The sequence below is a fragment of the Prionailurus viverrinus genome, chromosome D1 (assembly GCF_022837055.1).
Source record: "Prionailurus viverrinus isolate Anna chromosome D1, UM_Priviv_1.0, whole genome shotgun sequence".
Classification (NCBI taxonomy): Eukaryota; Metazoa; Chordata; class Mammalia; order Carnivora; family Felidae; genus Prionailurus; species Prionailurus viverrinus.
The window spans coordinates 4,327,514-4,399,602 of record NC_062570.1 but is presented as its reverse complement, the minus strand read 5'-3'; positions in this window follow the sequence as shown (position 1 = coordinate 4,399,602).

The following is a 72,089-nucleotide window of genomic DNA, read 5'->3' as shown; positions in this document are numbered from 1 at the left end:
TTGAGAAAGAGACGGAGACAGAGACAAAGAGTGAGTGAGCAGAGGAGGGGCAGATAGAGAGGGATACACAAAATCCAAAGTAGGCACCAGGATCTTCAGCTGTCAGCACAGAGCACGATGTGGGGCTCGAACTCATGAATGTGAGATCATGACCTGAGCTGAAGACAGGTGCCAAACTGACTGAGCCACCCAGGTAACCCTACATGTATTTCATTTAAAAGCTCATTTAATCCTCAGCCCCTTCTGATGGAAATAATTTCATTCATGACCTCTGCTGAAGAGACCACCATATTTTGCCCTATGTAACCCACCACCAGCAGGTCCATGCTAATGGAGAGGAGACATATTCTGAGCTGAGGACTGAGTATCTGGCCCAAAGCTGGGATAAAGTCTATCTTTAAGAAATTCATGGGGCGCCTGGGTGGCTCAGTCAGTTGAGCGTCCGACTTCCGCTCAGGTCATGATCTCACGGGGTGTGAGTTCGAGCCCCATGTCCGGCTCTGTGCTGACAGCTCAGAGCCTGGAGCCTGTTTCGGATTCTGTGTCTCCCTCTCTCTCTGACCCTCCCCTATTCATGCTCTGTCTCTCCCTGTCTCAAAAATAAATAAACGTTAAAAAAGAAATTCATGTTGCCACTCATGGGAATACAAGTTAAATACAAAGAGTAAGGTAAATAGTAAAGTAAAATGTGAGATAATGAGAAAGCCAAGACACATGGGGGCATAACATTAGGTTGGAGTCCTAGGATGAAAAGCCATAGATACCAATTGCTGGGGTACTTAAGCCACTGAGACCCAGAACCACCCTCAGGCTCCTGCTCTTTTCAGTTTGTTTGGCTCTTTCTGAAGTCCCATACCTATATACTCATATAACAAGTTCCCTGACTGAGAAAATTTTAGTCTCAACTCCTTAAAACTCAATTAGTCTAACCAGTACCACCTATCGTAAACTTTTAACATGGATCATACATCAAACATCCTCAAAAGTATTGGAACATTAGTGGGCTTTTCCCTCACAAATCATTCCCAGAGAGCAAGATCTGTTTAACTGGTAGTTACCTTCAAGAGCATTACATCTAATGACAGTTACTGGTTATTCTGTATTTTCAGTGAGAAATGAATGATTAAAAAAAAAGGTAGGGGAGGGATCCCATCGTAATAGAAGGAATTTCAATGCAATTTCCTGTAATGTTTTTGTGTTTTTTTTTAAACACTGGAAAGACAACAGAAGGAGTCCTCTCTGGATGAAAAAGACAAGTCATTTTAGAGAAACAGGACTTTTTTTTAAATTGGAGTTCAATGCACACGTCCCTCTCCAAGTCTCCTATGCAATGACAGCTGCACCACAGGAACCAAAAATTGCCTCATCAGCTCTGGCAGCCCCAGGGTCCCAGGGAGCCACTTGGAAAAGATGGCAGCCTGCAGGTCTTTACTGCACATTACGGGAGGGAACATCATGAAAAGCCCCAACATCAGCGTTTAGAGTCTGAATACCTCAATTCAAAGTTTACATATTCTAAGTTTCTGTGTTAGAATCTGTATGGTGGAGATGAGAATACTTTTCTCAGATATTGTGAGGATTAATAACCATTACCATGCAGAAAAGCATCATGGAAGCTGTACATCCCTATAAATTCTTATTTGTGATAAGAAGACATTTCTTACAGAATAAGAAAAACAAGTAGTGAAATTCACTTAGGAGTTAAGAACGTGGACTCTAGGATCAGACAGACCTAACTGAGAGATAACCTTCTAGATCACTAACCAGGTAATATTGGACAAGTTATTTCAACTTCCAAATCTCAGTTCCAGTAGCTGTAAAATGGGGTAAAATAGCACCTCACCTCATGAGCTGGTGTGATTTTAAGTTACAGGAGATCATGAGTATAAAGCATCAAGCCCTAGGATTCACACTCATTGTGTACTGCAAATGTTAATAGTAGTAGCAGCCACATTAAGTGGTATTTCCAACACTATTTACAAACAGAACATCATCCCAGATACAGAAACACCTTGGAATGCCCATTCCCAAGAAGTAACTAAAGAGCAGGAAACCTTGAATGTGATGCTCATTTTTATACCAACTAGCAAGTGGCTTCACTTAGAGAGCACAACAGTTTTCTGTGTTAACTTCTCATGCTAATAGCAAAAGGAAATTCAGTGTAGCTTCTCCAGCCGCAAATACACAGTTGTCTTTAGGGAGAATTCAGGACTGGTGAACCATAATGAGGAAATATATTCTCCTAACATCAATGTTCAATTTATTGTTTCAAGGCTTTAGATATAACCTACAGATAAGGCTGAAATCTGGCAGGAAGAAAACACTTTTGCTCTAATAAGCTAACACTTACATCCTTAGAGCTGACATTTGACTCCTACTTAAGATACTCTTTCATTTATCCAATCATTTAACATATATTTAATGGCATAGGATCACACATTGGCTATTTAACAGTAAGCAAGGCACAGTCCCTATCTTTTACAGCTAACAGCCCACTTAGTGCACAGATGAGGTAACAAGCAATTATCATCCTGTGTGTGGAAATAGTGGTAGGAGAAATCTGCTTTGTGGGTACCTAGAAAGGAAATCCTCCCCAATGCACAAGGTAGCAATTCCATAATAATCAAGGGACTGAACTGGCCTCCCCTCCCTATTAAATTATGACTCTCAAAGAGAAAATCCAGCGTATTCATCGTTAGTTTCTCCATAGAACCAGAACTATTACTTTCCACAGGTACTTGCCTGGCATGTGTCCAGCTGACTGGCTCACTCAACATCTATTCCAACCTCCTTGTACTTTTCTGCAAGACTGCAAAGTAAAAACATCCCCCAGCTTCCCTTGTTTATCTGGATATCAATGTGACTTTGTTTTTCATGTAACTGGCATAACCGAAGAGCTGTTTTAGAAATGTGTTCAACAGAGACAATAGTAGTCCTAGAACCATCCCTTAGTGGTGTAGACTTCAGCAGACACATGGGGTTGGAGCTAACAAATTCAGCAGTGACTTGCTGGGTTATGGCCAAGATGGTATGAAACTGGGGCCAGAATTTTGAACAGCAGCCTCCTGATCTCCTGGTATTGTAACTGTGACAGGGCTCACAGCAATTTTGGTGGGATTCTTATTCTGCAGTCCTTCCCAGAGGTTCAGCCTAACTGCTGTTTCTCCAGCATTTTAAACAATGTTAAGCCAACTAATTCCCTGTATGAAGTCCCTTTCTGCCCAAACTAGCTGAAACGATTTCTGTTATCTTTAACTAAATCACCACCTTCTGAACCAAATGGAATTTGTCAGAAATATATACCAGGCTCCACCATCAGTAACATAAAGCACTATAATGTAAGATGAAGCCACACATGGTGTGTAAGAATAGTAAGAAGGAGCACACCATGTCCAGACTTAACTACTTAAATAATTCTGGTTCAGATGGTTTGTGAATGTGGTGGTCTGTCAGTAATATGGAGCCAGTCAAGGCCAATCAATGTGGCTCTGTTGCAGGCTTAAACTGGCATGCAACCAAATGGACAATCTAACATATTTAAGGATGTGTTGTGGTATGCACAAAGGCCTGGAAAGAAGGAAGTCAATGAGCAGGAACATTGTAAAGATGGGGACTTGACCAATGGACAAGACAAGCTTCCCTTGGAAAGCTCAATTCTGTTGATTATAAAAACAATCAAAGTCACCATGTAGATTCTCTACCTAATTCCTTCGGGTCTGCTTACAGATTCATTATAGATTTTTAAAAATGCCTAGTTGCCAGTCATGTGATGATTACTTTGCACCCACATATTCATTTTCTTCTCTCACCCTACTCTTTCTAGACCCATTTTATAGGTAAAAGGCTGCATCTCATGAAGGTAATTGATATACCCCAAGTCTTGCAGCCACTGGTTGGCAAAGTGGGGATTCTCTGGCTCTGGGACACCAAGAACAAATTCCTGAATGACAAGTTACATCACGCTTCCTCCCAAAAACAAATTCCTTCCAGGGAGAAAATGTGTTGACCAATTGCCATTAGTATTCATGTCCTCTGCCCAAGCAGAGTCTCTGTAAGATAAACAATTGTATCTGGTTGTACAACAGTCTCTATTGAGTTGAGATAACCTGATTTTTCAGACCCCATTGACTCCTTCAAATCTGATACACCAAGGAGGCAAATTTGAGGAAACGACCAACTCAAGAACAGGCTCAGAACATGCTGGACCCACCAAAATGCTGCCATCCTTGGGCTCTCAGCATGAATAGCCTCTTTTGTAGCCACACACTGAAGAAAAAGTTCTCACTTAGACTGAGCAGATGAGCAGGGCTGCCTCTGCCAGCAAAATAACAGCAGGAGCAAACCTTACATGGTCTTTATTTCATGTTCACCAGGTATAAATATGAAAGAATGTTAGAGCATGGGAGGAAAACACAAGGAAACGCCAGGAATAGACCAAACATACATCTGGTGTTTACGTGAAAGCATGCAGGGAAGATGTGCAGTTTCAAGGACTGCTAGGCAATGACGGTGGGTCTGTTCCCTAACTGGCCCCTGGGAGATCATGGGATTCTGGAGCTCACGGTGCTAATGCATTTGATAGCCTTGAGACCAGAACATCACTTACGTTTCAGCAATTACCCTAATCACTTTCCCATGGCTTACAATATGTTCTCTAGAAATAACTCCACACTCTTTGTATATCCTTTCTTTTGAAAGGCCATAACCCCTATTTCTCTTCCTCCTCTATCTGTCCTCAGGAGGTTGCTGGGGTTTATGCAGAGGGCTCTTGGGTGTTCACTGTAACAGCATGACACAGATTTCTGAGCTATTTTGGTAAGAGGTTTGTCCCATGTTGTCCTCATATGAAAGATTTTTCAAAGGTTGTATAATTCCACAGCTCAGTCTTATCTTGACTAGTCCCTAAAGTGCAGGCTCCAACAACAACAGGGAGTCTTAGTGGCTGTTTTCATGATGTAATTTCAGGGTCAACAAGAAGGCCTCTCCCACCTCATAAAATTATGTCTCCATCTGCCTAATGAGGCCTAAAAACGCACAGATTTAATCTTTTAAGCTGTGGCTTCCTGCCTTTCCCACATTTCAAATACCCCTAGGAAACCAGTATATTAAGCTTTTCCAGTGATTAACATCCTACTGAGCTGAGTTTATCAGATGCTCCACCTACAGGAAGGTTTTAAAAAGTAGGACCAGAGAGGGAAGCCTCAGAATATGAGACTTCAAGACACAGAAGGGATGGGGGTGGGAGGTAGGGAATGGTCTCTGCCTTCCTGGAGCCCAGCTCTAGAAGGGGTAGGGAGGGGAAGACTCAAACGCATGGTTTACAGTCACTCCCTCCACGATCTCCCCCCACCTCCCTGGGTTCTATATGCCCTCTGAATCACCTATGTTGTATTTTTCAAACTAAAAGAAGGAGTTCAAGTTGAGCTTCCATTGTCTACTTAGTACTAGACTGCAGTGTGGAAATTCAGCTCTGAAATCCAAATGCCAGTTCTACCTCTTCTTAGCTTTGTCAACTAGTATTCTCTAATTTCATTCCGTTCTCTGCAATCTTGCACCTGCTGTTACCCTCGTAGTCTTGTCACACAATACCGAGCTCCCCAAGAGCAGGAATCTGGCTCACCATTGTGTCTCAGACATCCAGAACTGGGACTGGCAGAGTCAGTGCTCAATGAACATTTGTTGAAAAAAATGTTTTTGTGCAACAATGACCTTCCAATGGACATTATACAGTTCTTACCCAGTTAACCTCTCTGCAACATGTGTTCACCACTTCCCCATTTCTGGAACTCTTTCTCCCTTCATATTCATGTTCTCATGCCTTTCTGGCCACTTGGGGGCGCGGGACTGATGAGGAGACTCGACTAGACTCTGGAGTCTGACAAGGCTCAAATTCAAGCTCTTTTACTGACTGTGTGATTCTGGTAACTACTTACCTCTCCAGTCTTATTTCTTCGTGAAAAATACATGGCTCTGAAGAGGTTTCCTCATCAGGTTATGAGGGCTATGTAAAATGATCGTTGACTGCACACTGTCATATACTTAATATATAATCAGTAATTACATTTTAATACTTTTAAACCATTTGGTTTCTACGTATCTTTCTCCTTGTTCACATGTCACTTAAATATTTACTGAGAAAACTCAATATTACTGAGTCCCATGTCCTGTTTTGCACTCTATCTACTCTTTATAAACTCTCATATACTTTATAGCCTCAATCGCCTGTTCTATCTGATTCTTAATTCTATACCCTTTGTCCAGAACTCATTTCTGAACCATAAACCCCTATTGGCAGATTCAGCTGTAAGACTACCCCCAGACCCGTTGATACACTGCTCAACTTCCTTTCCCGTCTCCCATACAGTTTCAGAGAGCATCGGGGATGAATTCTCTCAATGCAATGTAGTACAAGTGACATAAGCCACCTTCAGGACTGGCACATTCAACACCTTCCAGGGGTTCTTCCATTCCTTCTCTCCTCCCATCTGCTGGTTGATGCAGATAATCTAAGAGATATCTAAACAGAAGAAGCCAGTACCCCTGAATGACCACGAGGAAGGCTGCCTGGTGACCAGAAATATCTGCAGTGGTCTTTACAAGAGCAAGAAATACATTTCTCCTGAGTTAAGATGTCAAAGTTTGGAGGGGGGGGGAGGGGGGGGACATGGTTTTTTATTAAGCAGCTCCTCCTGCAACTTGAACTCAGCATCCCTAAAACTGGACTTATACCTTTTGAAATGTTTGCAACACCTCACTAGGCGAATAATGACAGTAGGAGTCTCTTCCAGGGACATCTCACCTCTCAGAAGAGCACAGGTTTGGTGGGTTCATCTCAGTCCTGGTCCATCTTAGTAACACAAGGCCTGTTACTTTCAGCATACCAACAAAGACTAAGTTTCTCATGAGCAATGTCCCAGTGGACCACGTTAAGCCAGAATAAGAATTAATTTGCACTAAGAACTGCCAAGTACAATGACTATTTGAATCACTCTTACTAGCATGTTGTCTCCCTTTAGGAATACTACAAGTAGTTCAGAATTAACCCAAGATGCATCCAGAATTAAAGCAAGAGGAAGTTATGGGATTGAGGAGAATTAATAATGCTTGCCTCTGGTAGTTTGATTTATACCATCTAGTAACATTAATATGTATTACCCATCACTCATTCCTTACCAGTACTTTATTCTTTCTGGACTCTTTGATCTTCTCTCTGTTCCCAATATTAGTATCTTAAATCAGACTCTCATCATTTAAACCTTGACCCCAACAACTTAATCTCCTTACCTGCCCTTTTTTTCCATTTTAATCAATGCTTTACCAGTCTAATACTCACGATTTTAAAATGGATTTTAAACGTGTTTCACGTGCATCAATATTTCTCATTAATATAAAATTCAAAGACCATATGTGACTTTTAAGCTCTTTCAGGAACTGTCTCCTGCCTACCTCTCCAATCTCACTTACTGCCAATTTCCCCATGCTCCAGCTGAGCTAAAATTCACGCAGTTCTTTCTGAATAGGACAGCCTCCTTTATTATTTTGTGTACAGCAGTGTCCTTGACACACAAAGACCTTCTTCTTTCTTCCTTTCTGCCTCCTTCCCATATTGGCTGAGGTACTCCTCCAAGACGCTCCCTAGTATCCTATGTATCCATCTGTCATACAGATCCTAGGTTGTAAATCTCTAATACATCATTGATCTAACTTAGATCCTAGTATGCTTTAATTTTCTTGTTTACTAATTTAGCTTTCACTAAGAGTTAAGCTCTGAAGGAAAGGACTTTTCTATTCTAAGTCTGTGTCACTAATTCTTCATACAATACATAGTACATAGTTACCTGGCAAGTATTTATGGAATGAATGAATGAATGAATGAATGAATGAAATGTGTCAATCCTTTTTGATCAGTAACCCTTCTAGGTACTTCAAATATGCTATTATTTAATTCCTACAGTGAATCAGGGTTTTTTTTTCCCAAAATAATTTTTATTATCCCTGTTTTCTACTTGAAGAAACAATCATAAGAGTTCATTTCCCCCCAAGACCCACAACTAATAAATTGAAAGCCAAGATTTGAATACAGATCGGACTCTAGAAGTACACTATCTGCTAGCCCATTCTTTGTGCAACTGACTTGAGATTCAAAAGGAGTTCAGCTGATGGTCAGTTGGCCTGGAATCAAAGTTTCATGTAAGAAAAAGTTGGTTTTTTTTTTAATTTGAGAGAGAGAGAACACATGCAAGCAGGGGAAAAAGAGAGAGGAGGAGAGACAGAGAATCCCAAGCAGGCTCCCTGCTGCCAGTGTACAGCCTGAGCCAGGGCTCCATATCATAACCCTGGGCTCATGACCTGAGCTGAAATCAAGAGTCAGACACTTAAACTGAGCCACCCAGGTGCCTCCCAAAACAAGCACTTCAAAAGGATTGGAAAATTGGAAAGGTTTACATACACTGATAGTTGAATATGGAATCTTTCAAAGAAGGCTTACCCTGAGAAGACCATTCTCAAGAAAAGCCATGTGAGATACTATGATGTTTTCTTACTTTGTTGAGAAACCGAACGTCATCCTAGCCCTCCCTCCATCAAATTAGTCTCTGGTTCTAAACAGAATGTTTTCAATTCTCAAGTTAGAACAACAACATAGTTGTGGTTGCACAGAAAATGATAGTATTTTTATTGCAAAGAAATTACTTCTGAACTATTCATTTCTAGATAAAGAGCAAAAAGATTCAATGCTTATAAGAAATGAGTTATTACATCAGCTTTCAGTGACTTTCCAGTTCGAACAGAGGGAAGATTTTAACCAACATATCATCATATTCATCTACTGTGAGAATTTAAGCACTGAATTACCCTAGGAAACTTGGGGATAAAAATAATAAAACGTTTTAAGATGTCAGAAACTTGAAATTGAGGGCAATTTTATTTTTTAGAAGTAATTTAGGGCTGTTTCTGGTTTCTCGGATTATTTTGCCTCTTATGTACCTGGCAGTACAAACAGGCCTGAAATATTTCTCTTTTTCCAGCTGCTTATTCATAAATACAAGGAGAAATCTGAAAAACCGAGCCCCCTCAGCAAAAGGCTAGATGGGTGGATCCACCATGAAAGAGCTGAAGGGAACATAAGCTAGAGGGAGGCCAAGATTTATGAACACCTAAGAGCTGCTACCTGGAATGACCATTTTCATCTACATTGTGCCATTTTTTCAGTAAATGAACATTGCCAATGGAAGTAACTTGTCCAAAATTTCATAGAGAGCATGGGCAGAATAAAGGTTACAAGTTTGTATTTTTTGTTGGAGGTTCAGGAAACACGCATTAATCCATCATTCCTTCCTTCCACCTAGATGCTAACCAAGAGCAGATAAACCCAAGGAACGAAGTGGGTGGGTCAAAACACATTTAGAGGTATTGGCTACTAGCAAGCTAAACTGAACAACACAGTGGGGCCTCCTCCCCTCCATAAACTTAGCCTTGTAATGCACAGGATGTAGAAGTCTCCACCCAATGCAAAGCGGGGGAAAAAACAAGGAGAACAGAGCTGACCAACCAGAAATGAGGCCATCTCAACCAACAAGAAGAACACACACTGTCCCAGGTAAACGCAGGACTGACAAAGCAAGAGGTATGGCTCATCTTGCCCACATTACAGTAGAATGGCCTTACTTCCTGGCTTGCATGATCTATCCAGTACCAGCCATTCCTCCCAAGGGGAGGAACAAGTGGGAGTCAAAAGTCACTGTTCACACCTCACAGAGGAGAAGTTCTTCATGAAAATGAGCAACAGAGGTAGAGATAACCCCCAACACTTTTCATGGTATTCAGTTCATACTCAGCTTCTGCAGATTATTTTAAGTCTGTATGAGTTCTGTAGACTATTTCAAATGGGCATATTTTAGGATTATGATCCAAAGATGAGAGCAGCAGCATAGAAGCATCATAGCATAGGGAATGCAGTTTCCAGAACAGTTGTAATTGCGGCATTCGCACTCATTATTGTGTGTGTGTGTGTGTGTGTGTGTGTGTGAATGTGAGCATGCATGTATATGTACATATATTTATATATGGCATGTATTATAATTATATATGCAATATATATTATGTAGTATTATACAAACATATACTAATAGTTTTTAATTTGAGGATTAAGTGCTCTTCCTCTCAAATATTACAAAAACAAAATTTCACCTTCGATGTGGCTAAATCAAGGGGACTTGATTGTCCATGGTGCTTTTGTCTCCAAGGAGATTGGAAACAGGTTTTTTATTTAACGTCCCCACAAAACCTAGCTGGTTTTGTAACATTCACAAAATGTGGAACTAAACTAAACTACTTTAAAGTTAATTCACCTGTATTCTGACTTTTTTGAGAGAAAGAGACAGAGTGTGAGCAGGGGAGGGGCAGAGAGAGGGAGCTGTCAGCTGTCAGCACAGACCCCGACGTGCGACGCAAACCCATGAACCGCAAGATCACGACCTGAGCTGAAGTCAGAAGCTTAACCAAATGAGCCACCCAGCGACCCCTGACCACTTTTTTTTTCAAAGTAAGCCCACATCCAACATGGGGGCCTGAACTCATGACACTGAGATCAAGAGTTGCATGCTCCATAGACAGAGACATCCAGGAGCTGCCCAATATACTTGTATTCTGCTTCACCAATATCCCCACACTATCTAGCAGTGAATACTTAGTGGGGAATGAATGAATGCTTTATTTAGCAAGAGACACAGAACCTAGAAAAAGATTTTATTCTTCAGAAAGCCCATGTTGTGTTTTCCAGGATTGTTGCCATTCTGGCATATACTTTAAGTCTTGCATAGGGGAAACATCCCACCTCCTGCAAAGTGTTTACATTTTGTTCCTTAATAGTCTTAACTCACCTGATGGAAATCTTACTCTTTCCCCACAGCCTCTAGCTACCTACCTTATTGCCTTTTTACTGTCTATAATCTCCTGTTCCAGCTTGACACACATGCACTTTTTTTCAGTAACTCTGCCTTTCATTCACCTCCTTAACTGGAGTATTCAAAGGTATACTTCAAAATAATGCACGGACTATTCTACCAGGTCTTTGGGATCACCCGCATCTCCCTGATCTACTCACCAGAAATAGTCTGACCAAGCTTTGTGGCCAGAGTAAAAAATGGGTCCCCTGTGCTGAAGAAACCAAACACTAGCTCTAGAAAACATGTGCTCGTTCTTTCTTTGGCAATAACTATATAACCCAGTGCTGGCCAGTTTGCCATTTTGCCAGAAGAGCTCACAGCTGCACTCAGTGCTTGCCCATACAACCATTAAATGTCCGGTAATATTGCTCTACTTTTTAGATTTTTGTGCAATTTAGCTGTCGATGACAGCCCCTCTGATCTGCTAATAGTCATTAAAGTAATCCACATAACCAGAGTAGATTGCTATCACTTTCCTAAGCTGTGTGTGTGTGTGTGTTTGTGTGTGTATGTGTGTGTGTGTGTGTGTGTGTGTGTGTGTGTGTGTGTGTGTGTTTAGTTTTTGTGGTTGGTGGTATTATTCCTATTTTTTAGTTAATTAAACTGGATTGGCTAAATTTTAAACAATTTGACCAAGTTCTGATTGAAATTTGCCTCAAACCCTCACTTCCATATGTTTCAATTTCCAAAATCCTCCCTGACAGTCTCTCAGAATTCCTGAGTGGTTCATAATCCCAAGTCCCTGTCAAGTCCTTGTCAAGTCCCTGAGCTCTTGCTTTCTTCTTTGGTACATCTGACCATGCCTGCTCTTGAGTCCCTATAAAACTAGTAACAGACCTCCTCTTTTCTCCTTGGTTGGAACAAGAAATGAAACTTGATAGCTAGAGAAGATAGAGGTCCAAAAGTCAGTTACATTATTAATAAATCTGATGGGAGAAAGGGTCTTTACACCTACAGCCAAATGCATGTACTAATGATCTCCTCTAAAATCCCATGGGTCCACCCACCCTGTCACTTTCACAAATCAAAAGCCACCATCCTTCCCAGCTCTTCTCTGTGACTTTCCTACATGAAGGATTGGGAAGATCGGTTCTCAAGAAAAGTAAGAAGAGCACAAGACTCTAAATTCATTTCTTCTCACCAGTCAGGTGGGTCCCTCTCCTGCCGCTAGAGTGAGCCATAGTGTTATTCCAATACAAGTCTTTCTTCCTGGACACGGGACACAAGGGAAATGAAGGTTCTCTCTAAAAGCCAGACATGAAACTTGACACACTGTCCATTTCCACGCATTTGGTAGGTTTTGTTAAACCATTGGGCAGTGGGGGGCGGGTGGCAAATAAAAATGGAGTTGCATTACAGCAATGTTCCAGCTCCTAATACCAATTTTTAAATCTCTGTCCCACCAATAAAAATTAAATTCCAAATCTGGTTTTAAAACTGCAGCAATTTGGGGCGCCTGGGTGGCGCAGTCGGTTAGGCAGCCGACTTCAGCCAGGTCACGATCTCGCGGTCCGTGAGTTCGAGCCCCGCGTCAGGCTCTGGGCTGATGGCTCAGAGCCTGGAGCCTGTTTCCGATTCTGTGTCTCCCTCTCTCTCTGCCCCTCCCCCGTTCATGCTCTGTCTCTCTCTGTCCCAAAAATAAATAAACGTTGAAACAAACAAACAAAAAAAAAACTGCAGCAATGATTCCTACTGTATGCATATCCAACTTTTATTTTTAAAAGTTGGGTGTTATAATGGGTTTAAATGGACAAATTTGCTTTTAGTAAGCTTTGAAGTAAACATAATAAACTCCAAAATTAAAGCCTTGAACTAAGGACCAAGTATACTTGTACATTTTCCTAAGTGCAGGTGAACCCGGTCAAATCTGATGATCCTACCATCTAAGCGATGCCTCATGCAAATAGTGGACACAGCCATTGAAAACAAGCTAAGACAAGCCCCAAATCTATACTGTTCATGTTTTAATTTTTTCCATTTTTATGTAAAAGTAATTCTTTCAAGTCAAAATAGTATTCAGTATTTTCAATCAATTTTTTCAATACACAGAAAAATAGACTGAATCAAAATTTTATACTATGGGATTTTCTCAGGCAAGAAAATGACTAGTCCTATAGTCTTGGGGGGAAAAATCTAGTAATTTAGCTAAAGAACGTACCTGATCCCCAACCTCATAAATTCACATATGTGCTCTCATTAAAAATTTCCTTTAGAATTTTTATAGCATATGAATCTTCAAAGCACCCCTGAGAGCTGAGTGAGGGTTACTAATATTCTCCTTTGGGCTCTCAGTCTCAAATGTCCATGAAGGGCCTACTGGTGCAGGGGAAGGAAAATGGTCATAAAATGAAAAAGAAAAGTATTATCAATATTCTGGAAGTGATTTCAATGAGAGTAAATCAGGGGACTCCATGGACAAAAGTCTAATTACGAGAATGAAGTTTAAAAACATGTATAATTATAAAAACCACAAAACTATTTTAACTGGTTATTGTGGGCTAATAATGCCCTCTACTCCCCCAAAAGATGTTCATACTCTAATCTCCCAGACACTTTGAATAGGTACATCACAATTCAAGAAACATTTGCTATTGTAATCAAGGTTAGAGACCCTAAAATAGAGAGACTCTCGTAAATGGTCTAGGTGGTTCCAATCTAATTACATGAGCTTTAAAAGCAGAGAACATTCTTTGACTGGAGTCAGAGGTGCATTTAATGATGGCAGAAACATGTGGCAGATAGGAAATTTGGATAGTTCGGACACAAGAGGAACCCAGAAGAGCAATTTGGAGCATGAGAAGGGCATGGTCAACCACTGCTAGCTTTGAAGATGCAGGGAGAGGACCAGGAGCAAAGGAACACAAGTAGCCTCTAGAAACTAAAAAGGACTCATACCCAACAACCAGCAAGAAAATGGGACTTCATTCGACCAACCAGAGCCAGTGATTTCTGCCAACAACCCCAATAAGCATGGAAATGGAATCTCCCTGAAACATCTGTAAGTGCTCAGCTCAGCAAACCCTTTAACTTCTGGTTTTGGAGACTTGAAGCAGAGAAACTAGCCATGTTTTGAAAAAAATAAAATCAATTTAAGGAATACTGGACTCAATTTCTCTTAGCATTTCCTTTGTGGTGGGTTTAATAGTGTCTGCTCAAAATTCACGTCCACCGGTAACCTCAGAATGGGATGTTATTTGCAAATAGAATCTTTGTAGATGTAATGGTAAGGATACAGATGAAATCATACTAAATTAGGGTAGTCCAATCCAACAAGAGCATCCTTATAAAAGACAGTAAAGGACACACAGAGATGCCATGTGACAATACAAGCAGAGATTGGAGTCAAGCTGACACAAGTCTTGGCCACCACAAGCAGGAAGAGGCAAGGAAACACTCTGCCCTACATCCTTCAGAGGCAGCATGTCCTGCCAACACCTAAATTTCAGACTTCGGACCTCCGGAACAGTAAGAATCAATTCCTCATGTTTCCCATCATCAAGCTTGCAGTTATTTAAAATGGGAGCCCTAGGAAACTAATACACCCTAAAACACACACACACACACACACACACACACACACACACACACACACAACCAAAAAACTAACAACAATAACAAAAAAAAAGTATCCTAATACAATTTGTGCCATGCCCCCTTAGTTTCTGTAGCTCCACACTCAGCCTCCCTAATACGGAAATACTGGGTGTCGACTGTATGCTTTTCTATACTTCTGTTTCATACAAGTTGCTCAAAAAGTGGAATTAAGCAACTGAACCATGGCAGTTGATCATTTTTCCTCCTCTGCTCTTTTCTTGGCAAATTACTGAAAAAGCCTGACTAAGGAGTAACTCTTTCCCATCCTCTAGTGTTTACGGTCCTGTGGGGTGTCATCTTCAGTTTCTGTGTAGTTCTGCATTTCATGGATAACACCACAGACTGGGCAGGCCTAGCTCATGCTGTCCTTGAAAACCCTTCTAGGCAACACAGAGGGAGGGCTGAACAAGGGCTGCTCAGGTCTTGGATTTATCAGCAGCTCTGTCTCTAGAATTTGGCACTTTTCTCATCATTTCTAGGTTTTAGTAAAATTTAATTTCATTTATAGATTGTTTTCCTAATTTTGTTCAATTAGCTTTCTGTATTTTCTGGCAGTCTATTGAGTTTATTTAGAACAGCTATTTTTAATTCATCAGATACATTACCCATCTTGATGTCCTGGGGTTCAGTTGCTGGAGGATAATCATATTCTTGTGGTGATATCATATTCCTTTCAATTTTCATTCCTCCAAGTTGTGTTGCCATCTGTGCATTTCAAACAGTCACTTCCTTTAGTTTTTTTTTCAATATATGAAATTTATTGTCAAATTGGTTTCCATACAACACCCAGTGCTCATCCCAAAAGGTGCCCTCCTCAATACCCATCACCCACCCACCCCTCCCTCCCACGCCCCATCAACCCTCAGTTTGTTCTCAGTTTTTAACAGTCTCTTATGCTTTGGCTCTCTCCCACTCTAACCTCTTTTTTTTTTTCTTCCCCTCCCCCATGGGTTTCTGTTAAATTTCTCAAGATCCACATAAGAGTGAAACCATATGGTATCTGTCTTTCTCTGTATGGCTTATTTCACTTAACATCACACTCTCCAGTTCCATCCACGTTGCTACAAAAGGCCATATTTCATTCTTTCTCATTGTCACATAGTATTCCATTGTGTATATAAACCACAATTTCTTTATCCATTCATCAGTTGATGGACATTTAGGCTCTTTCCACAATTTGGCTATTGTTGAGAGTGCTGCTATAAACATTGGGGTACAAGTGGCCCTATGCATCAGTACTCCTGTATCCCTTGGGTAAATTCCTAGCAGTGCTATTGCTGGGTCATAGGGTAGGTCTATTTTTAATTTTCTGAGGAACCTCCACACTGCTTTCCAGAGCGGCTGCACCAATTTGCATTCCCACCAACAGTGCAAGAGGGTTCCCGTTTCTCCACATCCTCTCCAGCATCTATAGTCTCCTGATTTGTTCATTTGGCCACTCTGACTGGCGTGAGGTGATATCTGAGTGTGGTTTTGATTTGTATTTCCCTGATAAGGAGCGACGTTGAACATCTTTTCATGTGCCTGTTGGCCATCCGGATGTCTTCTTTAGAGAAGTGTCTATTCATGTTTTCTGCCCATTTCTTCACTGGGTTATTTGTTTTTCAGGTGTGGAGTTTGGTGAGCTCTTTATAGATTTTGGATACTAGCCCTTTGTCTGATATGTCATTTGCAAATATCGTTTCCCATTCCGTTGGTTGCCTTTTAGTTTTGTTGGTTGTTTCCTTTGCTGTGCAGAAGCTTTTTATCTTCATAAGGTCCCAGTAATTCATTTTTGCTTTGAATTCCCTTGCCTTTGGGGATGTGTCGAGTAAGAGATTGCTACAGCTGAGGTCAGAGAGGTCTTTTCCTGCTTTCTCCTCTAGGGTTTTGATGGTTTCCTGTCTCACCTTCAGGTCCTTTATCCATTTTGAGTTTATTTTTGTGAATGGTGTGAGAAAGTGGTCTAGTTTCAACCTTCTGCATGTTGCTGTCCAGTTCTCCCAGCACCATTTGTTAAAGAGACTGTCTTTTTTCCATTGGATGTTCTTTCTTGCTTTGTCAAAGATTAGTTGGCCATACTTTTGTGGGTCCAATTCTGGGGTCTGTATTCTATTCCATTCGTCTATGTGTCTGTTTTTTGTGCCAGTCCCATGCTGTCTTGATGATGACAGCTTTGTAGTAGAGGCTAAAGTCTGGGATTGTGATGGCTCCTGCTTTGGTCTTCTTCTTCAAAATTCCTTTGGCTATTCGGGGCCTTTTGTGGTTCCATATGAATTTTAGGATTGCTTATTCTAGTTTCGAGAAGCATGCTGGTGCAATTTTGATTGGGGTTGCATTGAATGTGTAGATAGCTTAGGGTAGTATTGACATTTTGACAATATTTATTCTTCCAATCCATGAGAAGGGAATGTCTTTCCATTTCTTTATATCTTCTTCAACTACCTTCATAAGCTTTCTATAGTTTTCAGCATACAGATCTTTTACATCTTTGGTTAGATTTATTCCTAGGTATTTTATGCTTCTTGGTGCAATTGTGAATGGGATCAGTTTCTTTGTCTTTCTGTTGCTTCATAGTTAGTGTATAAGAATGCAACTGATTTCTGTACATTGATTTTGTATCCTGCAACTTTGCTGAATTCCTGTATCAGTTCTAGCAGACTTTTGGTGGAGTCTATTGGATTTTCCATGTATAATATCATGTCATCTGCAAAAAGCGAAAGCTTGACTTCATCTTTGCCAATTTTGATGCCTTTGATTTCCTTTTGTTGTCTGATTGCTGATGCTAGAACTTCCAGCACTATGTTAAACAACAGCGGTGAGAGTGGGCATCCCTGTCGTGTTCCTGATCTCAGGGAAAAAGCTCTCAGTTTTTCCCCATTGAGGATGATGTTAGCTGTGGGCTTTTCATAAATGGCTTTTATGATGTGTAAGTATGTTCCTTTTATCCCGACTTTCTCAAGGGTTTTTATTAAGAAAGGGTGCTGGATTTTGTCAAAGACCTTTTCTGCATCGATTGACAGGATCATATGGTTCTTCTCTTTTTTTTTTATTAATATGATGTATCACGTTGATTGATTTGCGAATGTTGAACCAGCCCTGCATCCCAGGAATGAATCCCACTTGATCATGGTGAATAATTCTTTTTATATGCTGTTGAATTCTATTTGCTAGTATCTTATTGAGAATTTTTGCATCCATATTCATCAGGGATACTGGCCTCTAGTTCTCTTTTTTTTACTGGGTCTCTGTCTGGTTTAGGAATCAAAGTAATACTGGCTTCATAGAATGAATCTGGAAGTTTTCCTTCCCTTTCTATTTCTTGGAATAGCTTGAGAAGGATAGGTATTATCTCTGCTTTAAACGTCTGGTAGAACTCCCCTGGGAAGCCATCTGGTCCTGGACTCTTATTTGTTGGGAGATTTTTGATAACCGATTCAATTTCTTCGCTGGTTATGGGTCTGTTCAAGCTTTCTATTTCCTCCTGATTGAGTTTTGGAAGAGTGTGGGTGTTTAGGAATTTGTCCATTTCTTCCAGGTTGTCCAGTTTGTTGGCATATAATTTTTCATAGTATTCCCTGATAATTGTTTGTATCTCTGAGGGATTGGTTGTAATAATTCCATTTTCATTCATGATTTTATCTATTTGGGTCATCTCCCTTTTCTTTTTGAGAAGCCTGGCTAGAGGTTTGTCAATTTTGTTTATTTTTACAAAACACCAACTGTTGGTTTTGTTGATCTGCTCTACAGTTTTTTTAGATTCTATATTGTTTATTTCTGTTCTGATCTTTATTATTTCTCTTCTTCTGCTGGGTTTAGGCTGCCTTTGCTGTTCTGCTTCTAGTTCCTTTAGGTGTGCTGTTAGATTTTGTATTTGGGATTTTTCTTGTTTCTTGAGATAGGCCTGGATTGCGATGTATTTTCCTCTCAGGACTGCCTTCGCTGCATCTCAAAGTGTTTGGATTGTTGTATTTTCATTTTCGTTTGTTTCCATGTATTTTTTAATTTCTTCTCTAATTGCCTGGTTGACCCACTCATTCGTTAGTAGGGTGTTCTTTAACCTCCATGCTTTTGGAGGTTTTCCAGACTTTCTCCTGTGGTTGATTTCAAGCTTCATAGCATTGTGGTCTGAAAGTATGCATGGTATAAGTTCAATTCTTGTAAACTTATGAAGGGCTCTTTTGTGACCCAGTATACGATCTATCTTGGAGAATGTTCCATGTGCACTCGAGAAGAAAGTATATTCTGTTGCTTTGGGATGCAGAGTTCTAAATATATCTGTCAAGTCCATCTGATCCAATGTATCATTCAGGGCCCTTGTTTCTTTATTGATCCTGTGTCTAGATGATCTATCCATTTCTGTAAGTGGAGTGTTAAAGTCCCCTGCAATCACCACATTCTTATCAATAAGGTTGCTTATGTTTATGAGTAATTGTTTTATATATTTGGGGGCTCCGGTATTCGGCGCATAGACATTTATAACTGTTAGCTCTTCCTGGTGGATAGACCCTGTAACTATTATATAATGTCCTTCTTCATTTCTTGTTACAGCCTTTAAAGTCTAGTTTGTCTGATATAAGTATGGCTACTCCAGCTTTCTTTTGGCTTCCAGTAGCATGATAAATAGTTCTCCATCCCCTCACTCTCAATCTAAAGGTGTCCTCAGGTCTAAAATGAGTCTCTGGTAGACAGCAAATAGATGGGTCTTGTTTTTTCAGCCATTCTGATACCCTATGTCTTTTGGTTGGTGCATTTAATCCATTTACATTCAGTGTTATTATAGAAAGATACGGGTTTAGAGTCATTGTGATGTCTGTATGTTTTATGCTTGTAGTGATGCCTCTGGTACTTTGTCTCACAGGGTCCCCCTTGGGATCTCTTGTAGGGCTGGTTTAGTGGTGACAAATTCCTTCAGGTTTTGTTTGTTTGGGAAGACCTTTATCTCTCCTTCTATTCTAAATGACAGACTTGCTGGATAAAGGATTCTCGACTGCATATTTTTTCTGTCTAGCACCCTGAAAATCTCGTGCCAATCCTTTCTGGCCTGCCAAGTTTCAAAAGAGAGATCAGTCATGAGTCTTATAGGTCTCCCTTTATATGTGAGGGCACGTTTACCCCTTGCTGCTTTCAGAATTTTCTCTTTATCCTTGTATTTTGCCAGTTTCACTATGATATGTCGTGCAGAAGATCGATTCAAGTTACGTCTGAAGGGAGTTCTCTGTGCCTCTTGGATTTCAATGCCTTTTTCCTTCCCCAGTTCAGGGAAGTTCTCAGCTATGATTTCTTCAAGTACCCCTTCAGCACCTTTCCCTCTCTCTTCCTCCTCTGGGATACCAATTATGCGTTTATTATTTCTTTTTAGTGTATCACTTAGTTCTCTAATTTTCCCCTCATACTCCTGGATTTTTTTTATCTCTCTTTCTCTCAGCTTCCTCTTTTTCCATAACTTTATCTTCTAGTTCACCTATTCTCTCCTCTGCCTCTTCAATCCGAGCTGTCGTCGTTTCCATTTTGTTTTGCATTTCGTTTAAAGCGCTTTTCAGCTCCTCGTGACTGTTCCTTAGTCCCTTGATCTCTGTAGCAAGAGATTCTCTGCTGTCCTCTATACTGTTTTCAAGCCCAGCGATTAATTTTATGACTATTATTCTAAACTCACTTTCTGTTCTATCATTTAAATCCTTTTTTATCAGTTCATTAGCTGTTGTTATTTCCTGGAGATTCTTCTGAGGGGAATTCTTCTGTTTGGTCATTTTGGATAGTCCCTGGCGTGGTGAGGACCTGCAGGGCACTTCCCCTGTGCTGTGGTGTATAACTGGAGTTGGTGGGCGGGGCCGCAGTCCGACCTGATGTCTGCCCCCAGCCCACCGCTGGGGCCACAGTCAGACTGGTGTGTGCCTTCTCTTCCCCTCTCCTAGGGGCGGGATTCACTGTGGGGTGGCGTGGCCCGTCTGGGCTACTTGCACACTGCCAGGCTTGTGATGCTGGGGATCTGGCGTATTAGCTGGGGTGGGTAGGCAAGGTGCACAGGGGCAGGAGGGGCAGGCTTAGCTCGCTTCTCCTTAGGTGATCCACTTCAGGAGGGGCCCTGTGGCAGCGGGAGGGAGTCAGACCCGCTGCCAGAGGGGTGTCTCCACAGAAGCACAGCCATTGGGTGTTTGCGCGAAGCGAGCAAGTTCCCTGGCAGGAACGGGTTCCCTTTGGGATTTTGGCTGGGGGATGGGCGGGGGAGATGGCGCTGGCGAGCGCCTTTGTTCCCCACCAAACTGAGCTCTGTCATCCGGGGGCTCAGCAGCTCTCCCTCCCTTTGTCCTCCAGCCTTCCTGCTTTCTGAGCAGAGCTGTTAACTTAGGACCTCCCAGACGCTAAGTCGCGCTTGCTGTCGGAACACAGTCCATCTGGCCCCTCCGCTTTTGCCAGCCAGACTCGGGGGCTCTGCTTGGCCGGCGAGCTGCCCCTCCACCCCGGCTCCCTCCCGCCAGTCTGTGGAGCGTGCACCGCCTCGCCACCCTTCCTACCCTCTTCCGTGGGCCTCTCGTCTGCGCTTGGCTCCGGCAACTCCATTCTGCTAATCCTCTGGCAGTTTTCTGGGTTATTTAGGCAGGTGTAGGTGGAATCTAAGTGATCAGTAGGACGCGCGGTGAGCCCAGCGTCCTCCTACGCCGCCATCTTCCGACCTCTCTCTCTCCTTTAGTTTTTACTAACTGCTTTTGGAAGAGAGACACTTTCCATCAGCCTTACCAGGATTCTGAGGCTATCTCAGATCTTCTATGAGTACATGTACTCCACACTTCCCGCTTCTTTGTGGGGCAGAACTGTTAAGCCTCCATGCCTTCCATGGAGGCGAAAAGGCACAATCCATAAGCCAATAGAGCCTCTCTTTTGTTTTCCAAAAGACAATCTGAAGCCCAAGTTGTTTGCATTCTTACCCTGGCCCAGATTCAGGCAGGTTTTCTGTGTATGCTCAACAGTCCCATGACAAAGCTCACTCTCACCACTGCCCTTGGGACCATGCACAGGGAAACAGTAACAGAATGGTGGTAAAGCACATGGTAAGGCTCATTGGCAACTTCTTGGACAAGTCTGGCATGCAGTTGGTAGGATCATAATGCCTTCTGAGAATACCCGTCTGCCACTCTCCCAACCCCTTCCTTCCCCCCAGTCACATAGCCCATGCTAGAGTACTCTGGATGCAAGGGGAGAGACATGACTCCCTTTAGCATAAACCTGTACAGATGGGGAAGCTGGGTACTCAACTCACATACTTGTTTTCCCCTGTGGGAGAAATCATGGGCAGAAGAAGATCTCTTTTGGCCCTATGCTGTGCTGCATTGGGGGAGGGGTGTGGGCCAAGTCTGACTATTCCTTTAACTCCACTGCACCCAACTCGTGTCTTTTGCTTTCATGAGGTACTGGACCTTCTCTGGAAACAAACTCTACAAGGCTCTCTTGTCCATGGGTGATTGTTTTAAGGTGAGGTTTTCCAGGGGCATCTGCAAACAACAGTGCCTGAAACTGGCTTATAGGCCACTGCAGAGTCAACATCTAGCACCAAGGTCTATTATCCAAATGTCAAAATGTTCCAGTAGTCAAGAATCCTCCTGGTCCTTGGGTGTTTGGTGCTGAATCCCACAGCTTCCTCAAGGTCCAGGGACAGATGCCAAATTTTTGTTCAGAGTTTTCAAAAACGATGGCTGGCTAATGCTGCCATAATGCTGATACTGTCATAAATATTTTATACACCAATTTGCCAATCTAATCCAGACATAACCTTTTAAAGTTACCTTTAATCACCGAATTAGATTCATTCAAGAAATGTAAAAGATCAGTTTTAGAAAACCTTTTTCCTATCAAAAGGCAATGGAGAAAAATGGTATTTTCTCCAATGGAGAAAAAAGCTTATTGGTTGTCTAAAGGCATTTAGAAAAAAACAAAGACCACTGATGAACTCTACCTTACAACAGAAGTGAGAATGCCCTATGGCCGACACCACTGCCCATCCACAGTCATTCTCACCCCATGCCCTTTTGTCTGCAATAGGTTTAACACTAATTTGGTTCAGTTCTTCACCCTTGTATTTGCTCAGGGAATGTGACCACACCCTCCCTAGTTTCAGAGAGTAAATCATGATTAGTTTCATATCTATCAGAGTGGTTGCTTTTCCTTTGCGGTGGATGAGTTTGTATGTGAACATGTAACAATATCCTTTATAATACATAATCCAGTGTAGATTTAGGGAAAGATTTTTCCTCATTAACTAAAAATTTATATGGGAGAAGAAACCCACTCTTTCTTATTGCCAGAGGTACTTGAGCCTTTATGTGAAAAGCAAAATTAGAATGGCCATCTTGCTGTCATCAGGCGTGACATCCCAATAAATTGAAGATGACAGAACAGACTATACATGTACACTTGATGAAAGAGTCAAGTCACCAAATTCACTGTAGAACTCTGCCTTTCAATGTATTATGTGAGAGGATAGCTTTTCCTCATTTTTCATGAGAATTTTAGTGAGACTTTTGCTATTTACATTGTCATAACTAAGACAGTCTCTTAATACAGTTCAAGATAAAAACAAAATGAAAAATATTAAATATTTCTATTAAATATCCCTATTAAATTTGGAAGCAATGTAAGTCTACCTGCTATTCAATTTCATATCACAATGTTTTTTAAGAATTAACCAATAGAAATCAGAAATCATCCTTTACAGATGAGGTAAGTAGACAACTGGAAAATTTTAAAATACTGAGCTGTGAAACAATTAGAAAAAAGTATGTTATACTATATTTAGCTACATACCAATGTATACAAATGACAAATAACTTGGATAATTAAGACAAAAATCCTATTTCCAAATCAACTAAAACAACCAAAATTCCTAGAAATCAACTCTATGTCCGAAGAAAACTATCAAATGGTAATAAAAGTCACAGCAGATTTGATTAGGAGGATTTATATGTGCTCTTTAAGAGTTCAGTTCCATATAAAGGGTACACACTCATCAAAACACCCAAAGAGTATTTTTAAGATGACAAGACTATTCTAAACTTTAGCTGAAAGAATCAGCATAGGAGAATGGCTGAAAAAATTCTACTAGTGTCATGAAGGAAAAGTTACTCTATATTCAAACAGGTGATAAATCTACGGTAATTAAAAGAGTGTGGCAGCAAAAGCAGAAAGATGAACAAGTGATGCAAGAAAAGGTCCATAATGAGACCAAGAGAATTAGGAGACATGAGTATTTAATAAAATTTGCAGTTAGGGATGATTGGATTAATCAATGAATGGGACTCCTGCCTGGACTGCTCGTTCTCTCCAGAAGGATATTGTACAGGCGCCAGGCCTGGGGATAAGAATGTTTTGTCTGGTGCCAGAGTTACTCATGCACTGCAGGTTCATGACCTGTGGAGATGCCAAATACTATGTTGTACGTGCTTGCTGTTGTCAGACAATTTGCAAAAATAAGAGATTTGAGCCAAAGGACCGATGCTTTGGCTCCTGGAGAGTCTTAGCCCCCTGCTTTCCAATTCTCTCGTCACTGCACCTTTAGGGCCTGTGTCTCTACAAAATCATTTTTTTAAGTTCATGCACTTTGATAGAAAACAGGAAGAGAATAAAAGAGAAAGGGATATCACAAAACACTAAATGTAATGGTAGAGGCCAAATATATTACTAGATGCAATGTACTTTAAAGTGTTAAACGCATCCTTTAAAACAAAGTATTCTTAGGGTGGATTTCTTCAAAAGAAAAAAGAGGAACATTCAGAACAAAATGACACCATAAAAGTTCACAAGTTTACATTAAACACATGGGAAATGTTAAACTAGGGAATACCACCCAAAATAACACAGTTCTTTGAAACAGAAAAATCAAGTAAAAGCATGACCTATGTCATTAACATGATAGAATACATAAATTACACCCAACACTGAATACACATGCTTCGAAGCAAGCAAAATCACTGAACTGACCATGTACTAAATTTCAAAATAAATCTCAACAAATCACATTTTTCTAAGTTTATTTATTTTGAGAGAGACAGCATGAGTTGGGGAAGGAGGGCAGAGAGAGAGAGAGGGAGAGAGAGAATCCGAGCTTGGGGCCCAAAACTCACAAAACCATGGGATCGTGACCTGAACTGAAACTAACAGAGGCTAAACCAACTGAGCCACTCAGGTGCTCCTGCAAATCACAATTGTTATCAAATAGTATTCACTTATCACAGTAGAGCTACAAATAAACCTCAAAAAAACCTTCCCCAAATCTTACAGATGTACAAACAAAATTCTATCTCAGTCATGAATAAAGGACATCAGAAGAGAAAATTACAAAAGATTAGGAACAGAATATCAACCCAGTTAGTACCTATCAAATGCCTTGAGGCGTACCTCAAGTGGTACTTATAACCTTAAACATACTAGAAAGCAAGAAAGGCTGCAAGTAATTAACTTATGTTTTCTATTCAATAAGGAGGAAAAATCAACAGGAATGCAAAAAAAAAAACTTTTACAATCTAACAAGGAAAAACCACAGAAATAACTTAAAATGGAAAAGCAATGCATAAGATCAGAAGAACAAAAAAATAGAATCTTTAAAATATCAAATAAAATGGACAAATCTCTGAGAAGTAATATCAAGGGGAAAACAAGACAATATTAAGATGGGAAAAATGGAAAGTAACCAAGAAGAAATTGTACAATCCAGAAAAAATGCTATCACTTTATGTTAATATGAAAAATTTATCAAATTCCTTGTTCTAGGAAAAGTATTTACTAAAATCAGTTAATAAAGTTTAAAAATCTGAGTAGACCAATAACCATTAAAATAAGTAAACAATATAATTTGATTAAAAATAGGCAGAGAGGGGCGCCTGGGTGGCGCAGTCGGTTAAGCGTCCGACTTCAGCCAGGTCACGATCTCACGGTCCGTGAGTTCGAGCCCCGAGTCAGGCTCTGGGCTGATGGCTCAGAGCCTGGAGCCTGTTTCCGATTCTGTGTCTCCCTCTCTCTCTGCCCCTCCCCCGTTCATGCTCTGTTTCTCTCTGTCCCAAAAATAAATAAACGTTGAAAAAAAAATTTAAAAAAAAATAGGCAGAGAACCTGAATGACATTTTCCCACAAAAGACATAAGGATAGCCAATGGACACATGAAAAGATGCTCACCATCACTAAGCAAGGACGCACCCCAAAACCACAATGAGCTTTCACCTCACACCACTCAGAATCACTGGTATCAAAAAGACAAGAAGTATCAAGTGTTAGAGAGGATATGGAGAAAAAGGAACCCTGGTGCACTGGTAGGGGGAGGGCACACTGGTAGAGCCACTCTAGAGAACAACATTGAGTTTCCTCAAAAAATTAAAATTAGAACTACCATATGATCCATTAATTCCACTGTATGGTCTTTACCCAAATAAAACCAAAACATAAACACACACACACACACACACACACACACACACACTGGAATATTACTTGGCCATAAAGAAAGAATGAGATCTTGCCATGTACGATAATACTGATGTACCTAGAGGGTATAATGCTGAGTGAAACAAGTCAGACAAGTCAGACAGATAAAAGACAAATACCATGACTTCCTTATATGTGGAATCTAAAAAATAAAACACACCAACAAGAAAACCAAAGAGACTCTCAAATACAGAGAACTGTTGGTTGTCAGAGGGGAGATGGATGGGAGAAGGGTTAAAAGAAAAGAAAGGGATTAAGAGGTACCAACTTCCAGTTAGAAAACAAGTCACAGAGATGAAAAGTACATCAAAAAGAATACAGCCAATAATACTATAATAACGTTGTATGGTAAAAGATGCTGAAGACACATCATGGTGAATATTGAATAATGTTAGATTTTTTTAATCAATGTTCATCTGAAACTAACATTGTATGTTAATTACACTGGAATTTAAAACATCAATGTATTATTTAAATACACCATTATTATTTAGCACAGAGGCTCCCAGACTTCTCTTGCCTGCCTCAATCCTCTTTACTTGCAGATCAAAACCACATTCCTGCTCACCTTTCTACCCCTTATAGGGACTTATCAGAATTTCAAATAAGGTGAGGGAGGAGAGACAAGCTATTCATTACGTTGACAAAAATGCATCCGTATATGGCTATGATGAAGCTGGAGAAATCTTATTTCTCCCAAAAATATCCTGAGCTCAAATCCAACAACCAGAGTCCTGGTCTATCCACACAGATAACATCGCAAAACAGGAGCACACTCAGATTTCAAGAACAGCAGTGATAAGACATAAGGCAGAGGGCATAGGCGATTTCTGGAAGAGAAGAATTTTTCTGAATTAGCATAGGATACTGGACAAGGCCACTGTAGCAATTAGTTGGGTCTGTTAATGCCACAATACCTGACCTTCCTGCCCTCAATACACCTGTGGCTAAAATAATCACAGCCGGAAAGTTAAAAGAAAAAGTAAATGATATTCAGAGATTCTCTCCCTAAAGAAAAGGTACCAGGCCCAAATGATTTACAAAAATTTTTATCGGGGCACCTGGGTGGCTCAGTCAGTTAAGCCTCCGACTTCGGCTCAGGTCATGATCTCAGTTTGTGAGTTCGAGCCCTGCATCGGACTATGTGCTGACAGCTTAGAGCCTAGAGCCAGCTTCGAATTCTGTGTCTCCCTCTCTCTCTGCTCCTCCCGCACTCATGCTCTGTCTCTCTCTCTGCTTCAAAAATAAATAAAAACATTTAAAAAATTTTTTTGTGTGTGTGAAACCAGTGTGCCAGGTGGCTCAGTCGGTTAAGCATGTGGCTCATGATTTCAGCTCAGGTCATGATCTCACGGTTTCTGAGATCAATACCCATGGGCTCTGCACTGAGAGCATGGAGTATGCTTGACATTCTCTCTCTCTCTCTGCCTCTCCCCTGCTTACACACATACTCTCTCTCTCTGTCTCAAAATAATAAACTTAAAATTTCTATCAAAGCTACAAGCAACAAATAATCCCTATTTTACACAAACTGTTCCAGCGTTTAGCAAAAGAAAAGTAACCCAACTCATTTCATAATTCTGGAAAAACACTGATCCCAAAACAGGGTAACACAAGAAAACCATGGGCCAGTCTCACTCACAGAAGCAAAAGTTATGTTTTTTTAAAAAATGAAAATCAGCATTTGCAGTAGAAACCAATGTTGTAAACAAGAGTACCTATCCCAACAATCCAAAATGATTCAACAATTTAAGAAATCAATTAATTGATCACATTAACAGATTAAGTGAAAACAATAATATAAGTTTTTAGCAATAAATATTCAAATTATCTCCACCATCAATGGCACCCTTTCAAGATTAAAAAGTAAAATTTGTGACATGCTAAGAACAAAATGAGCGTTGTTAAATTGGTTTCTATCCAAATATTACAGCAAATATTAGAAATATACCCACAAAAGTCAGAAAGAAGATAAAGATGCCCGTTATCACTGCTACCTCTCAACATGGCTTTGGGGGCCTAGCTCATGTGCTAAGACAAGGAAAAGAAGAATGAGGCTTAGGAAGAACAAAACAGTAACTGTAGTAACTCTTACTCTTTCGTCTGGCCATTTTTTCTCTCTCCTATGTGTTGGTTTGCACAATGGTCCTGTACACAGAGGGGAAGGAGAGACCCAAGAAAGAGGCGAACCACTCCAGATTGGTACGTGGCAGGTTTGTAAGCCAAACGAAAAGAGAGTAACTTCCTCAAGCAGATAAGTAGCCCAACAGGCACCAGCTGGGCAGAACACAGGTGAAATCTCTAAGAGACAGTCCATCCACATTCTTGCAAATGGCAGGATTTCCCTTTTTATGGCTGAATAAAATTACATTATATGTATGTGTACCACATTCTCTTCATACGTTCACCCATCAATGGACATTTAGGGAATTTCCATTGTAAATAATGCTACAGTGAACATAAGGGTGCATGTATCTTTTGGAATTAGGGGTTTCATTTTCTTCACGTAAATACCCAGAAGTGGACTGTAGCATCATTGTGAAGACAGTGATGGGAGGTGTTTCTAGACAACATTGACTGTGATGGAATTTGACTCAGAGACTCCTTAGAAGCAGAGGAGGCAATGTGACAGGAGTAGAATGCTCTAGACCTCAAAGTCCTCTTTGGTGAAAGGATCACTAGGTATATTACGTCAGGTGAATGGGGGTGAGAGTAAGATTATGAGGCAGTGAGTTCAGCCTCATCAAGGAGTCTGTTGGGTTTATACAGGGATTTACTACTTGAATTTCAGCCCTGTGGAATTTCAGACCTAGAAAGACTATCAGTGTCCCAGCTCGCATGATACCGTCCCCTTTCCCATTTTACTATCCTTCTAGTTTAATCTCAGGTTGCAAACCTCCAGTGACAGGAGACCAAGTTTCTTCCATGGAAGAATGTCCTCTTTGGGGGTAAATATAATTATAGAGGAAAAATCTTCTTTGAACTTGTAAACTAGAGATTACTTTTTGGTTGACCTGTGGGATTCCACATTGTCATGCGGACATTTCTGAAAACTTTTATCTCATTGTGCTTCTATCGTTCTATGTGCTTGGCTTTCCTAGCAAACTTTAAAATCAAGGAGGGAAGTTACAATCTTATTCATCTTTGCACCTCCAGGCACAGCAGAGTGGCTGACATATAGTTGCCACTCAATACATGTTTCTTAAATCAAATTTAATTGACTCACACCTAACAATTTGCATTCTAAATTTAAGAGCCAAAACCAGTCATTTTAACCCCTCTTTCACATGATCCTCCCATTAGAATCTGGTTTCCAGCATCTGCCACAAAATTGAAACACCATGGAGACTCTTCTCAAAAAGACTTGGAAGACAAAGTTATATAACATGAGAACACCAAAGGATAATGATTCATCACATCTTCCAATGCACAAAGAATTATTTAGATCTCTCTGGTAGAGGATAGAAAAGGATGAGCCGGAGCATAACTGCCAAACATTCTTCATCTTATTGCAGAGAGACAGGAGTTAAAATGTTTAAAAGGTTATAATAAGTGTCTCCTTTCCTCTTAAGGGAGTAAAAAAGAGGCTGTGTTTATGTAGGTGAACAAAGTTTAAGACTCATTGAACAATGCAGGTGGGCTGATCCACGTTGTTTGACAAATCAGCAAAATGACTTTCTGGCATAACTAGGCTAACCAGAATGAGTGGACAAGTTAATCCACCTGCAGAAGCAGCCAGTGGTAGTTGAACCCTGACCACTCTTCTCCTGGCAAACCAAGTAAGAAGAAAGCCTTTGGGGCACCTGGGTGGCTCAGTCGGTTAAGCGTCTGACTTCAGCTCAGGTCAAGATCTCCTGATTCATGAGTTTGAGCCCTGCGTTGGGTTCTGTGCTGACAGCTCAGAGCCTGGAGCCTGCTTCCAATTCTGTGTCTCCCTCTCCCTTTGCCCCTCCCCCACTCACGCTTGGTCTCTGTCTCTCAAAGATGAATACACATTAAAAAAAAATGAAAATAAAAAAGGAAGAAGGCCTTCCATTTTTGAGAGCCTTCTGAGACAGGCCTCATCCACGGCTTAATAATATTCATAAGGACCACAAACTCCCTTATGCCTCTGTACACAGGTCAAGGAAAACATGCCCCCAGGAGTAATTTTTCACAGTGAAATTCTGCCACTGCAAAATTAATGACCCAGTCTCCCTGAGTACATACAGATTCTGTAATTTTATCTTTAAATAATAATGTCTTTAGTGCTGTTTTAGAAACTACAGATTCAAAAAAATTTAACGTGCCATCAGCCAGTCATGACATGGTTTTAATATATTTGAGGAAATAACTACATGCCAGAAGAATGAAGATCAATGGTTATTTTCATTTTATTCTACAAATAGCTGTTTAATTCACTTAACCTGCTTACGGGATCATCCTATGTTCCAAATGTGGATTTCTCATGAGAGTCCAAATTCTATCCAGACTTTAAATCCTCTAATCTTGTCTGATTTCCCGATAAACTCTAGGCTGCAGAATTTGACTTTTGACATAATGCCTACCACATCCAGATATTCAGGACACTTTCATGAAACAAATTAGAAGTGTTTTCTTTTTACAAGCTCCAAAGGAACCTAATAATGAAACCACTCAATCTCTACTTCTTTGTTACTCCTCTCTCAGGATATTTTAAAATTCATTTTCTTGTGACTCTGTCCTTAATTGGCTTTTTCCCTGCTCAACCTCTCCTTTAAATGGTAGGCAAATGTAGGCAAATAGGTTCTACTTACATAAATGGGTTAGAAAAACAGCTTTGGCAAAAAGCCGCCACCAGGGGGCAAAAGCACCTGAGGTGAGCTAGCAAGATGCTGTAATGGGATCACCAGTAACTTGTTACATCACCTGCAGGAAATTACTTTCCATCTGATGCCAATACACTATTGTGCTTGAATCACAAACTCCACTTGACCCCCAGACCCTTTGCTTCTTACACCCACAAGTTAGTGATTACTCTCTGATTGTTTTCTCCACATTCATGTGTGTAAAATCTTGTTTTCTTCACGTTTACCACGTGGGTAACATCTAGTGATCTCAATAAATATGGACATGATAGCTCTGTTGGGGGCTCTTGTCTCCTCCCATACATTAACCTCTCTCATATTCAGTTCTGTTCCCACTCTCTTGCTGGACAAGAAAGAACTCCAGGCTCATAGTCTGTGACAAGCAAATGGGGAAGACCCCCATCTTGTATTGGATTCATTCTTTCTCCACCAAATGTCCAGAGGACTACTCTGAATCTATAGTATACTGTGTGCTGAAAATGCCAACATAAAGGAGACGCAAGCACTGACACAAAAACTTGAAGTCCAGGTAGAGACACATACAGAGAAACATAAAATTTGAATTTGCATTGGCAACTACAGCAGGCGAGGGTCTCCATACTCTGCATTTGGGAAAGCTAGATGGACCACAGAAAGGAGTGGTGTTCTCTATTTTTCTTCTGTTAGCAACCAATCTAAAGTAAAATTCTATTTCTAGTCCAAACTTGAAGATCAAGTCAACTATTGGACACCGCTGATTAGACATCCCACAGGTATATCAAACTCGAACCATCCTTGCATTTACAAAACTGAATTTCTCAATTTTACTTTCTTTTTATTCTCTAGATTGCTCCCACGTTACCTCCCTCATTTATTTCACTGCAATAGTTTCCTGACTTTTGTATCTCCAGTCTATCCTTTAGTGCCAATGTCTTCTGCATTGAAATAAAAATTGATTTCTGACACACAAAGCTGATCACACCCTTCCTCATATAAAACCTTCCAATAATCTCTCATTGTTCACATGAAGAATGAAAAAGCATACAATGTTGATGTGCCAAAAACATGCCAAGAATACCTACTCTGTGGTCAATAAGTATTTACTGAATAAACCAATACCTCCCCACTTCACTGTATCCTGACAATTCTCCTGTGCTAAGTAGAGCGATGTGCTCCAAAGATGTCTATGTACTAATTCCCAGATCGTATGCATATGTTTTTGGATGGCAGGGGAGAATTAAGGTTGCTGATTAGCTGACCTTAGAACAGGGGCGGTTACCCTCGATTGTGTGCATAACGCCATTGGTCCTTGTAGGTGAAAGAAAGGCAGAGGGACACAGCCTGAGAAACACTATGGCTGTTGTTGCTTTGAAGATGGAAAGAGGCCAGGGAATGTGAGCTATAAATGCTGGAAAAGGGAAGGAAATATATTCTCCCCTAAGACTTCCAGGGAAACTCAGTCCTGCAAATATCTTGATTGTAGTCCATTGGGACCATTTTGGACTTTGAAACTAGAAGACAATCAATGTGTCTTGTCTTAAGCTATAAATTTGTGGTACTTGGTTGCAGCAACAATACAAAGGTGATGTACCTCATTACAGAGCATTAGCCATTTCCCTGTCCTCAAGTGTTCACATATGATAAGCCCATCTTGGACAGGAAGGCAGACTCATTCATTGTTGTCTGGACCCAAAACTGAGTCAGCTCTACAGAGTAGAACTTTAATAAAAGTGTATTGGATTAAATGAATTTGTTAGGCAGGTGTCTTCCCCCCCAACATTTTCAGAATTTCTTAAGGATTTGATGTCAACTAAACTTCCACAAATATTGCACATCAATTTCTTGTAAACATTCAAATTGCTTTTGTTCTCACTTAGCTCAATTTGCCATTGTATATTCTATGTACTTTTTTTTCGAGCTGTATATTTCTTTTCTTTATACATTTTCAGACTTTCATGTTCCCCTTCTTCCAGAAAGTCATAATGGGATTTAGCTCATCCTTATTCTCTTAATCCTAAGGGTCATAAGGCTCTTGACTTAATTCTACCTGTTCTATCTTTGAACATAATCCTAGTCAACTAATTCCAACTCTCTTTTGTTTTGAATGATTTAAAGAGTGTGTGTTGCTGACTTTCTCTCCTGCTCTAGATTTTCATCTTGACCTTTAGTAAAAACGTGTAGGTAAGACACAGGTCACCACACACTCACTTTTTCCTGGATGAGTTCCTGCAGCCTTAACTATGCGCATTGACCACATCCTCTATTTTTGCCTTGTGAATACCATTCTAGTCTTCCTATTATCAGCACTTAGACTGACCCCTGTACTCTGCACCTTCTCTGCATCCTTTTGTAAGGTTTCCTTTTCAGCTTTCAAAAATCTTTCCTTCTCTTTCCCATAGTATTTCAGTTGGTGTTGTCCAAATTTAAAGTTTACCCCCCGCCTGGTTTTGTTTTTGTTTTTTTAATCTGCTGATTGTGTTAAAGGTTGAACACAAATGACAACTAAACAGAGAATTACACTCAGCTCCCTTCTTGGTACTAAAATGTGAGCTTCCTCCTTGTTTGCTCTGTTATCCTGTAGCACCATGAAAAGTGTCACCATCAGTGAAATGGTGTATCTAATGGTTGGATCCAAGCACCACTGATACATAGGTAAGTTGGCAAAGGAATCTCATTGATAAGTCTTGTCTATTTGCCAATGATAAATATAGTCCTATATGTACCTTTTAATATTTTCCCCATTTATGAACTGCTTTGTACTTTTTCAAGTAAATACCAGTCACTCTTACCGGATCATTCTCTACTTTTTATCTTCAGTTCCATTCATTTTTCCTTTTGTCTCTATATGACTAATTACTTTCTTTGTTTTCTGTTCCAAGGATAATTTTCATAACTTTCAAATGTTGACACTTCTTTTGTTACTGCCAGAATGAAATCATTTTGAAGTTAAACCAGGGCTCAGACTATTGACATTCATTCTGATCTTTATTTGTTGCAACTCTTCAGTTTACAGTTAGGTTTCGTTAGAGAAACAGATTCTCCAAGACCATACATTCACTGACCGACTGTGAGAAATATTTTCTTACTCCCATTGCCTTTCTTATTTCCTTCTCCCATTTCCACATAAAACTGTAAATTACCTTGGTTTATATGTCTTTACATATATTGGTGGTTATTTCAGTATATACTAAATTTGCCTATTTGGCAGTATGATTGAGTGAGATATCAATTTGGTCTCTGTTTTCACTGCTGTGGTGTCATTCCTTCCCCCAGTAAAAGACTGTGGCCAAGCTTTATGATGTGGCGTACAAACAGCTTGGATCTTTGAGTTGAGGTAAGAGGATGGTAAATTTTATACTGCAGATTATGGTGGTTTAGATCCTCCAAAATGCAGACAGCAAGACGGATTTTAAGCCCAAGTTTATCTTATAAAGGATAAAGGAGAGAGGGATTAGGCATAAATTGGAGTGCTGCAAAATGTGTTTCTAGTCTGAAGAAAGGGAAGATGGAGGATTGGATAAGAACAGCCTCTGACCACAGTACAGATCATAGAATGTCTTACCTAGGCCAATGGGGCATCTTAGAACAAATAATGCCCATCAGAGAAGTCTAGCATTGGGCAGGAAGGGCCTAGCTCTAGTATCCATGCCATGCTGAGTCACTGGCTAAGAGCAGCCTGAGGAACATGGGACCCCAATGTGAACACAGGACTGATCGGTTCTGATGGTGTGGCAGCTGAAGCCTATACCCTAAACTTGCATCAGGCTCTTTCTTGAAGGGAGATCTCAGTGGCATATTCCCATGGCTGACACATAGGACCCCAAGCAGAATCTACTGGCCATGCAATGGACAGTCATCCCCCAACATTTGGAAGGTGGAGAGAAGTCTAAGATGAAATATGAGCTAACCTGAGATGGAGTGTGAAATGCACTGGGATCTATTCTCTTACTACCAGATTCCAGGAAATGGTGACACAGGGACCCATCCTATTTTGCTCCTACATCCTAAGTGAGGGGTGACGATAAGACAGTACAGAGGTTGGACCCCATGCCAATAGATTAGCAGCACAGATATGTAACCTAGAGAGGAGTCCGCAGCCAATCCTTGAACCAGGATTATCTGAGCATCTGCAGAGCAGACTCTTTCACCACAGCTTAAGAACCAGGGTCTAAGAGCAACATCAGGTAGCAAAAGGAGAAACCGAAAGATAGTTGACCTCAACGGACACCATTTTTGTGATAGAACATAAGGCTGAGTTTATTTAAGACCTTGTGGAAGGATACACTACAAAGAAGTGACTGGAATTGAATTTGGTACCACCCAGTATGGCAGGAGGACTCAGAACAGGTTAGACGGAAGGTACAAGGAAAGACCAGCACTGGGGGACGAAAGCGGTAGTGGTTGTGTGGGCAGGTAGTGTGGGATGTGGTCTCGCAGCAGATGTGAGGCTGCCTGGTGTTCTGCACTCTCTGCTCTGTTGACTGCTGCTGCTGGGTTGCTCCACAGTTACCTTCCTAAATCCCTGGCAACCTCTGCTAAACCACTAATTTTCCATCATTTTCCATGCTAGTGTGCTGTCTGCACTGCCGCCGACCTCATACAAATCCCCACCTTGCAGTCGTCTTCTCCTTTTCTGCCAGAAGGGTCTTGACTGTGCCTGGTGACTACCTGTTCCAGGAGGGTGTACCTCAGGAGAACCTTCAGATGTCTTGTGACACCATTTTTCTTGTTTTTGTTCTGTTTGTTTACATGATAGCTTGTTGTTCCCAGATCGCACAAACAGTCCAGGATGAGAAGCTTGCAGAATTGAGTAGGTGGCTAGTCAGGCGCAGCTTCAGACTGCAAGTGAACCATGTCAGTTACCACGTTACTGCCTCTCAACTCCAAGACCCACCTCTTTTTGCTCTAGTTTGTGATTCTGGACCTCAGACAGCCAATTACATTTCCTCTGCCAGATGGGTCAATGCTAGGCTTTGTCAACAGGGGCCGCCAGAGGGAGAGTGCCTGCCTGGAGGAGGGAAAACGGGTATTTTGTGCATGGCAATGAATGGTCATCATGAGTTGGTCCCAGCAGATGTCAAGAAAGCAGGGGTGGCTTTCACACTTCTGCACCAAGAGGACCCCAACCAGTTTCTTCTTCTCTAGAGGGGCAGATGGCATATTTCTGCACCAGCAGCCATACCTTCTGCTGAGCGGTCTCATGGTGGGAGGGCCCTCTCCTCCCTAAGTTTACTTTTCTCACAGTCCCATGGGTAGTAGCTGCTTTCTGCACCTGCCACCTTTATTACACCTTACAATTCTTTTCCACCTTTTTAAAGGTAACCATCTTTTATGTAGTTAATACTTCTTGACAGTAAGCTTTCCCTGTTCAAGTTCCTGGTATAGTTTCTATGAGCCTAAGTAACTCATGGACACACTAGACCCTTCGACACTCTGAGCTCAGCCAGCCAACCCAAAGTCTGACATTTACCTTCTCCACTCTGTGTCCTGTTTCTCTATCTCTTCAATCCAACTTCCTTTAAAGATTCAGAGGGCATAGAACAAGTATGTATGCCTCTGAATTCCAAACGGTGGACAGAGTTCAAAGGCATTAGGTATCCTGCAAATTAGTTCATCTGTGCAACTTCTTATTTGTCATTAAACAATCCTTTATAAGTAAGTAACCTCCTAAGTAAATAAAACAAAACTAACCAGCTCAAGCCTGTGAAAACCAGAACATTACGTTAAGCTCTATAAACATTGGAAATATACTAAGAGGATATTACGGATGACTTTGCACCAATAAATTTGAAAAGTTAGGTTACATAAACGAATTACCAGAAAGAATATATAACTCATGAAAGCCAACTTGAGAAACAAAAATACTTAAAATGTCTTATAACTGTTAAAAATTGGAGTCAGTAGAAGAACATACTGTACAAGAAAGCTCCAAATTCAAGTGTCTTCACACTGAATACTTAAACACACCCAAGAAATAAATATTTTAATCTTACTGAAATAATTCCAGTGTACAGAAGAAGTAAGATCTTTTCCAGTTTGTTTTTGAGGATAGCAATTTGAAGCTAATGGTTTGAGATGATACTTGTGAGGCAACAAGCAAACCACAGTCAATAGAGAAGAAAGATGGTACCCCAGAATAGAGAGACTGCAGAACAACAGTGTCATGCATGTAGCTTGCAGAATCTGAGCTCCAGTATCACAAAATAGAGCAAGGAAGAGGAGTTTCTGGAACGAAAAGGCAGAAATCTGACAAGGACAGTATAAGGCTTATACCTCCTAAGCACAATGATGAAAAAACCATAAACAGTGATAAATCAAAACCAATAAGGTATAAAACAGATCATTCTTTATGATCACATAAGAATTGTCCCAGAAATACATGATTGTGATTTAATATCAAAAATAGTTTAAATTCTCCATGTTAACAGATTAAAGAAAAAAAAACATATAATTTCAATAGATGCCCAAAAAGCATTTGATAAAAACAAAGATTGATAATGTTTTTAAAACACTCTGAGCAAGTAAAAAGTTGAAGGAACTACCTTTAATTAAGGCTATCTACAAAAACCTGCAGGAAAACATACTTAAATGGTGAAAATTGAACATCTTCCCTTTCAAAACAGAAACAGGTCAAGAAGGCCTATCACTGCCTCAGCTATTCAACATTGTACAGGAATGCCTAGCCCAGGAGCACACTAGGAGTTGTTTCTCAGAATGTATATAATTCTGTGCTGGAAGTGCAATGACCCACTTCCACTGGGGGCCTCCCACCACTGACACTCTCAACGCCATGCTGCTTCTAGAACCCAAACCATCCACCAGGCATCATGCTTCCTGGAACCTGACAGAGATGGAGCACCTGACTTTGGGAAACCAAGTGACTGTGTAGCTGGAATTGGCCATCACGAATTGGATCCTATTGAACGAACAAGGTCAAAAAGTGGGACAGGCCCATGCAAATCCATCTTACTTTGGAAAGGGTACATCTTAGATCAAGCAGGAACAACACCACTGGTCTATACCCCAATGGCACCCATCACTGTTTCTCCAGCTTATTCCTATGGCTATATGGGGCATCCCAAACAACCAGCTGAAGGAGGAACAAAAAATCCAAGACCAGTTTACAAGCACGTAGGCTTGACAGGTAAGTGCTAGACTCAGGGATGGATTTGAAAGACAATGATGAGAAAAAATACCCTCCCGCTGGGTATAGCTTTTAGGGGTATATCTAGTCATCTACTTTCTGTGGAAAGAGAAATGGCCTCAGGTTGGAATATAATAACTCAGGGGCAGTGGCAAATAGCTTGGCCTGCTGGTGAGGGGCCTATAAGGAAAAAGACAAAAAGATGTGGAACAAGGGGGTCTGCGGTAGATGCCTCTGGAGGGGCTCAATCAAATATGATTGAGCAGAAAATGTGATGGTTTCTCTATGACATGTTAATGCCTACCACAAAGCACTGACCATGGAAAAGGCACTAAGTGGTCAAGTAGACAAAATGTTTCAGCCAGTTGATGTCATCCAGCCTCGATCACTGGCAACACCAGCGATGGTACAATAACCACATGAACAAAGTAGTCATGGCAGCAGAGACGGATATTACACATGGGCCCAAGAGCTTATCCAGTCTTGTTTAGTTATTACTGCTGCCTAACATCCAACCTGCAAACCACACATACTAACACGGAGTCTTCAGTATGGTACCATTCCTCAAGGAGAACAATGAACCAGTCTGTGGCCACTTGGTGGTCCATTCCATGCTTGAAAAAGCTAGCGCTTCATTCTCAAAAGAGAAAAATGAATTTATTTTGGGTATAGGTTTGTCTTTTTCTGCCCTCTGTGTATCAGCCAGTAGCACAGTCCTAAGGCTTATGGAATGTTTACCCAGTGACATGGCATCCCAAATAACATTACAGCAGACCAGAGGGCCCACTTCATAGCAAAGGGAGGTCCGAGAGGGAGCCCGTAATCCTAGGATTCACTGGTTGTATCACCTACAGAACCACCCAGAAACTGTCAGCCATCGTTGTGACCTCCTGCAGCAGTGCCATTCTGGAGGCAACATTCTGAAAGATGAGAACCATCTCCAACATGCAGTATAGGCAAGTCAAGGACCTTTCCATCATGCTGTGTCTTCAACATAAAGAAATCGTGGCTTCAGAAATGAAGGGATACAACCAACAGCTGCCCGAGGTCTTGTTAGTTTTTATGACTGGCAATGTCTTGCAAAAACTGAAGTGCAATTACAGGGGCAAAATTAAATTAGAGTAACAAGAACAGCCAGAAATTAATTTAGTTTCATTTAAAATTACAAAGAAAACAACATTTTTGCCATTTTTGCTGACTACTGAGCCTGTCTGTTATACTATATTAGAAAAACTTGCTTCAATACCAAAGAAGAGCCAGCTAATTATACTTGTCAGAGTCACTGGTGATTTTCCAAAGATAAAAACAGGCAAATAAATGATTTCTCAGCTAACTTTTTCTGAAAGTCCCATTTCCAAGGAAGCATCCTGTAACGCCACTCCAAAATGCTGAGTTCATTCGTCTTGGAACCATCTTTATGAGTCTATTATATTTATTCTGTTCTCTCTCATATTTGTTCAAGAATTGATAGGAACAGTACCACATGTTAGCTAGCCAAGTCTAAAGTATAGAAACAGGAAGCTGATGATGTTGCGAGTATATATACACTTGTATATGTTTAATAGATATGTATGCATACATACACATATGTATATGCACCTAGTATTCCCACCCCTCCTCTCCTATCTAATCACCCCTCCACTGATGCCTGCTGGGCTCTCTCACACACTGACTGTGGCCTCCCTTGTGTAGCAATATTGGTCTTTTTAGTTCTCTACCTTAACACATGCACTAAAATATCCGTACTCAATTAACATATTTTGTGATAACCACTATTTTTTTTTTCTGATGGATGAATGTCAAACTATGTACCATAGAGGCAAACCCAGGTTATTGGCTCTGCCAATTTTCCTAGCCTAGAATGGATTTTTGCTCACCTTTAAAATGGGGCTGATACCCCCTAACTTTGGAGTTGGTGGGGGTTTGGGCTGATATAAATAAGGTACTTCTGGGGGCTAAATGAGATAGTTACAGAAGTGCTTAGTACAGGATCAGGATGAAGTAACTAATACTATTCTTTCATGCCCTTGTGAGAACTGGGATCTCCTAATACTATCAGAAAGCCAGAAGTTCCAGAAACTGTGTAATATTGAATTCCAAGATAATCATGAGCAGTATCCCACAAAATCCCTTACTGCATTAGTCTTTAAAAGCCTTCAACATATTAATATTTTCAAATTTGAAATAAGAGTATATTAAATGCCCATTTATCCTCTGCCTGTATTTAAGAGTTATCACTGAAGGGCGCCTGGGTGGCTAAGTCGGTTAAGCATCCGACTTCAGCTCAGGTCATGATCTCATGGTTTGTGATTTCAGGCCCCATGTCAGACTCTGTGCTGACAGCTCAGAGCCTGGGGCCTCCTTTAGTTTCTGTGTCTCTTTCTCTTTCTAACTCTCCCTCTCTCTCTCTCTCTCTCAAAACTAAATAATAAACATTAATTTTTTTTTTTAAAAAAAGAGAGAATTATCACTGAGATGCCTACGTGGCTCAGGCAGTTCAGCCTCCAACTCTTGATTTCTGCTCAGGTCATGATCTCACAGTTGATGAGATTTAGCCCTGTGTCAGGCTCTGGGCTGACAGTGTGGAGCATGCGTGGGATTCTCTCTCTCTCCCTCTCTCTCTGCCCTTCCCTTGTTCACTCATGCTCTCTCTGTCTCTCTCTCAAAAATAAACTAAAAAACATGAAAAAGAATTATCATTTGCCACACTTAATTAATCTTTTCTCTCTTGCTGTGAATTTTCCTTGTTGAAACATTTGAAAATGACTTGCAAACAGCATGATCCCTCATAAACACTCAGCCTGGATTTCCTCAGGACATCTTCATACATAACTGCAGTAACATTGCCACACCAAGGAAAATTAACCATGCTTCCATGACACCATTGTAATATCCATTCTCTCTTCAAACATTCCTTTTTTAATAATAACAAAAAAAGTCCAATTACATTGGCAAAATGAAATAAAAATGAGTAATAAAAATGGCCAAAAATTTCATAGAGATTAAAAAATTTAAACTAAAATGACACAGATAATAAACTTTCTGGCCATTTTTGCTATGGAGCCTCTCTGTTACACTGTATTAGGTAAACTGAGGAATTTTTCTTTTCTTCAATACCCAAACAGATCTATGTAAGGTGGATAAAGTTAATTTATCTTTAAAAAACAAAGAAGAGGGGTGCCTGGGTGATTCAGTCAGTTGAGTATCTGACTCTGGATTTCTGCTCAGGTCATGATCCCAGGGGCATTAGATCAAACCCCACATCAGGCTCTCACTGAGCTTCGAGTCTGCTTGAGATTCCTCCCTCTGCCCCTCTCCCCCACTCACTCTTGCTCTCTCTCTCTCTCTCTCTGTCTCTCTCTCAAAAGAAATAAATAATCATTAAAATATAAATAAATTAATAAATAAAAGGTCATCTTCCCCGACTGAAGATTCTAACCTTGAGAGTCTGGCAATGAGAAACAATGATATTTACAACCCCCGTATTGTCCCAACTTCCCGATGCACTGACTGCAACTAACTGGGTGTAGGAAACCAGCAAAGGAGGGGGGAAATGAAGACAGAGGTAAACTAAGAAATAGGCTCTTAACTATAGAAAACCAACTGAGGGTTACGGGAAGGGAGGTGGGTGGGGGATGGGGCAAACAGGTGAAGGGGATTAAGGAGGGCACTTGTTATGATGAGCACCAAGTGGTATATGGAAGTGTTGAATCACAATATTGTACACCTGAAACTGATATTGGACTGCGTGTTAACTAAATGGAATTTAAAAGAAAAATTTTAAAATGGCCAAAAAAAAAAAAAAACTAAAAACAAAACAAGAAGCAAGATACAAAGACCCTACCTGTTAAAGATGCCACATCTCTCAAATAGCAGACAGAGGGACGTGTGCCTTCTCTCTGCATTTCTTCTTGACACTGGAGATCTAGGCCAATGCCTCCCTGAAGACCAGACTGAGAGCTTCATTTCCTGTCTCCTGGACACACGCACAAATACTGCCAGAGACGCCCAAGTTTCTGGGTTTACATGTGATCGTCCACTTTGAAAATGAGTTGATTTCAGTTAAAGAGGACACGATGGAGTTTTCTTTCCTCCCCTTCTTCTACTCTTGTCTTGGTCTATCTCTATGAGAGCATCTTGGGAAGAGGGAGAGAAGAGGTATGGGAGCCACGAGACATCTGGTCAGATCATCTTCCAGAGCCTGTGGAAGGAAGCTGAGACTGGCCCGGGGATCCCTGCAGCAAGGGCTCTCCAGGTTTCTTGCCACCAGAGACAAGTGTGTCAGGGGAATGAGTTCCAGCCCATTCCTCCCCAGCATCAGATCCTCTCAACTGCAAATCTGACCGGGACACTCCCTACTGACCAGACTAAAACTCCTTCAGGCTGGCACCACAAACCAAGACTTTTCCTCCCCACTCTTTTCTTCTCTCTCTGTTTTCATGCGTTTCAGATTCAGGCCTTGGCCCAAAAGCTGTCTCTGCTTACTCTTCCTCCTTGATCCTTGACAGGACCTTCCCTGGTAAATCTCCTGCACACCTAGCCCCGTCTAGTTGTCTGCTTCTCTGAAGGATGTGAATAAGAAGTGACTTTGCTAGCATCACCCTTTATCAGTATTGTGTTCTAACGATGGTTAGTTGTGTTTTCCTTGAAGGACAGCAGAGGACCAGAGCCTCACACCTCACACAGCGCTTACAGATGTGATGTGGCTTCTTCAAGGCACTGGAAAGCTGAAAAGGAGTCAAAGGGAAAGTAAAGGGGAGCCAGGGTCTATGAAAGAGGAGAAAGGGGGACCCGGAGAAAGGGGGGTCCATGGAAAGGAGATTAGGCAGGAACTCACAAAGCCATGTTGCTGTGAAAAAGGCAGGTCCTGAGTGCAGGACACATAGGTAGAAACACAGTCTTTGGAAACAGGAAGCAATGTTTCCATTGAAATAAACATTCATCAGGCCCTTCCAAAGTGATGCTTTCTACCATAAAGTGGTTCTAAAAGACACAGAAAAAGAAACCAGTAAAAGCACAAAGGAGCACATATGGTTTAATTTTTCAAAGAGAAATGATAGGTAATTCCTCATTGATTCTCGAGCAAGCAGCAGGATGCAGACATTTTGAAAAAAAGAGATTAAGAGCATAGTTGAGAAGCAAGCAGAGCTGGGTAATATGGCTGGTGTTTCCACTCCTTGGGTTAGTTATTCAACTTCTCTGGTAATCAGTGTCCTTGTCTGATAATAGGGATGACAGCAGGACACCGTGAGTAGTCAATGCATGACAAGCACCAAGAACATAGCATAGACAGCTAATACTCACTGAACACAAACTGTTCACCAGGGCTTATGAGAAAGGCTTTATAGAGAATACTTAAATTAATCAAAATGGATTATTACCCTAAGGTATATGGTGTCAAAAAGAAGTGAGTAACGTCAGTTACTGAGCTAAATCTAGAGATTTTTAAAACCTATAAAAATCAATGCATGAGATAGACAATGTCATTGTTTAAAGAAATTTTGATCTTATTATTCTAAATGCTACCCTGCTTAAGAAGTCTTCCCAGGGGAACCTGGTTGAGTCAGTCAATTAAGTGTCTGACTCTGAGATTTCAGCTCAGGTCATGACCTCATGGTTCGTGAGTTCAAGCCCCACATTGGGCTCTGTGCTGGCAGTGCAGAGCCTGCTTGGGATTCATTCTCTCTCTCTCTCTCTCTCTCTCCTCCTCCTCCTCCTCCTCCTCCTCCTCCTCCTCCTCCTCCTCCTCTACCTGCCCCTTCCTTGTTCACACTCTCTCTGAAAATAAATAAATAAACTTAAATAATTCTTAAATAAAAAAATAAGTCTTCCCAGGTCAGATGCTTCCAGAACACAAATACCTTGTAACTTGTATTGCAACAGCCAACCTTATAGAACCTGACACATAGAAGACATTCATAAATAATAAAATGACTACAAGTTTGAAGACGGCAACTTAAAGTCTGCACTTCCTCTTTTCCTTCCTCGGAAATCATTCAAAAACAATGATGAAAACAAGAAACAAAATCACTAATCCATTTTTTGTAGAAATGGAAAAAGCAAAACCCCCAAAAGTCAAAATAGGTACACAATCTGTCAAAAACAGTGAAGATCAAGCAGAAGTGTGAGTATGAAGGAGTTGAGAGAGAGAAAGCCAAGTGGAACAGAAAGAACATGGAAAACAAGCTTGGAAAGGAAAAGAGAGCGGAGGGGATGGAAGGGGAGGGGAGGGAGGGAAGGGAGGGGAGGGAGGGGAGGGAGGGAAGGGGAGGGAAGAGGAGGGGAGGGAAGGGAAGCAAAGGGCAGGGAAGGGCAGGGAAGGGCAAGGAGCATTCCCTGAGGTATAAAATGCTCCTGTGATGACAAATTTCTTACATGTGATGACAGAAATGAGATGAACAAGTGACAAGAGAATCATACACTAGTCATAGTGGTAGGCACCCCTCTGTTTCAGGGACAGAGAGAAAAGGCTTTTCAATGAAGTGTGTGTGTGTGTGTGTGTGTGTGTGTGTGTGTGTGTGTGTGTATCACAGATCCTTGGATCCTTTATCAATTGACTGGAAAGAAGTCCAAACAAACTCACATGCACAAAATCATCAAAAATTAACCTGGAACAGAGTTCTGGGCCTCCTCAGGATGTGTTTTAGGCAAACATATGAAAAAGTTCAGGTATTTCAAATTTTGATAATCAAAAAGAACCTACACAGGATCTATCCAAACCCATCATAAGAAAAGAAGACAGAAATAAAAGAGAGAGGGGAAAAAAGCCAGATAAAGAGGGAACAAAAGGCAAGGGTAAAAAGTCATCAAGGAGCTGTTCAAAATTTGACCATACTTACACAAGACATTTTTAAATTAACAAAATATTACCATTTATAAAGAAAAAGTCAACTCAAGATTCAAGAGCTAATACAAAGAGGAGGGAAAACAGAGGGAAAGCAGAGAGAAAAGAAGCAAAGAGAGATAAAGCATGAACTGACAAAGCTCAGAAACATACAAATTGAAGAAAAAGTTAAACCATCACAGAAATGAAGACAAAACTGGGAGAGACAGAATGAAGTATATCAATAATTAAAGCAATGTAGAAGACAAATAGTATAGAAAAAATAAAATCATGCAAAGTAAAACACAAATGTAACAAAGTTTTTTAAAAAAATTAGGGAAAGGGGCGCCTGGGTGGCGCAGTCGGTTAAGCGTCCGACTTCAGCCAGGTCACGATCTCGCGGTCCGTGAGTTCGAGCCCCGCGTCGGGCTCTGGGCTAATGGCTCAGAGCCTGGAGCCTGTTTCCGATTCTGTGTCTCCCTCTCTCTCTACCCCTCCCCTGTTCATGCTCTGTCTCTCTCTGTCCCAAAAATAAATAAAACGTTGGAAAAAAAAAATTTTTTTTTAAATTAGGGAGGTTCACTTCCACCTAGAATGTAAAGGTTGAGAGGGGAGGGGCCAAGATGACGGAACAGAATGGAAGTTTTTTTTGTGTTTCCCATCCCATAAATACAGCCAGATCAACACCAAACCATCCTGCACACCTAGAAAACTGATTTGAGGATTAACACAACAATCTGTACAACCTGAACCAGAGAACTCAGTAGGGACATGGCACGGGAGAGGTAAACTGGGGGACAGAGAAACCATGGAGGGGAGGGAGCTGTGTTGGTTTGTGGACAGAGAACAGAGATGGGGGGCAATGGGGGGGGGGAGAGTTTGGAAAGCATCCCCCTGGCTAAAAGCAGCTGGAGAGAAAAGGAAGAGTACTGAAGGGACTGAACAAAAAAGGGAAAAAGGAGAAAGGAGAGGGTTTAAATTCCATTAAGACACTAAAAACAGGGGGAGCACAGACTCTGAAACTCCACAGCTTGATACATGGCGGTGCTCTGGTGAGAAGGGCAAATCCTCAGGAGCAGAGAGAAAGGTCCTCCGGGTCCTTTGTCACATGGGGAGTGGGGATATCCCTTCTGGGTGGACAGCTGGTAGAGGCGGTACAGCCACCCCACACACAAAGGCTGCAGCGGACCCCCAGAGAACAACCACATTCACTGGTGCTGGAACAAGGACGTTAAGGGAGAAGCCTGGCACCAGATGTGTGTTGTGATTTTCCATAATCCCTGAAACGCTTCTACTACACAATCACATGAACGTTTTCTGGGGTGGACCCGGCAGCAGTCTCTGGGCATCAGCAGCAGCACAGTCCCATGAATATTCCTGGGTGTGGCCAACACCCAGCCATTGCTCTGAGACCCTCCCCCAGAAGGTCAAAGCTACAGTCCCTCAGAAGTGAGGGGATGGGAAACATAGCCATGTCTGAGATAAAACTCAGGAGGGAGGTACCACCTGGCAACCTGACAGCTTGGTCACAGACAGTGTAAAATCGGAGAGTGGATACAAGCTGGAAATAAAAGACAGGTGGCGACTGCTGGTCCAGGAGAACAGAGTTCTGATACTAGAGACTGGGTATCTGGGTGATGTCATTTTCACGCCTCCCGCGCATGCACATACACATCTACAGGCACCACAACAATCCACCCCAGGAAGCTAAGCAGCGCCATCTAGTGGAGCACAGAGCTGTTACACTAAGCCCCGCCAAACTGGGCCAACCTTGGCCTTCAGGAATACCACAGGTCTCTCCACCTGCTTAGTTTATGAACTATAAAGTGCTTCATAGTTTACCTTCTAGGGCAAACCGATGTAATTTCAATTGTACTTCAGTCTGTTCACTGGTCCATCTATTCAATTCTCTTTTTTTCTTTTTTGTTTCTTTTTCTTGAATACACAAAGAGAAAACACTTTATTTTTATTTTTCATTCCCATTAAAAATATTTTTCTTTAATTTTTTCTACTATATTTTATACTTTTTGTAAATTTTCAAATTCTATTTTCTTACTTCATCATTTCATTTTTTTCTATTTCATTGTATTCATTTTCTCAAGTTTTCAAATATTTTCTTTTTTCTTCTCTTATCTTTCTCTTTTTTCTCTAGTCTTTCAAGCTCCTTTCAACAACTAGACCAGAAATACCTAGCATCTAGAATCCTTTATTTGATTTTTTGTGTTGTTTTTGAACTTTGAATTTTAATTTTTTTTTACCATAATAATTCCTTTTCTCCCTTCAAAATGATGAAATGAAGGAATTCACCCCAAAAGAAAGAATAGGAACAAATGATAGCCAGGGACTTAATCAACACAGATATATCCGAGATGTCTGAACCAGAATTTAGAATCACAATAATAAGAATACTAGCTGGGGTCGAAAACAGATTAGAATCCCTCTCTGTGGAGATAAAAGCCAGTCAGGATGAAATAAAAAATGTTGTAACTGAGTTGTAATCTCAAATGTCTGTCACAGCGGCAAGGATGAATGAGGCAGAACAGAGAATCAGCAATATAGAGGACAAACTTATGGATAAAAATAAAGCAGAAAAAACAAAGGAGACTACTGCAAAAGAGCACAATTTAAGAATTAGAGAAATCAGTGACTCACTAAAAAGGAACAACATCAGAATCATACAGGTCTGAGAAGATGAAGAGAGAGAAGGCGTAGAAGGGTTAAGTGAGCAAAGTATAGACGAAAACTTTCCTAACCTAGGGAAAGACACAGACATCAAAATCCAGGAAGCAGAGAGGACTCCCATTAGATTCAACAAAAAGTGACCATCAACAAGGCACATCATGGTCAAATTCACAAAATATCCAGGCAAGGAAAGAATCATGAAAGCAGCAAGGGAAAAAAGGTCCCTAACATACAAGGGAAGACAGATCAGGTTCACAGCAGACCTATCCACAGAAACTTGGCAGGCCAGAAAGGAGTGGCAATATAGATTCAATATGCTGAATTGGAAAAATATGCAGCCAAGAATTCTTTTTTTTATCTTTTTATTTTTTTAATATGAAATTTATTGTCAAATTGGTTTCCATACAACACCCAGTGCTCATCCCAACAGGTGCCCTCCTCAATACACATCACCCACCCTCTCCTTCCTCCCACCCCCCATCAACCCTCAGACTGTTCTCAGCTTTTTTTTTTTTTAATTTTTTTTTCAACGTTTATTTTATTTTTGGGACAGAGAGAGACAGAGCATGAACGGGGGAGGGGCAGAGAGAGAGGGAGACACAGAATCGGAAACAGGCTCCAGGCTCTGAGCCATCAGCCCAGAGCCTGACACGGGGCTCGAACTCACGGACCGCGAGATCGTGACCTGGCTGAAGTCGGACGCTTAACCGACTGCGCCACCCAGGCGCCCCTGTTCTCAGCTTTTAAGAGACTCTTATGGTTTGGCTCCCTCCCTAACTTTTTTTTTTCCTTCCCCTCCTCCAAGGTCTTCTGTTAAGTTTCTCAGGATCCACATAAGAGTGAAAACATAATGTATCTGTCTTTCTCTGTATGGCTTATTTCACTTACCATAACACTCTCCAGTTGCATCCACGTTGCTACAAAAGGCCTTATTTCATTCTTTCTCATTGCCACATAGTATTCCATTGTGTATTAAACCACAATTTCTTTATCCATTCATCAGTTGATGGACATTTAGGCTCTTTCCATAATTTGGCTATTGTTGAGAGTGCTGCTATAAACATTGGGGTACAAGTGCCCCTATGCATCAGCACTCCTGTATCTCTTGGGTAAATTCCTAGCAGTGCTATTACTGAGTCATAGGGTAGATCTATTTTTAATTTTTTGAGGAACCTCCACACTGTTTTCCAGAACAGTACAGCCAAGAACTCTTTATCCAGCAAGGTTTTCATTCAAAATAGAAGGAAAGATAAAAAGTTTCCCAGACAAACAAAACTTAAAGGAGTTCGTGACCACTAAACCAGCCCTACAAGAAATTTTAAGGGGGACATTCTGAGGGGATAAAAGACAAGAAAAAAAAAGATTAAAAAAAAAAAAGACTAGAAAGGACCAGAGAACAGCACCAGAAACTCCAACTCTGTAAGAAACATAATGGCAATAAATTCATATCTTTCAGTACTCGCTCTAAATATCAGTGGACTAAATGCTCCAATCAAAAGACAAAGGGCAAAGAATGGATAACAAAACAAGATCCTTCTATATGCTATTTACAAGAGACCCACTTTAGACCTAAAGACACCTTCAGACTGAAAGTAAGGGTATGGAGAAGGATCTGTCATTCTAACCATCACCAAAAGAAAGTTGGAGCAGCCATACTCATATCAAACAATCTAGACTTTAAAATAAGGACTGTAACAAGAGATGAAGAAGGGCATTATATCATAATTAAGGGGTCTATCCACCAAGAAGACTTAACAATTGCAAACATTTATGCTCCAAATGTGTGAGAACCCAAATATATAAATCAATTAGTCACAAACATAAAGAAACTCATTGCTAACAATACCAAAATAGTAGGGGACTTCAACACCCCACTTCCAGCAATGGACAGATCATCTAAACAGAAAATCAACAAGGAAACAATGGTTTTGAATGACACACTGGACCCAAAGGACTTAAAAGATATACTCAGAACATTTCATCCTAAAGCAATGGAATACACATTCTTCTCCAGTCACATGGAACGTTCTCCAGAAAAGAATATAAAGATTGAAAAAGACCATCATTCATCTGGAGGGAAAAATGAAAAAATAGCAGATAAACAGGAGAAAATATACTTGTCTTTCAAGTCACTGAAGATATGTGGAAACGAAGAAGTCTAGGTAAATTCAACCATAACAAGCAGCCGGCCTTCTGCAGGTGAGCAGAGATGCATGTCACTGTCACCTCTGTGGTGGTATTTCCTGGGGCTGGGAGCATGGAGAAGTCAGGGAGCAGTCCACTGGCAGGCAGCTAACCTATGTGGAGATGAGCAGAAACCACCTTAACTCTCAATAGCTATATGCTGTCTGGCATGGAGGGACCAGAATCCCAAAGAGCCCTAAATCCGGGGCTGGGCTTTCCTGTTCACCAGTTTCCTTCCACAAGACCTTGCTGAGTAAATAGTGGTATGGGGATTTGTCTGGAGGACACAAAAGGATCTGACAGACTTGCACTGCTGAGATCCAAAAGAAATATGAAGGAATAATGGGGGGGAATTTTCCCCAAAGGATAAAGATGTTAATCATGCAGTCAAGCTGAGCAAATCCTAAGCAGGATAAATGAAGGAATCCAGTCTTAAGTACATCAGAGTGAGCATGAAAAGTAAAAGGAAAATCTAATATGCAACTAGTAAAAAAAGGCACAGTAAAATCAGGGTTAACAAAAACAAAAAAGAATTACAGCTGACTTCTCATCGAAATAACGGAAGCAATGGCAGAAGGAAGGTAGCTTTAAAATGCTGAAATGGGAAAACTACCAATTTTAAGTTGTAGTGAATGTATCCTTCAAAAATAGGCAAAGATAAAGACATTTTTAGATGAATAGACATTAAGTGAATTTGTCCTCCTCAGATTCATACAAGAAACACTAAAGAAGTTCTTCCTGTTGAAGAGAAATTATCCCGGATAGAAGTCCAGATCCACAGAAAGAAACTAAGTATATTACAAGGAATAAATATATGAGTAGATATAAGAGACTTACTTACATATTTATAAAAATAATGTTGACCATTTGAACCAAAAGTGGCATTTAAGTAAAGAAAGGAAAGATGAATTGTTTGATAAGCAGTTTGGGAACAGATGGTCAGTAACCTGGAAAAAAATTAAGTTGGCTTTGTTTTTCATACCTTAGATTAACATAAATTTCAAATGGATGAAACATTACAATGAAACCGTAGGGAACTGGAATAATCTCTGGAGAAAACATTTGTTAATCTGAGTATGGGGAAGAACTTTGTAATAGGACGTTAATGCCAGGAGCATAAAGTTTTAAAGTTTGATTCATTCACTCCCAAAATTCAAATTTTTATACTTGGTAAAGGCATAAAGTCAAAAGTCATCCAAGAAATTAGAGGGAAATTGCTTTAGTAAATCATATCACAGACCAAGGGGTAACCATGGTAAAAAATAAATAAATAAAAGGTACGCTAGAAATCAATAAGACTAAAAGTCTAGTAGAGAAATAGGCAGAGTCCATGAAAGGCCATGAAAGGTCATTCACAGAGAAAGACATGACAAGGTGCTCTATTTTAGGTACGCTAAGAAGAATGCAAATTTAAAGTACACTGAAAGATCATTTTCACCAAAAGTGGTTACTGTGTATTCATCCAAAACATCCATACATTTTTTGGCAAGACTGTGGCAACAATGACTTTCACCCTTCCTTACAGAGGACACAGCCCTTCTGGATGGCACATTACTCAGTGTTCAGAAATGTTACGAATAAAAGTATTCTCTGATCCAGCAATTCCATTTCTACAAAATTTGACCCATAGAAACAATCAAGCAAGTACAGGTGTAGTCAATGAAATGTTGTTTGTAAAAGCAAAATGAAAAGAGACAACCCAAATGCCTGTCACTGAGGCACCAGATCCATTAATCATAGTACATTCCTGTAAAAGGAAACTATAGCCGTAAAAACAAGGAAGCAGGGTGCCTGGGTGGCTCAGTACATTGAGCCTCCAACACTTGATTTCAGTTCAGGTCATGATCTCATGGTTCATGGGATCCAGCCCCATGTTGGGCTCTGCACTGAGAGTGGTGCCTGCTTGGGATTCTCTCTCTCTCTCTCTCTCTCTCTCTCTCTCTCCCCACTCATGATTGCTTGCTCTCACTCTCTTTCTCTCTAAAATAAAAAAAAAAGGAGGAAGCAGTTTATGCACTGAAACAGAAAGTCTTGAACTTTATAAGCTAGGTTGTTAAGCAGAAAAATTTTAAATGCAAAACAGTGTGCATTACAGAACAACTTTAGGAAAAAGAAAGGAAAGAAAAATGTTTTTACTTGAATATGCATAAGTATCTAGAAGGATTCACCAGACTGATAACATCGAAAGTCCTCACAAGGGGTGGAGAGTACAGACCATAGAAGGGAAGATTGAATGAGAAGAGAGACTTTTTATTTCATATCCTTTCATACTTTTTGATTTTTTAAGCAAAAACTATTCAAACCCTATTCAAACCCTATATAAACACAATACAAGTTTAAAAAATACACATACTATCTTGGTCATGTTGAATTTGGTTGTTAAGAGTAAGAAAAGAAAGGACTGTTGCAAAGAAAGAGGGAATCTTTCCAGTCCCTTTCCTTTCCCTTTTGTGGAAAATAAATCCAAACCTTGTAGAAACTAGAAAATACACATCTCAATTGTACACAACCTTTCAGCTCTAGATTCTTAGCCTGTCTCACAGACTCCGTCTACACCTCAAGTACATGTATGTCCAGGAGACAAACTCTAACCGCTCTGGCAAACATCACCCCTGGACATGGATGGTTGGCATCACAAAACCACCAGAGCAATGAGTAGGGATCATTATCCCCAAAAAGGAACAAATAATGGATGTCTGGAACCAAAAAAGACAGAAATAAGTTAAGCTGGCAGTGGGAGAATTTAGTATAGACCCTAACGTTATTTTCCCCTGTGTCCACTGTGGGCAAAGATCATAAGATACAATTAGAAGATACCAGATAACTAAACCATAAGTTTTATGTCTCCATGTATCAGTTATCTATTGCTATAACACTACCACACACTTAGCATCTTCAACTACCACACATTTGTCATCTCAGAGTTTGTGAGTTGGAAGTCCAGGCATTGCTTTGTTGAATTCTCTACAAAAAAATGTTGGCCAGGACGGGTTCTCATCTGAGGTTCTCCTGGGGAAAGGTCCACTTCCAAGCTTGGATGGTAATCAGCAATAATCTGTTCCTTGCAGACTGCCAAACTGAAGGTCTCGGTGTCTTTCTGGCCAGAGAAAGTTCTTTGCCACATGGATGTCTCCACAGGGAAGTCTACAAGATGGAAGCTTGCTCTTCAAGGCCAACAAGGAGGAAAACATCTCCTCAGAGATTGGAAGTTATATTATCTAATGTAACCCCATATACAATCCCATACATCCTGACACCTTTGCCATATTCTATCAGCTGGAAGCAAGTCACAGGTTCCTTCCTCCCTCAAGAGGAAGGGACCACACAAAGCAGATAATACCAGGAGGCAGATATCCTGGTGGCCTCTTTAGAATCTATCCACCACATCCAGCACCACAAGAGATTAAAAAAAAATTAATATTCTCTGACCCAAAATCTTACCATTGATATTCAAGTAGTTATTTGACTTCTCTGTGTAAATATTCATCTCCCACTGCTTGGTCTCTACAGCTAATTTATAAGTACTCTCTGGGCAGGGTTGATTTGATGGCCTATTGGTTGGTGGCTGAGTTTTTTGTTGGCAATACATACCCCATTTCTATTCCACCCTCTAGTAGTTCAGTTAGGTGTCTGAAAACTCTTAGTGGAATGCATTTCTTTACTATCAGTGTCTCTATTTGAGAGGTGGCACTGTGCTGACAGCTCAGAGCCTGGAGCCTGCTTCAGATCCTGTGTCTCCCTCTCTCTCTGCCCCTCTCCCGCTCTTGCTCTGTCTCTCCCTCTGTCTTTCAAAAGTAAAATAAACATTTTTTTTTTAATTTAAAAAGACAGAGAGATCTGGGTATTATATTAAAGAAGTGCCTTGGGAAAAAGTTGCTGCAAGGCAGAGAGTAGGTAAAAGTCAGCCCTGTACTTCAAATCAAGGAGGCTGTATTTAAAGGGGTCAGTGGCAGGTCTTATATCACACTGCTAATTCCAACATCTTATTAATGTCATCTCCAGAGTTATTTCCAGGAGTAGAAAGTGAAAAAGTTTTTGAAGTGACTGTTTCCATTGGCCAACTAAGAAACCTCCTTTAAGAACTGTTTTTAATGTTGCATTTGTTCTTAAGAACTCTTGGGAATTCTAAGTTTAACTCCATCAAGAAAATGTCTGAGAATGCGACTCCTTCCTCTAAGAAAATTATTTCCAGTTTTCTCTTATGGAAACAAGACATGCCAAATGTTGCCATCAGTGTTGTTTGTTTTTAATAGAGCAAAACTCACAGTATGCTTTTCCACTCAACTGTGAGCAAAACAATAGCAGTAACGTGAATAAATCCCATTTCTAAAGCAGTATCCATACAGATTGGTTGACTCTTGTAAGAGGCCTTATACAGCAAAAGAAACTGCTAGCTTTTAGTTTCCTACATGTGCTTTTTACTTCTTGTTCTCAAAGCCCTTTACATGAAGATTTATTTACCCATAGAACAACTTACATCTAAAAAAATTACTGAACTCAAACATGCATTCTTGAGGCACTTTGCACTGTAAATAAAACACTGAGCATCCAGGACAGAAGCAGAGAGAGAAAAAGAGATAGAAACAATTGTTCAACCCATCTTGTTTCTTAATGGCCATTTCTCCTCCTCATTTTCTTTCCCTTCTTTATTTCCCAACCCTTGAAAAGTATTCCTTTGTACCTTCTCCGTCGCTATTTCTAAATTAGCTTCTTAAATTATTTTTATCATGAAGCAGGGCTGAATATACTAACACACAAAAATGTTCACGATAGAGTAAGTAAGGGGAACAAAAATCAGAACAGTTATAGTAGGAGTCCAATTTTTGTGTTTATATATACATAATAAGTTACAGTAAATACATATGTTTTTTTCTGGCATTCAAGTCTATTTAATCTGTTAATATATATTAATAGACTTACGATGGGAGAGAAAATAGATTAAAATGCTAGAAAGATACCTACCAAATTTTTAATACAGTGATGTGGGGGAATGACAATTGGAAAATGGGACATTCAGTTGATAGGTATGAATTTCCTTGCTTTTAAAAAATGTCAGTTACAAAGAAAAAGGTTAACGCTTTCAAATTGCATCTATTTGCACAATATTCAGTTATGCCCAAAGCTGCCCAATCTTGTTGTGCCTATTACTGATACACTGCAGGATTTTGACAAGGATGGAACTCAGTGGTGACTGTTTCCCCTGCTATTACCACAAATGTCATTGTCTCAAAAACAGACGTGCTGCCTACAATGCAGACCTACACGCATGCACATTGCCCTGGGAACTTGCCCGACGTGTCCTGTCTGCACTCCATGGCACCTGTCCCCACAGAACCTCCTCCAAGCGTTCCAGCCACTGCCCTAAGAGCAGAGCAGAGCACCTGCCTGCAACGGTCAGGTTTGGGAAGTTAGTCAATGCTTCCCCTGGGAAAGCTAATCACTGTTTTCAAAACCCCAGTTATAAAAGAAATCACCACACAAATGGGAACCCAGAGAATAATCTCAAAAACAATAATAAAGCCATAAAACCTCATACTTAGCACGTTATACTTGCCCATTTCTTTTTTGATTCTCACAATAATTCTGTGAGCTAAGAGAGGCAAGGGCTTACAGAAAGTCCTGCTTTTTGCTGCTTTGCACTTAACCCATGCGCTCACCCAACTCCACCAAAAATCCTTACACTTTGTGTTTTGCTGATTCATTTGCTTAATCATCACCTCACCTTCTATCTCCAAAAAAGCTCCAGACCTTTGTATCTAGGGAACATAGCTGAAATAAGCATTTTTCTTCTCCTGGGAAGAAACACAGTAGAGAAGAGCCTGACAGCTAGAGTCAGAAAGACTTCTGATCTAATCTTGGTTCTGCTACTTAGTAGCTCATGCAGTCTTGGTCACATTGCTTAACCCACTAATCCTCAACTTTCCCATCCATAAAACAGGGAACTTAATTCCTACTTAACAGGGTTGTTGTAAGGATTAGATGAGAACCAGGGATGAAGCAGCTGGCTTTAAGGAACCTCACTAAGCATTTGGACCTTGGCAAAATCCTTTCCCTGGCCCCATCTGCTGGCGATAAAGAGTAAAGTCATGGCTACAATGAAGGAAAACAGTTTTCACCAGGTAGCTGTTCTTGGACTCACATGAGTTACAGAAACTCGTAACATTGAAAAGCAGGAATGGACTGTATCAATGTCTCTGTGTGGTAGTAAAAGAAACCAAAGGATGCAAGGCAGAGTCACGCAGCTCGCTGGGAAGAGAACTGCAGACTCAGAGTCCAGAGAAGCCAAACCGAAGAGGTCTGTGGGTAGAAGGAAGGGTTCTCGGGGAAATCTCTTCCCCTCCTCAGAACCCTTGGCTCCTTTCTACACCTGTTCCATACTGACAGATACACATATTTTTGTGTTTTACAAACTTTGCGAAAGGCTTGGAGTAAGGATGCTATACATTGCTGATACATAAGCATTTACATTGATGAGTGGACATCCACAGTCTGGAAAGTTCTTCAGCAAACTGACACCAGCAGCTCCTCCCTAAGAGCCTCGTTCTGGAGACACCAGCTTTCCACCACAGAGCTCAGACTCCTTTCTCCCTTAAGTCTCTATTATCTCCAATTCCTTTACGATTTTTCAGAAAATGTCAATTGTCACTTGCTCCTAAGCCCTGGACCTGTATTTGCACCAGCACATCCATTAATAAGGCCCATTCACATCAAGGCCCATCCTTCTGGGTCTCACCCTTCAGACACAACAACTTTCAGAGACGACAGCTTCATTTCTGTCTGTCCATACCCAAAAATCTCTGCAAATAAAAGGGCACAGTGTAGATATTTACAGAAGGACCAACCCTCCCCCACAGTCTCTCCCTAAACTCGCAAGTAAACCTGAGAAAGCAGAGGCAGTTACAGTTACATCTTTAACATTGCATTTTTTGTTCATCCCACTACTCAAAGAAACAATACAGACTGAGGTTGCATACTTTTGAATATTAAAGAGCGAAGAGAAGTCAAAAATGACATATCCCTAAACTCAGGAAACTGGAAGGAGAAGGTGTCGAGATGCAGGATGGACTCTTTGGTTTGGGAAGCTCGGGGTCAGAAGTCCCTGGCGTTGAGCACACGGACGTGTCCAGTTGTGCGCAGGACATGTGGGCGCAGAGTAGAGGGAAGAGGTCAGCGCTGGAGCTTAGGTGACACACAGCTCCCAAGATGACATAAGAAAGATGACTAAAACAAGACAGGAAGCTGTGCTCCTCAAAGAGAAAGGGGTGCAAGGAAACAAGGCAAGAACAAAGCTCAAGCCTCAGGCGATGCCTACAGTTAGCAGTTGCTGGGGAAAAGAAAGAACAATGACACAGAAGAACCCTGAGCATCTTAGGGCCTGGAAGAGCCTCAAAAGAGAATCAAAACAATGTGCTGTCACAAAAGCCACAGCGACAGAGAACTTCAAGGGAGAGTGGGAAGTAGGATCGGAGGCTCCAGGTAGTTCAAAGATAACTGCTTCACAAGGTCTGCAAAAGGGCAGGACTCTCTTACCACTTCAGTTCTGCGGTGCGTTGGGAATAAAATTCAAGTTTCAAGTTGGTAGTAGCATCAGCAACTTTATCTAACATTTACTGAGCACTTAAGCTATGCCCAGGTTGCCAGATGAAATACTGGATGCTCATTTAAACTGGAATGGGAGGCAAATAATGAGTAACTCTTAGTGTATCTTCCATTTCATATAAATAACTGTTTAGTACAGGTATGTCCAATTGCACATAAAAGAATCTGAAATTCAAATTTAACTGGGCATCCTGTATTTTTAAATCTAGGAATCCTACATACATGAGGCACTACATGAAGCATTTTATATATCTAACCCATTTAATGCTTCTAACATCCAGTTCATTTAGGTCTGTTGCATTTTGTTCCTCTCTCCCCTGAGAAAGCCATAAAGGTTCTATACTGACAATAGAGAATAAGTCTAATTTTGCATATTTGCATTGATTAATAGAGCTATTTATTAAGGCCTATCTGTGCCAGGAATACAACAAGGACTAAAACAACAACATATAAAACTATTTCCTCCCTTATGGAGTTTATTATGTAGTCTTCCTCTCTTAACCCCTCATGAAAAGGAAGCCAGTATGATCACACTGTGTGTATGCATGTGTGTGTGTGTGTGTGTGTGTGTGTGTGTGTGTGTGTGTGTCTAGGAGCTTTAAAGGCACTCACAAAAATCTAAAATGAAATGCTGTCTAGCACCATACCATGTAAATGACCAGCACTGGCAAGAGTATTAGGAACATGCAAATCATTTTTTATTCCATATACATAATTGTCTAGAAGGTAGAGGTAGATTAGAAATAAAGAATGGGCATTTCCATAATACCTTAAAGATATAAAGCAAAAAACAGCAGTGTTGAATACAATTCATCTGATTCAGTGATCTTATGTATTAAAAAGTCTTGAATTTCAGGGGTGCCTGGGTGGCTCAGTCAGTTAAGCATCTGACTTCAGCTCAGGTCACTATCTCACAGTTCATGGGTTTGAGCCCTGCAATGGGCTCTGTGCTGACAGCTCAGAGCCTGGAACCTGCTTCGGAATCTGTGTCTCCCTCTCTCTCTGCCCCTTCCCTGCTCATGATCGCACGCTCTCTCTCTCTCCAAAACAAATAAATAAACATTATTTTTAAGTCCTGAATTTCACCCTACATAAGTAAGGCAAACACAGGTCCCTGAACTGGCACAACAAAATTGGTTTGAGAACTGCTGAACCCATTAGAACTTCTAGTTCACTGCCTTAATAAGCTACAATGTTAACAGAAATCTCAAAATTTACATCATGACCTGTTTAAGCAGTGGACTCTAACATACATTTTTACATAACTTTTATCAAAGAGTCAATTCTTGATTATAGACATGCTTAGGAATACAGCAAAAAGAGCCTGGAATTAAGTATAAAACAACCTAAGAGAGTTTTCCTACATCATTACTTACTAACATTCTATGATTTCTCTTTGAGCCTAAATTTTCTTACCTGTAATGATCCTTGCCTATTACAAAGGGTCACTGTGCACGCTTGTGTCCATAAAAGTGTTCCATAAATTATAAATACTATACAAGTGGAAGAAGACCTCATCATTATTAATTATGGCAAGAATAGAAGGAAATATGGTTCGTGTAACACAAATTTGATTAATATGATTTGGGAATCCACCTGATGCAAACTAATTTTTCATTTAACAATGTGAATTTTCAAAAGCATAGTATATAGTACAAAGCATTTTTGTCTCATTTTATCCACTAACTGTGTTAGTAATTGCCTCATATTAACAATGACAGTCTTATACTCCATGGTCTTTCCAAGGTCTGTTCATCTCTATGATAACTAAATCCACAATGACAGTAGGACAAAATGGCACCTAAGCATTGCTAGATGCTTGGTGTGAAGTCAGCCTAGATTTAAATTTTTCTTGCGGAAGATGCACAAAGTAAATAATTCACACATGGACCATGAAATTAAAGTTCTAAAATATCAACAGAAGGCAAAGGTTTGATTCCTTCTGTCTCAGACAGATTTCTCTAATAGAATTCACCTAATAATGAGTTCTTGCAAACATTTAGGAAGCCAAGTCCTATTGGGTGTTGGCAAACAAAAGTCTTTGAGATCAAGGGGTTTAAATAGCCAAGAGTAGAGATAGTCAGAAAATTGAGTACATTGGGGTACCTGGGTCACTCAGTCGGTTAAGCTTCCAACTTTTGGTTTTGGCTCAGGTCATGGTATGTGAGTTCAAACCCCCAACATGGAGCTCTGCATTGACAACATAGAGTCTTCTTGGAATTCTCTCTGTCACTTTCTCTCTTCCCCTCTCCCTCTCTGAAAGAAAGAAAGAAAGAAAGAAAGAAAGAAAGAAAGAAAGAAAGAAAGAAAGAAAGATGCATGGAAGGGGGAGGAAGGAAGGAAGGAAGGAAGGAAGGAAGGAAGGAAAGAGAAAGAAAGAAAGAAAGAAAGAAAGAAAGAAAGAAGAAAGATGCATTGAAAGGAGGAAGGAAAGAAAGAAAAACAGAAGGAAGGAAAGAAAAGAAGAAGAAGAAGAAGAAGAAGAAGAAGAAGAAGAAGAAGAAAAGAAAAGAAAAGAAAAGAAAGAAGGAAAGAAGAAAGAAAACTCAATACATTATGGGACATGTTTTTATGGTACAATATTATGGGTATTACCATGAGGATGAAGTAATTATACAGAGATAATTCCACATCAGAGGAGAGCAGGAAACCAAGCTTTAGCAGGTCAAGGAAGGGGTCCCAGAACAAGTGACATCCAAGAGGGGAAAGGATAAGTAAATGAGTTAACCACACATGAGTGGGATGGGATAACATTTGGAACCAGTGAGTGTGTCCAGAGCAGAAAGCATAAAATAAATAAAAGAAGTATGCACTTGATAAAATACGGTAGAACTTGGGAGACCATGAGGGAGAGATAAGAGTTCAGATTGGACAGCTAAGGAGGAAGAGAAAGAAACAGTTTAAACCAATCCAGGAGAGTTACAATTAATGTTGAGGGCAAAAGTTGACCTTGCCACATTTTAGCCAGAATAAATATTACTGTTACTAGTATGGAGAGTAGAGAATGAGTTAGACTCTAAATTTTTTTTATTTAAAAAATATTTTTAATGTTTTATTTATTTTTGAGACAGAGAGACAGAGCGTGAGCAGGGGAGGCTCAGAGAGAGAGCAAGACACAGAATCCGAAGCAGGCTCCAGGCTCTGAGCTGTCAGCACAGAGCCCGACACGAGGCTCGAACTCACAAACCGCGAGATCATGACCTAAGCTGAAGTCGGAGACTTAACCGACAGAGCCACCCAATGCCCCTGGACTCTAAATTTTTAAAGAAATTAAAACTAGATGAATGATTTGAAGCACAGGTGAGGTAATTGTAAGACAGAGAAAGGAATCAAGTGAAATAAGCGATTTCTTGCTTGCAAGATCTGGTGGATGATGGCATTGTTAATTAAGAGAGGACACTAGTCAGTTTTCACTAGTTTAGACCATGGCAACAAACAACCTCAAAGTATCAATGTGCTATGGGAACAATTTATTCTATTGCATTACATGTCATTGGCTATAGGTCAACTGCCACAAATTTTCTCATTTGAGGACCCAACCTGAAAGAGACCCTGTCTGAAACATGCTGCTCTTCAAAGAGAAAGAAAGAACAAGATAGGCTCAGGAAGCAAGTATTAACATAAACATCATCAACTCATACACCATTGGCCAAAGCGAGTCACAAGGCCAAGCCCAATGTCTTCAAAGAAGACAACACAGATTTTCTGTGTCCAAATGATTCAGTCTAGCATAATCACCTTTCTGGTCACAACTATTTGCATACCTCTTTTATTCACACAAAATGAACAAGACTGTAAATGTCTTCTCCAACCAGTCTGGAAATCCAGGATCTTGTTCTAGTCTCTATACCAGATTTAAGCCCTCCCGACCCAAGACACCTATAAATAACAACAAAATGAAATAGAAAATATTTTCTCTACACACATCCAACATACAATGGTAAATGGGGACAGGATAATGATAGATATTCCTATTTAACAAAGAGTATAACTGGAAGGCACAGCAGTCATTGGTTAATAGCAATGCTGAAGCCTTATGGGACTAATGTTTCGATAAACCTGCATCTTGGGGAATAGACATATTCTTGTTTAAGGCCAGGTTTCGTTATTTGGGATTAGCTCCCCAACATATGTTTTCCCATAGTCCTTGGTTACTCCTCAGAGGTCCTCCCTTTTCCAATATCCTCCTTGGCCACACATGAAGAAGGTGTAGAATACGCAGCTCTTTGGGGCTGGGCAGCTTTCTCAGTCTACCCACTGCCAGAAATAGCTTTGGGAGTCACAGCTGCTTTTAATCCAGGCTGGCAACACTTTGGGCAGCAAGAGTCATTTAAAAACTTTTTATTACTGTGGTATAATCAGCTTCGTGTGCCATTAATCACACCACCATTATTTTTGTGATACACATCTTTCTACATTCACAACTGGTAGTATCAGGATTCTACTAGACCAGTCCCTTAATCTTTGTCCACGAGCAGGTTTTACAAAACTAAAAGAATATACTGCCCCCTGCAGTACACTCTGTCCATGTGGAGGTTTTAACAATAGATAACATGGCACACTCTTGATCTGGCCTTTGTCCCAAGGCTGAACCCCAATGAGCCCTTATGGCTTAAAGCATTTCCGTTTCTCCTCTTTTTTAACTAGTTGGAGAAAAAACACAACTTCACCTCTCCACCATTCAAGTCCTAGAATTTCTCGATTCCTTCTGTTCTCTTCCATCCCTTCTTGCAAACTTCCTGGTTCTTTTCTAAGATCCTTTCTTTCCAGTATAACCTTGGCCAAAGGAAGCTAAAAAGAACCAAGGTGCATAAGTGACATTCTGTTCCTAACCTGTTCACTTAAAACTGCATGCAAATCAGGCACATTATCTGCTTCTATGTCATCACAACATTTTTATCAAATAATTTTCCACTGAAGAACACAGGCTTCCATCTTTTGGGCCTCCAGTGGGTTTCCTTGCTGCCCACTTCATGATCCCAGAGTCAATTCCACATATTTTATTTGTTTAGCTGAATCCCACTTCTAGAGACCAAATTTGGTGTTTGCATTTTCCCACGTATTGAAGTTAAACCATGTTTTTTTCAGAGCTGATTGTCATCCATATATCCTCTGTGGGGTGAATGGTCTTTTCAAGTCTTTAGCCCATTTTCTTTAATTGTGTGTTACTTTCTTATTTCTGGGTTTTAAGACTCTTTATATATTCTAGATCTGAGTTCCTTACCAGACATGTGATTCACAAATATTTTCTCCCAGTTTGTAGCTTGGGTTTTCATCTTAACAATGTATCTCTCAGAACAAAATACTTTAATTTTAATGAAATTCAATTCAGCACTTTTTTTTTCTCTTACAGATTGTGCTTTTGGTCCCCTAAGAATTCTTTGCCCAATCTCAGATTACAAAGATTTTCTCCTACATTTTCTTTTGGAATTAAAATAAAAATAAAACCATTATAGTTTTACATTTTGTGTTTAGACCTGTGGTCCATTTTAAGTTAAGTTTTGTATAATATCGGAGGTATAGGTCAAAGGTCTCTCTCGATTTGTGTGTGTGTGTGTTTGCTTATGAATATCCAGTTGTTCCAATACCATTTGTTGACAACTATTCTTTCCCCATTGAATTGTCTTTGTACCAATGTCAAAACAAAAACAAGAAACCCCATGAGTCATATTTGCGTGGGTCTATTTCTGAACTCTTCTGTATGCACTGACCTTTGTGTCTGCCCTGTTGTCAATATCACTCCATCTTGATAGCTGTAGCTTTATATTAAGACTTAATATTGAGTATTATGGCGGTGCCTGGATGGCTCAGTCGGTTGATTGTCTGCCTTTGCCTCAGGTCATAATCTCACAGTTCGTGAGTTCGAGCCCCAAGTGGGGCTCTGTGCTGACAGCTCAGAGCCTGGAGCCTGCTTCAGATTCTGTGTCTTTGTCTCTTTCTGCCCCTCCCCTGCTCTCTCTCTCTCTCAAAAATAAACATTAAATTAAAAAAAAAATAATATTGAGTACTATGGGGGCTCTTGGGTGGCTCAGTCGGTTGAGCATCCGACTTCAGCTCAGGTCATGATTTCACAGTTTGTGAGTTCAAACCCCACATCTGGCTCACTGCTGTCAGGGTGGAGCCTGCTTTGGATTCTCTGTCCCCCAACCTGCCCCATTCTCTCTGCCCCTCCCCCATCATATTCTCTCAAAAATAAATATACCTTAAAAAATTTTAATAAATAAAATAGTAAAAAAATATGGAGTACTGCAATTTCTCCAACTTTATCCTTTTTAAAATAGATCTGGCTATTCAGATTCCATTTCTTTTTCATAAAATGTTGGAATCACCCAGACAGATCAAAGATCTATATCCATGAGACAATACTAATAATGAAAAATCAATTTGGAAAAATGTGAATGTATGTCGAAACTTCCAATCCATTTACATGGTAAGTCTCTTCAGTTCTTTAGGTCTTTTATTTCTTTCATCACTCTTTTGTAGTTTTTAGCAAACAGGTCCCTCCCTTATCTTTTTTCTTTATAACTATTATAAATGGCATCCTTGGCAAATTTTGGTTTCAAGGTTTTCATTGCTTTTTTTTGAAGAAATGTACACCTTTTTCATGTATTCACCTTGTATCCTACAGTATTACTGAACTCACTTGTTAGTTCTAGGAATATTTTTGTAGATTCTTTGGGATATTCTACATAAATAATCACCTTATCTGTGAATAGGGACAGTTTTACTCATTTATTTTCCACTCTGGATTGGGGTTTGGTGTGTTTGTTTCTTTGTTTTTCCTTATTCTGCTGGGTAGGACTTCTAGTAGGATGTTGAGGAAGCACGGCAAGGGTGGACATCCACCTGTGGGAAAGCATGAGGCTATCGCCATTAAGTATGATGTTAGTTGCGGGCTTCTCTTAGATGCTCTTTATCAGACTGAGGAAGTTCCCTTCTGTTCCTAGTATGCTGAAAATTATTATGATGTGATGTTGAATTTGTTCAAGTTACATTCCTTCAGCACTTGATATGAGCAGGTGGTTTTTCTTTAGATGGTTAATAAGGTGGATTATACTAACTGTATTATTTCCCAAAGTCCCTGTGGGGAAAGTGCAGAGGATGGATTTTGGAACTTTTTTCCTAATAAGTACATTTAAAGACATGACTTGCCATACAGCACAATTTAGCTGCATCCTAGGAATTCTGATATGCTGTGTTTTCGTTTTCATTCAACATGAAGTATTTCTAACCTTTCTTGTGATTTCTTTTGTGACCTATGGGTTACTTGGCTGTGTACTCTTTGATTTATAAATACTTGGTGTTACACAGGTATTCCTCTGCTATTTAATGCTTTGTTTTATTGTGGTCAGGGAATATAATCTGTGTGATCTCAGCCTTCTTAAATTTAATGAGACTTGTTTGATACACCAAGAGATGGTCCATCTTGATCAATGTTCTGTGTGGATCTGAAAGGACGATGCAGGGCAGTTGTTGCTATAGCCTTCTATGTAACCGTCACTTAGGCTGAGTGTACTGACTGTCCTGTGCAGGTCCTCCATATGCCTACTGGCTGTCTTTCTACTTGTTCTAGCAGTTATTAAAAAGGATCACTGCCATCTTCAAATATAACCAGGAACTTATCCATATTTCTTTCCACTTTTTCCGATAGTTTTTCTTCATATGTTGTGAAACCTGTAATTCAGTTCTTACTGTTTAGTGTGGTTATATTTTTTTAGACATTGAAGCTTTTATCATTATAAAACATCTCTATCTCTTGTAATATGCCTTATTCTAAAGTTTACGTGGTCTGAACTTAATATATCCACTGTGCCTGTTTTATAACTAGCATTTGCATAGTATGTCTTTTACAAACATTTTACTTTTTGTTTACCTGTATCTTTTTTAAATGTTTTTGTAATTTATTTTTTAAGAGAAAGAGAGAGAGAGAGAGAGAGAGAGAGAGAGAGAGAAAGAGAATGAGCAGGGGAGGGGCAGAGAGAGGGAGACACAGAATCTGAAGCAGGCTCCAGGCTCCGACCTGTCAGCACAGAGCCTGACACGGGGCTTGAACTCATGAACCGTGAGGTGGTGACCTGAGCAGAAGTCAGATGCTTAACTGACTGAGCCACCCAGACGTCCCTGTCCTTCTTTAGTTCGAACAAACTTCTTGTCTATACTGATAGTCACAGATGTCATCTCTGCAACAGAAACAGAGGTGGGGACATTTCAAGAACGTTAAAAAAAATCACACCCATGTGCCTTTTTAAAACCAATTAAACATCTGTAACAGGTCTCTGATTCTTTCAGAGTATGTGTTGTAAGGAGCAATGTAGGTGATGCTATAGTACTTTCTGTTTTTGGTTATAATGGCAACTACTAATTCTTTTTCTTGATAAGTTAGGTTGAGAAATTTTATTTAATGGCAACTGAAGGGCCATTTCCAACTGGGGAAACTCCTTTATATCTGTCTTCAACTTTTTTTGATAAAAAGTTGCACCAGTATTTTACCACCAGATGAAAAAAAAGAGGAATATCATTTAAAAATTAATGTGTTTAGGGGCACCTGGGTGGGTCAGTTGGTTAAGCGTCCAACTTCGGCTCAGGTCATGACCTCACGGTTCGTGGATTCAAGCCCTGTGTCAGTCTCTTTCCTGACAGCTCAGAGCCTGGAGCCTGCTTCGGATTCTGGGTCTCCGTCTCTCTCTCCCCTTTCCCCGCTTGTGCTCTGATTCTCTGTCTCTCTCAAAAATAAACATTTAAAAAATTAATGTATTTAAAGTAAGGTACAGAGAAAAATATGCATATATCAGGGTTTGTTTTGAATGAATCTTTTTCTCTGATCCTAATGTAAAGATCTTGTGCTAAAACTTTTAAAGCCGTACAAATAAGAGTGCTAAACTGTGGGCTTCAAAGTATGTGTGTTTAACCAGTATTACTTGGAAAATAAAATAGAAGAACAAGAAAGAAAGAAAGAAAGAAAGAAAGAAAGAAAGAAAGAAAGAAAGAAAGAAAGAAAGAAAAAGACATTTTCATGGGGTTTACTGTCTTCTTATTTGCATAGTTTCTTATACATTGTTGTAATTCTTTGTCCCTTTGAATGCAATGTATCCTTTTCTCTTGCTATTTTTAAGATCTTCTCATTACAAATTTTTTTGAAATGTGTCCAGACGTGGTTTTAGTCATGTTTATCCTGCTAGAAGCTTGTTGAATTTCTTAGACCTGTAAGTTTACAGTGTTCGTCAAAATTGCAAGGATTTTTTTATTATTTCTTCAAATATTTTTCATGTCCTTTTCTCTTGTATCATTTGTGGAGTCCAATAACACATATTTAGATTATTTATCTAAGAGGTCACTGATATTCTGTTCATCTCTTTTGGTCTCTTTCTCTCTGTGCACTTAATTTTGGGAAGTTTCTATTTCTGTCTTCAGGCTTACTGATGATTTGTTCTGAAGTGTCTTACCTGTTAAGTGGACATGTTTTGTTCTCCAGAGTCTAATCTGTTGATTTTTCATTTTATTTGATGTCTGTGTGTGTGTGTGTATACCTTTACTATCCTTCCTCTATTCATGCTTTCCTTTAAATACTTGAAAATGTTTATAATTTGTTATAATATGCATGCTGCTAATTCTACTGTTCTGCATTAATTCTGAGTCTGTTCCTATTAACTGACTCTTCTTTTAGTATGTCCAGTGGTATTTTCATTAGATGCTAGACAATAAATTTTATGGTAATAGTTCATGGATGTCTTGTTTTTATTTAAAGAGTTTGGGCTTTTCTGATAGGCAATCAAGTTATTTGCAGTTTAGTCTAAAGGGCTCAAGGACTGTTTTAAGCTTGTGAAGGCAGTTACAGAGTATTCTTTAGGGGTAGATTATCCCCACTATCGAAGCAGGGCTCATCTGGGGTTTTTACTGAATGTGTGCAAACCGTCAAGGGCTCTTTTTTCTGGCTGGTGGAAAAAATCAAATGATTCCATTCCTGCAGGAGTCCTGGTTCCATTCAGCTCACAATTTCCCAGTGACTCAATTTTCCAAATTCTTGGAGCTTTCATCTGATGGTCTCATTTCCCCATATTCGGCAAAATATATAGAAATCCATCTTCAGATTTGTGGAGCTCTTTTCCTGTATAATGTCCTCCTTTCCAGAATTCTACTCTGCAACGTCCAGCTGCTTCAAAGTCCCTGACCCCCGATCTCCATCTCACCAACCCAGTAGACCATTGTGAACCACTTGGAACGTCTCTCTCTGCTGTCTGTTTGGGGATGTGCCCCGGGGCAAAAAGCCAGCATGGTCATCAGGCTCAACTCATTTGCTTCCCTTCAGGGATCATGATCCAATGAGTTCTGCTGTTTAATGTCTGAAAGAGTTGGTCCACAGATTTTGTCAAGGTTGCTAATTGTTTAAGACAGGAAATTAAGGGGCGCCTGGGTGGCTCAGTCGGTTGAGTGTCCGACTTCAGCTCAGGTCAAGATCTTGCGGTCCGTGAGTCTGTGAGTTCGAGCCCTGCGTTGGGCTCTGGGCTGATGGCTCAGAGCCTGGAGCCTGTTTCCAATTCTGTGTCTCCCTCTCTCTCTGCCCCTTCCCCGTTCATGCTGTGTCTCTCTCTGTCTCAAAAATAAATAAACGTAAAAAAAAAAAAAGACAGGAAATTAAATCCAGTCCCTTTACTCCTTCATGGCAGAAATAGAAGCTGTCTTACTGTTTTTTTATTCTGGAAAAGTATTTCCCTGTTTTTCAAGAGCTAGAACAGTTGTTTTAAAATTCATGTTCAAATGGTTTGTCTAATCATCTCTTCATTACTACATTAAGATCACGTACTCTTGTCAGGAAAACTACAAAATGATTCTGTGATCCTTCAGGATATAAACCAGAAATATACCATAATATACCGTAGTAAAGTAACTCATTGTTTATAACATATATTTATTCATAATCATAGGTTGTAATTATTCATAATCGCAGGTTCAGACCCCATCTTTTTTCCTGATAAAATCTCTTTTTCCCAAAGAGTTAGGCTTTTTCTGGTATTGACTCAACTCTATACAGTAGAAGAAATATACACATATTTTCTAGATGGTTACATATTGAATAGAAGAAACAGATATTTACATATTTTTATATACAACATAATCTTGAAAATATCATTTATGCAGTATGATAAATAGTATGTTTTAACATTTATTATACTAGAAGCTGATTTTTGCTTTTTATACTTTCCCTATACAAAACCAAAAAAATATGGTTCATATTTTTATTTGACCCAGGTGATTTCTTTTCCCACTCTGTGATTCATAGCCCTTGACAGATAAGAGGTTCTCAACAGTCAGTGTATGCCTCATTTCCCATGGCAGTTTTCATTAAAAATTATAAATGAGGATACAAAGTCTCTTAAAAGCATCACTGAATAATGGAATCAGATAAATTGCTCAGAGATCAGCTGCTATGGTTTTTATACTGGAAAAGGGAAAATCATTTAACATAGTACTGTACCAAGTACAGCATTTTCCTTGACTAAACGCTGGTTCTCTTATGCACCCTCTTCTCTCTCTCTGAGCAGGAAGATACCCTAATGCCCCAGTGGCAAAATCAAAAATGCTTGATTCTGAGACCCATGTTCTGTTTCAACGCTAATCTTGCTTATAGCTAAGATTTAATACAAGGCTAGCCCAACACTGTTCTCTTTACCAGTTCTAACACTGGTTCCAAAAGCACACTGAATTCCCAGGGATACGCTGGAGCCACTTCATGACACAGTGAACCCCGGCTGCATATTGCAGCTAATGATCCCAACTATGCAAATGAAGCTGTGACATCTGTAATTAGAAAGGATCTCACTGTCAATCATTTGACATCAATCAGCATCTTCACTGCACTTCAGGAAAGGCTTTTTAATGAACAAGGTCTAATAATTTTAAAGGCTTAATGAGCAATTACACTAAAACCAATGATAGCACTAAGAAGATTCCTCATCATTTATTGTTTTTTCTCTGATGTGATTTCTAATTATAGCATAGGCAAGATCGTGATTGAGGTTCTACCCTTATGAAGACACCATCTTCATTACAAAATGAATCTACCCTTTACCTAATGCTATGTATTCTAACTAGTGGGAAGGAGAAAAAAGAGAACTGATATTTATTAAAGATCATTACTACAAAGACTCTCTTATATATTAACTCATCTAATATATATCCAAATGGCACTATATGATAGATATTATCATGTGTCTTATTACGTTCACATTTTTAATATGAGGAAACATAGACTCAGATATATTCAGGAACGTCTCCAAAGATTAGAAAGAGAAAGAGAAAGAATTTGAGTTGGACCCAGAATAACAGACTTTAAACCTAATACCCTTTCCACTGTATTACACTGCCTCTTTTATACCACTGTAGCTACATACTGCCATTAATTTGGGGTCCAAGAGTAGTAATTTAATTCCTATTCCTGTTTATGCATTTTGATTAAAAATTGATATATTAACATGCCTCTCATTTTTTTAAATTTTTATTTGAGGCAATTTTATCTGATTCCCATAGGAGATACTATGGCTTTATTCAGTCAGCAATACCTTGCATGTCTGATGCCAAGTTAATTTATAAATGGAAAGATTTGTAAATAGCTATCCATTATACTTCTGTTTACACCTGCTTCTGTCTTCATTGCACCTATCACTTCTGCTCAATGCCTGAACAAACGGGGCAAAGATGGTTTTCCTGAGTCTCATTATATCTACCAGTGTCTTGTGATGCTCTGAAATCCCTACACTCACTTGTTTTTCTTCTCATCAGGAAGCCATTTCATTAATTTGTCCTATGGGCAAAAAAGTTTTGTTTGCCTAAACACAATGGAAACATGTCCATGTGTATAATTAACAACATTAATGCCATTTTATCTGGGGGCTTAAGAGCAGAAATTAGTAGCAGTTCTTAGCTCAGAAGAGCCCATGTCTTTGTTTTTGTTTTGTTCTGGTTTTCGCTGTCTCTTGTCTATTTCGATCACAGTAGTATTAGTTAAGTGAACTGAATAAATCTGAGAAGGCCCTCATTTCTTCTTTTTAAAGTTTATTTATTTGAGAGAGAGAGAGAGAGAGAAAGCACCAGGTAGGGAGGGCAGAGAGAGAAGAGACATCGAGAATACCAAGCAGGCTCTGCACCCGCAGCATGGAGCCAGATGCGGGGCTCAAACCCATGAACCTTGAGATCATGACCTGAGCCAAACCCAGACACTTACCCAACTGAACCACCCACGTGCCCTCAACCCTCATTTCTTCTTGCCTTCTCACCTGGAAGGCTTGTATTATAAAACCAAACTACCAGGAATCCCAGAACACTTAATTACTGCTAGTGATGATTTACCAGAATCAGTATTTTAGAACCTATTTCTATCCTAACTGAAGTCTTCCAAACCACGGTCATCAGAGTAATAACCCTGTAAATAAAATTTTCATTGTTTATTCTGTCTTTGGGGGCAGCTTATGTAATGTCAATAAAATGACATCTGAGCCTGCAAGGCTATATAGAAATAACTGGAAAAAAAATACCAGAAGAGATTCATTTCCAAATGCATTCTTTTCCCCAGTGCCAAGCACAAATGTATCAGTTGGGGAAATCTAATGTCTCCAGAGGACCAAGGTCACCAAATGTTGTGGGCTCTATGAAAAGCCCACATTTTATTTCAAATTGACACATTGCCCCATCTAGTTGAAACTCCACAGCTCAAGTACAAGTACAGTTTAGTTTAGGTTCTTATTAAACTGGCTCAAAACACTTTAAAATGAAAGCTTCTGAAAGGAATTAGAAAATGTGCTCTGGAAATTAAAATGGTAAAATAAAAACAATGGATCTCGTATTTGCAACAAGTCTGAGAATCCAAAAACAAAGTCTCAAGGGACAATATGCAACGTTAACCACTGTGTTAACAGCTCCCCCATCAGTGACGACTAATTGAAAACTAGCCAATCCATATTTCTACTAAATGAATACATGGTATTATTGGAAGGCAGAAAGTTAAACTCTCTTCATCCAGCTCCGTATTAATAAAAGGAAGCTATTCCTTCACTATTTAAAAATGTGCCAAGATTTCATAAAGCCAAACTATACATGTTTAAAGACAGGGACTATTAGAAAGGAAACTTAGATCTTAGACCCTGGGTCCACAACAAGAAAGACAATGAAGACCTGAAGAACAGCCTCTCACCTGATGTCTCTCTTGCCCTGCTTTCTCATCTTGTCTCCCTAGTTTATTGGTATGTGTCAATTAATGGACAAACACTGTTAGAAACTAAAATTAATATAAAAGAAGACAAGACATGGTCCCTAATCTACTTTCTGAATTTTATAGTTTGCAGGTGAAAGAGAGAAGGAGAAAAAGCTAACATTTATCCCTAGCAAGAGGAAGTATTGTAGAGTAGTTAAGGATATCGGCTTCCAGTCCAGTCCACACTGGGTTCAAATCCCAATACTACCACTTACTGGCTCTATGACCTTGAGTAAAATACTTAACTGTGCCTCAGTTTCCTTACCTGTGTAATGGGCTGATAACAGGATCCTTAGGGTAAGAGAAATAAACAAGTAAATACATTTATTAGCCCTCACTAAATATGAACTGTTGCCATTAGGTATTCCACATCAACTACCATACTAAGTGCTTTTGAATACATTCTTTTGACATTTCCATCGCCCATTGTAATAGTTACTCAATTACACAGATGAGAAAATTGGCACGCAGAGAATTCAAATTCATTGTCCAATGATAACCAGTAAGTGGTGTAGTGAAGACTGAGACTCAGATCTAATCGTAAAGCTTGTATTCTTTCCACGACATGTGCCTATCTGACTTATTTTGAGGCATTTTACAAGATGCCAGCTTTGATACT